Source organism: Bradysia coprophila (genome assembly GCF_014529535.1).
Source record: "Bradysia coprophila strain Holo2 chromosome X unlocalized genomic scaffold, BU_Bcop_v1 contig_79, whole genome shotgun sequence".
Lineage (NCBI taxonomy): Eukaryota > Metazoa > Arthropoda > Insecta > Diptera > Sciaridae > Bradysia > Bradysia coprophila.
The window spans coordinates 2,102,443-2,174,531 of NW_023503370.1; the positions used below are offsets into that span (position 1 = coordinate 2,102,443).

Consider the following 72,089-nt stretch of genomic DNA (forward strand, 5'->3'; position numbering starts at 1 on the left):
TACCAATTACAAAACGAAATGAAATCGCGAAAAAATCGAGAGTAAAAAGGTCGGAAATTTAATAGAAAACAAAACAAAAAATAGCTCTTTGTTAACCGAGAGAACAAAACAGGAAATTCAATTAACATAGATTCGCTTGAGTTGGAATTTCATATTATCGTGTTTCTCCCAGAGGTGAACACAACGCTTTTTATGAGTGTATGGTGTCTTTACCCATTTTTCGCCATACCATTTTTGAAAACACCCGACGGACCGCACTCTTCTCACTAGAAATGTCATTCGACCGATCGTCAACAAAACGTATTTTTATGCGTGGCATATTTAAGGGAGAAAATAAGGTTAATCACACCGCACGCATGACAAATTACGTGAAGTAGTAGATTGTATATTTATAGAGGAAGGCAATCAAGGCTTTATGAGGCTTTCCGTCATACAGATATCCTGCTTTATCATGTGACTTCGTCTTTTTTTGCATACAATGTAGCCTGTTGAGATTTCGTCATTCTCCAGAGTGGAGAAATGTATTGGTCTAAAATGCTGCGGTAAATTTATAAGACTAACGGTTTGAACGGGTGTACGAATACAATAGTACTCTTGGTTATAGGGCCTAATGTAACAAAAACGCATAAATAGCTTTTAATTGAATGTTCGAGTGACGAGTCCCAAAAGTGACGAGTAAAACTGTTTTTGTCAGCAACTTTTGAAAAACAAACGTAGATGAATGACGCTATTACTGTCCGCACATTTATTAGTTGAGAAGTAATTTTGATATGAATATCCTTTGCACATGATCGATTTTCATTGTTAATTTTTTTTCTCTATCTCATCAAATTATCATAATCCTTTCAATGTCTGTGTAGTGTAGATGGTAACATATGAATGTGTATAATGTACCATATTGTGAACAGCTTTAGTTTTCTTATGAATGTTTGAATATTGCCATTTCCGCTTTTAGCTTAAACTTTCTGCATGGGATATTGTCGACTAAAATAAACTAATTTGAAAGGTGTTTTGCAGCGAAGCATAGCGGTGCTATATTTTTTAGTTGAACAAAGTGTTTGTGTAATAAGTGATAATAACTTTGCATAAAGTTTGGATACAAATGATCGAGCAAAATTTTGCTAAATATGGTTAGCACTTAGTCAAAGTTTATTAAAAATTCTTTCAAGAATATAAATAGCGAAAGGAGATATAGGTGGACGTGACATTGTATAATGTAACGAAAGGCTCGTTGTTGACGTTGCACATGTTTGTACACTGTCCTGTCGTCACTTGTGTTAGTTATTGTCATTTTTTTCACAATTTGTTTTTTATTTTAATGAAAGTGTTACATTCGTGTGAACATTTTCGTTCTGTAGAAAGTAAATTAGCTACGATAACGATTTGTTGTATCGTAGCGCAAACAACATTGAGTTCTTATAAGTTGCGTTTCCAGTTTCCACTTAATGATCGTGACCCAACGCGTATGCAAGGCTGTAAACTTTGGGGAAGTGACGCAGATACAGAAGGTCACGCAGATAAAACACGGGTGACACACCACAGTTGATGATAAAATGGCGGATTTCATACAAAAATTCACCTACTCTGATGATTATCGTCGCCGTGATTATGAGGTGAATTTTTTTTATATGTAGTGGTGTGTTTCAGCGTATCTAATAAAATGGCGATCTGTGTGACCTCCCCAAAGTTTGCAGCCTTGCGGAACGGGGTGGAGCATCCAAGAATAATGAAATCATAGGAACTTAGCTCTATTCACCTCAAAAATGCCACAAATCCACAGAAAACCAAAAAAACTTGATGGAAGTAATCATAATCCGTGATTTCAAGGATCGAGAACGAGGTGGAGCATTCAGGAATAATGGAATCATAGGAACTTACCTATGTTTACCTCAAAAATGCCAGAAATCCAGCAGAAAACCAAAAAAACTTGATGGAAGTAAACATAATCCGTGATTTCTAGGATTGGGAACGGGTGGAGCATTCAGTATTGAAAGTAATTGTAAATTCTACTTACTAGTGGGTATTGTAACACTTTGTCCACATTTTGGGCACAAAAAAAAATCAAAAATCACCACTTTATAGGTTAAAGAATATGCGAAACGTGACACAAAAAAATGTACTTTTGCTACTCTCAGTTTCCAGGCTCGTATGGTCCCTCTGAAAAGCTCAAGCTTAAAAAGTTCCAAAATTTTTTGGAAGATTCCTAAAACTTGAGAATTTTAAGAATTTTTGCACAAAGTCTTAAAATTTCTCAGAAACTGTAAAATTCTCAAACTAGTTCAAAATTGAACGAATGAAAAATTCCTAAAATTCATATAAAATATATTCAAATTCTCAAAAAAAATCTTAGTTGTCAAAATTATTAAAAAATTCCTAAAAATTCTTAAAAGAATTGCAAAAAGCAGACGAATCGAATGAGCTATAACTCAATAATATCGGAGATAGCTTGTTTCAAAAATTGAAAATTTGGCTGTATAATTTTCGAATTGACTCGTAAAGTAGCATTGGAAAGAGAATATTTGCGTAGGGCCAGGGCCTATTTAAAAATAATCAATTTCACTAAATTTTCCTTTAAGTTTAATTTGTTTCTGTAATTTAGATGTTTTTATTCAGGAATTTTAGGGAATATTCGGAAATTTAATTCTTTAAAATAGGCCCTGCGTAGAACAGACAATACCAACTTCAATTGGTTTCTATATAATTGGTTTCGGCCAATAACTACCTAAATCGAAAGGTGTGACTTTGAAAGTTAAACATTAAATGTTTATTGAAAGGTCTGTCCGATCTTTCGTACAAATTTGGTAATTTGATGGGCACGGCAATAAACATTTTATTTTCAATTTTTGTTCATCTCTTAATTTTGATGACAATTTTATTTCTCTATAAGAAACTGATATGCACGTCGGCACCGTTCCTTTTCTTCAACAATATCCTCATAACGGTGGCTGCTGGATCCATGCGCATGGATGTTTTTCTTTAATAAGTTTTCAGATGTGGACGACGACTAAGTGCTTGTAATATACCTAAAACCAGACTAATCGAAAGACAGGAAAATGTTCCATTCCAGTTGCTTAAAACTCACTCAATTTAAGTGTCTCTTTTATAAATTTTTTACTGAGAAGAAAAAACCCATAACAAAATTGCACAAAATAACACTTGGATTGGCAATATTTCGAATCTGCCTTTAATAAACTTCGGCATCAGCATATCAATTCACTCGTGTCCTTTGAATATAAATGCGACATTTAATTAAATTTCGTGTTGCATGCACTTTCCTAATAGTGTCACGTTTTTATTTTTATATTAGGTGGATAGAGCAATTTATTACTCGGGGATTAGGATGATTTCGTCGTATAATATTATGTTGTTGAAGGCAAAAAGGGTATTGAATTTTATAGGGGTTATATTTTTAGAGCAGAAATGTTATTTCATTTTACAGTTTTTCGAGTATGTGTGTTGTGGAAATTTTTATAGCTGAAGAATTCGGTATAGTTGAAAAATTATCGCATACCATTTTCAATGGCTAATTATGTAAATGATACAACGAAATTATTCCAACCGTTTAAACAATTAGCAGAACAAAATTTCAGATATTTTCATTTTTTTTTTGTTGCATTTTGTGCTAATTCGATAACATGAACATTGGAAACAATGAAATAGAATCTACGATATTCATGTAAAATTATTTCGATTGTCGTTTAAAAAACACAAAATAGAAATTATTTTAAAATCTATTTATAATAGTTATTTGCATAATTTGGTATTAAAAGTGGAAAAGTCGTATTTAAACGTATGAATTTTATTGATCCGAGCCGAGGCCGATCACACTTAATAGTGACGTTTCCTTTTTAGCCCAGAATTTCGTACACAGTCTTACACGGAAGCTATTAAGTAATACTAGTTTCGAAAGTAGCTTTTTACATTCCAAGGGAAAATTAGAGACAGGCTTCGTATCGTATCGTCTTTCACCTTTCAATATCATTTAACCTGGCATGTAAATGGCACTCTAAAAAAGGCTTACGTACCAGTACCCTCTCTAGCAAATAAACTTGGAAAATAAGTGTGGTAAAAGCGTAAGTGTTCGCTGTCATAGACAATTTTACACTTTTAAAAATAAATTAGCAGTGATGTGCTTTTTTGTGTTGTGAATATGATGGCTTTTGTGTTTATGATGTCCTTTTTGGGCTGTGCACCGTCCTTTTGGTGTGCAAAAATACAACAAAATTTAAAATTTGTGTGTTTTTGTGACATTGTTTTAAAAGAAGGCGCAGCGCGTCAACTCAATCTATCAAAATTTCAGTGTCATACTTGTCAAAATAAGGTGATATTTTGACTAGGTTGTTCATAATCTGAAATGAAATTGCGGTAATTTTCATTTCCGCAGGGTTTTTCAGCACATATTGTTGCTATTGATGCTATTCCCCTGTGAAAATAAAAGTCTAAAATGTTCAAAAAACGTAGTAAGTATAAGTTTTTGAAACTTTTATTTTTACTATTTTATGAGGTAACAGTTTTGTGATACCCTCAAACTCACAAGTTTGTTTTTTGAGCGATTGTGTTTAAGGCAGTTACAGAAGCTTCTTCCTAAATAACACATTTGTGAGATTGAGAGTATCACAAAGTTGTTTCAGAATTAAACAACTACATAACATAGTAGCATCAAATGTATTCTGGTTTATTGCCTGCCTCATGTGAAAGTTGAATATCCCAGAGAAATTCACGTAAAATGAACCGAAAATATTCTTCATTTAATAAGTAGTTTTCGAAAGGGGTAAACTGATATATAATAGTCAATTTTCGCTTAGGACAGGCAACAAAATCGTAATGGTTTCGATATTATTCCTGCCAACTGGCCAAAATAAAAATATCCGAAAAGTGACGTACACACACACACACACACGGAATTTTGAAAACTAACACATTTTCGGTTTCTGTGTTTTACTTGAGTTTTCGATTTTCCATATAAAAATACATTCAAAATTCACACAAAATCAGTTAACCATAAAACGGCAGTGTGTGCGATGAGCCCGAAATAGTGTATCACGATTTTGAATATGTGATCAACGTGGCAGAGAAGATGGGTCTCAAAATTAATCCATTGAAATGCGAGCTATTCTTCTGTTCGGGCTCAGTTGACGAAGAAACGTATATGAAGTTCAATGCAATCTGTCCTGGAATCAGTGTTGTATCTAAGGAAGATTTAAGTCTGCTGTGCGCACCACTTTTCGAAGAAGGTTTCAAAAAATTTGCAGGAAACGTTTTGTGCAAAGTGAAGGTAATATTCGAGCGTTTGAAATTTTTAAATTCGCATACGTCATTATTCCTTCTCCGAAACTGATTTGCAATCCCAAAATTGCTGTATTTAAGGCCCGTCATTGGGAAATGACAGGACAGTTTCCCGAAAATGTATGGAAAATTTTATCACAAAAATTCACTGAAAAAATTCAAAGAAACTCACCTCTTATGCTTTCCATTGTATTGGGGCATAGTCTCTTTAGGTCGCCAAGGCATATTTAAACACTAAAACACTTTTTACTCGATGAAAAAACAAAAAGTTTCTCAGCGAAGAATTATTAGAGCTCAGCGGAGAATTATTCGACCTCAGCTGATATTTTAATTGAAAGAGGTGGCATAATTAGACTTCGCGAAGTCTTCTTAGCTTACTAAAGAGAAACGAACATTTATTTACGCTCAGTTCAGTCTTACGAGAGGCTAAATTTTTAATAAATGCTCTCACTCGTTGAAATAATGTCCGCTGAGCTCTCGTAAAGCTTTAAAAAATGGTCGATGAGCATTATTAAATGTATGCGCTACCCTTTGTCAACTGTTTCATGATTTTTATAATATGTCCGACACTTTTTTGAATGAAGCTATTTTACCGCCGAAGTGAACACAGCAAACATTCATTCCAGTACGTATAGTAGCGGAGGGTCACAGTTGTGTCGAAATATTTTCTGTGTTTTTGTTGTGACAAAACAAAAAAAAACTTTTTGTTTTTGCATCGAGTAAAAAGTGTTTAGTGTTCAAATTGGCCTTGACGACCTAAAGAGACTATGCCCGAATACAATGGAAAGTATCAGAGGTGAGCTTCTTTGAATTTTTTCGGTGAATTTTTGTGATAAATTTTTGCATACATTTTCGGGAAACTGTCCTGTCATTTCCCAATGACGGGCCTTAATCAGAACGTCTCCAGCATGGAAATTTGAAGATTTTGTTGTAGCATTTGACGATGAAATTAAAGATCTGTTGGAAGTAATACTGAATGTAGATTTGAATCACAAGCAGTGGACGCAAGCGACTTTACCTATTAACGTAGGTGGTCTTGGAATAAGAAGACTTCAAGACATTTCTTTACCTGCTTTCCTTTGTTCGTCATTTGGTGTTGGAGGTCACATCTCTCATATTCTAAACTCTCAATTCATTGCTAATTTTGATGAAGCTTCGGAGAAATGGAAAAGTTTAAATGTTGAAGAGCCGTCTTTGAGGACTTCGCAAAAAGCTTGGGACATGATCAATACAAAACAAATTATCAAGAAAGAACTGATTTTACATCGAAGCTGGATCTGGCTCGTTTTAAAGCATTACAGTGTAAAGAATCAAATGCTTGGCTTCATCCTCATGCAATTCCTTCTTTAAACATTGGAACTTTTATGTAACTCGATAAGAATTTGTATTGGCTTACGACTTGGTTAAGTACACACGTGTCTATGCAGATCTGTAGTATCCGCAAGAGGTCTGCATTGATTGAGTTGCCAAAAAAGTGCATGCAGATATCTACGTATAGAATTGAATGAAATCATAAGTCGAGCACTTATGTCCCTTCATATTCCAACCCACCTGGAACCAAAAGGATTATCAAGAAATGACGGAAATAAACCTGATGGAGGAACTTTGACGCCATGGTATAAAGGAAAACCTTTGGTCTGGGACGCAACTTGCGTAGACACGTTCGCTGATTCATACTTGTCGAAAACATCTAAAAAAGCTGGCGAACTCGCAAATTTTGCAGCGCTTGAAAAACACAAACATTATTCAAATTTAATTTCATCTAATAATTATATTGTTTTAGCATTTGCAGTGGAAACTATGGGTCCTTGGAGTACAGAATCAAAAAATTTCATCATCAATATTGGTTCGAAGTTGCAGGAATTAACTGGTGACAAGAAATCAAAATTTTATCTTTCAACGCTTCAATGCTAGTTGCGTAATGGGAACAATTCCTGCGGCGAAACTTTTGGAAGAAATTTTTTATTTATAATGTATTCTGAAAAGATCCAAGTTTTTACATGTTGGGATGAGGGCTTAGCCTGACCGACCACCTTCTCTTGGTATATGTGAATTTCTTTAAAAAAAAAATCTTAAATAAATCTTTGTAAAATAAAAAAAACAACATAAAACAGAAGATTTGTCGGTTTTCGAAATTCCGTGTGTACGGACTAGTAATTATTTCAGAGATGGCTAAGAATTAAATCCTGTGAAATATCGTCAAAAAAATCATTCATTATCTAATTCCGTATCAGGGAACATTTTTTGGGTGATTTTTTTGACGATATTTCACAGGATTTAATTCTTAGCCAAAATGTAACGATAAATCCTCGGATCATCTTCCTTCTACAAAATATAAAAAATTGTGATTTTTCGGTCGATGTTTCCCAACCATCACATGTTGCTGGAACTGTGTTGTCCCCGACTGTCCTCGAAATAAACATAATAATAGAAATCCTAAATAAGCGCATAAGAAATTGCTATAGAAAATTTTACAGAGACTTCTTAATACGAAATTTTCAAAGAAATTTTCTCTGTTATTTTTCTTTTCCAAGGAATGGGTAATCAAACCATGATTTTGTTTTGATAAAGAATTCTACCGAACATAAAATTGTTCTACGACATACGAGAATTGTGTGACAGCAATAACCGCATTTGCTCAGCATTTCCAAGTCCATAAAATTGCACTGGTATTTTTGCTGTAACAGCAGCATGTATACTTTGACAGAATTTACTTGAGTCGTTTTTTTATATTGTCAACGGTCTTAGGAAACAGCAAGTAGGAAAGGGAAAATACTTAAGTGGCGATATTACGGCAACGAAATTGAATCAAATTTGGGCGCCGATTTTTGAATCTAAAAATTCCTTACCTTCCTAGATTCACCTTAAAAGTTACAAATCGTATGTTCTACTCTTAGCATTAAGGTAAGAACTCTGGAGTTACGAATTCTTCAACTTCCTTATTTAAGAGACGTTCGAAGATTTCACAGAAATAATTTCTTTGAAATAGGCCCTGTGAAAACTTTATTTTTGAATTTGACTCGAAAATTATATTTGTCGGAAACGACGAAAAAAAACGATAAGTACAGAGATACGTACAGAGATATGTTCCATTCTCTTATTATATACGACTTAAATGGGGTCGTTGAAGTTAACCGAAAAATAACCTTAACTTACTTTTGTTCCAAAAGATTATTGAATCCAGATAACCGAAACTGAAAGCAAGAACTTTACGTATTCAGCTTGCGGCCCTTACTTTTTGCAATGAAATGAAAGTGAACTTCCCAATTGACGAAACTTAAACGGAAATAAAAATAATGCGAGAATTACACATAAATAATGTAACGCAATGAACCAAATACCTGGGAGTTGAAGCTCCAATTAAACGAATAACCAGGTAACGTAACACAATAAATAATAACGGGCGAAACACACGTTAGCATATGAACGAACCTAATGATCTCTAATTATTTGTTTGTGATTATTATTCACATTTAATTTACGGAAAGGAACATGGAGAGTGTGACTCAAACGAGTAATTAAAGAGTAATTTGTTCATTGTTTCAATGATGACTTAAACAAGGTAAATCAAATTTAACATACAACAAATAGGAAAAGGAGATTGTGATGTGACTACATCATACATCAAACACGGCGAGTAGATAAAATTCATTTATGGTGAAGGTAATGTAGCATGTATAGCTTATATATATGTACACAGATATATCTTTGGCAAGCGGGTGACAGTTTATTTGCTACCATACGTTGCATACATAAACGGAAATTTAAAAGCTTTAAGGTTATCATTAAAAAAATATATAATTCGCATCAATCATGTTTTTATGTGTTGTGGTGCTTGCATGAAAGGTGTTTACTCCGTACATATTTTTATGGTTCGCTTGTCGACGACTTTATTAAAAAATATAATAATAATTTTCGCTCTCAATTCATTTCCATAATATCACAAAACACTATAATGACTATACTGGGACTTGATGGATAAGTGTGGCGGTAATTTTTTTTTTACGGTTAAGTAAGTAGGGGTCCTGTATTTGCATTGAAATGGTGGGAAAAAAGAAATGGAAAATAAGCAACAGCACAATGGAAACACTTGGGAAATGTCGACTGCTTACGAGTTTTCAGTTGTCTTTGGGCCTTTCTAAGCCACTTACAGTCCTTTAAGTATAGGCAGTAGGAAACAGCTGAAGCCAATTTTGCTTCACAAAATGTTAATTTACAAATTTTATAAAAATTAATTTCCGATAAATTCATTTTGCAGTGCGACACCTTGAAAGGAACTATGTTTCCATAACGTCCGCAATATAGCATATCCATTAGTTTAATTGAAGTAAATCGTTTCCATCTGCAAGGTGTAAACAATACCGAATAACCCATTGTGGACAATTTACTGAGCCGAGTAAATTAATCCATACAATTATAATGTGAAAATTAATTGATTTAAATTAGCACATTGCATCAACGCAATACGTTTTATGTCTTTTCATAAATTTCTCACCGCAAGCGAATAACCATTTCAGCGAAACATTTCAGTCGTAAAGTAAACACATGTTTCCCATTTTCTGCATCTCTTATTATAATTTGTTTGAATGTAATAGAATTTAACAAAATGTTTTGTTTGTAATGTTGGCTCTTTTTTTTCTCGTTTGCCAAATGCGTTTTCCAAAACAGATTTAAATGGCACAGGCACATTAAATGTGGCGTTAGCAAAATTACAATTTTAATTAAAAATTTTCTGTTCGCTTGAATATAAATTGCGTTATCAATTTTTTATTAGGCAACGGTTTTACAACTTATACGTATTTTAATTGAGTATCAAACACAACGTTCGTTGTACATATAACAAAAAAAAAAAGAATCTAATTTATTGCAATAACGTTCTGATTCTGACGTTTTCATCGTTGGTAATGCTATTCCCTCTGGCCAGGAGTTGTCCACTTGTAAAAATTGCCACAAAATGTTTCCGAATACATGTACATCATCCTCCTGACCGTGTTTGAACACTATTTTTTTTCATTTCGAAATATTTATTTTATTAAAAGTCTTTAGAATGTAATGTTGCAGTGGCTGCTATTCAGAGAGTTAGAAACTCAACGAACACATTAAGGAAGAACTCATGGCTTAATATCCAGAATATTGTGGTGGTTATACAGATTTTACTATCATTATTGACTTAATTACCAGGTAATCAAACCACAAACGCAGGCCTTCCACTCTTTAAAAATCGCTGGGTAGAATACATTTTTAACAACTTTTTTTGGTTCCTAGTACAAATAGGTCGATGTTCTTGTATAATAGTCATATTTTTCCTTTTACAATGGATATTGCTGGAAGTCTCTATTTCTAGAAACATTCTTTTGATTTCCTAAATTCTCTGAACCAAAATCTTTTTTTTTTTTTTTGAAAAAGTAAAACCATTAAAGCATGCAAAAATGTGTTACTTTTAAAAGAAAAATTGGTTTGTGGTTGATAATTTATCTCACTTGGAGAAACATTTGCAAAATGTGTAAATTACACATTTGGCAATGTTTTCTCCTAGTAGGTAAAGGTTTGACTGACAAACCAAATTTTCCATTTGAAATAACAGATTTTTGCATGCTTTAATGGTTTTACTTTTTCAAAAAAAGATCTTGGTTCAGAGAAATCATCAAAAAACGAAAATTTTTGCGCACAAATGTAGGCTAAAAATTAGCCAAGGGGTGAGCGCTCTTAAGAGGAGTCTACATGTCGCTGAATTGTTACCTACATTTGGGAGCAAAATGATTATCATTTTGATGATAATTTTGAGCTCGCAACCTTTTTGGAAAAAGTAAGACCATCGTTTGGTGTCAAAATGTGTTAGCTTCCAGTGGAAAATTGAAATGTTTGTGGTGATGTAACCTAAGCCCGAGAAAACTCAACATTTCACGGAAATTGGCACATAATTTCAGTTTTCTCAGACTTAGGTTCCATCATCACAAATATTTCAATTTTCCACAGGAAATTAACACATTTTAACATCAAACGATGGTCGTATTTTTTGCAAAAAGGCTGCGAGCCCAAAATCATCATCAAAATAAGGTAAAAGAAAAATAAAATGATCGAGCCTGGTTTTCGACAATCGAAATTCAATTGTCAAAAACCAGACCAGACTCATTTTATTTTGCTTTCATTTTAATAATCATTTTGCACCCAAATGTGGGCAACAATTTATCCATGTGTAGATTCCTCTTAACATTGTTTTCTATAATTAAAATTGAGTGAGACTGTTCGAAATAATTTTTCTAAGAAAATGATTGTTATTGTTCCCACATAAATTTCGTTCAACAAATGAAGATCTAGTGAATATAAATTTCTGACTTTTTTTTCTAGATATACAACGAAATGCAGAACACTGAATCTAGGATTTCTTTTCTAAGACTTTTATGTTGGAACAATTAAAGACCGCAACAACTCCCAAAAACTGCAAATATGTCGATTATAATGGACTAGAGAACTTTTAATGAGAAGAAATAAATATATCTCTTCATATTAATTCAACGACAGCAGTAAGCGCTCCTTGGACAAAAAGATACTCGTATGTCGGAAGTGATTTACAAACAAGATTGATTGATTTGTTCTTTTTTAACTTTCTACCAAATGAACTTTTCAAGTGTAAAATGTAAATTGAAAACAAAAAGTTGCCCACGATACCGCTGCACAAACTTACCAGGTATAAATCTGCCACATAAATGAAATTTCTTTACGAAAGTGTCTGAAGCACATATGGCAAAAGTTAACCATCTAAATAAAAGGTCACGATGTACCGATTTCAAATATGCCCGAATTCGCAAATTTATATATGCGTTGCCGGTGTTCATCCCCCCCGGTTCAAATAAAACTTTTCGACTTGATTATAAATTTCTGATTAGTTTACACACAATTTGATCAAACACCATTTTGAGATCAAATTATCCAGAGCTCTAATCTGTTACGGTGATAATAACCGAACACCTAGTGTTACAACTGAAATGACTTTTTGTGTGTGATTATCATTCAGTGTAACTAAAATTTTGTGTTTACTAACATCAAATCCCAAAACAAATTAAATCGGATTGAGCATTAATACGAAAACGAAAATAACCAAAGTATTAAATCTACGGATTTTCCGCTATATATACTTGTTAGACACTTATATGTGGATATGGATATGGATTAGATAGCATATTATCTTATTTGTGGCCTACTCTGCTAAAGAAACAATCATGCAATAAATTACCCAAGGATTTGTCATGTTATGTGTTGGATGCCCGAAACTTTAACTTGTTTGAACAAATGGTTTTCTTTCTTTTGTCTATAATTGAACGTACATTTGTACGTATTTCACCTATATTCTTACCTTACAACAAAGCGTACATACGTTCGTTCCCTGCTAAAATCTTCTTTTTTTCCTCTCCGAACTTAAGGATAAATTGAAGAATTTTTCATTTTCAAGGTTTAAAAAAAAAGGTTTAAAATAAATTACATCACTTCAAACACAATCTGTAAAGGCACTACGTAGAACTTTAAGACTTTTCTGGAAATAAATAAACGAAAATGACCTTTGGAAAATTTATTTTCTTTGTCAGTGTCAATGTTCGATGTTTTATTGAAAAATTATCAATAACGCGTTGAAGTGGCTGGGAGATTTGAAATGAAAGTACACATGGGCGACCGTACAGCTTGGAACGGCCGCCTTGTGTAAAGAGGTCGTCACAGCCTTTGAATCAATGTAGTGCGGATTGAGTTGCGGAAAAACAACTGCCTTCTTGAAATAAACATGCAACAGGACCAACAAATAAATTCCACAGTTTTGGTCTGAGCTTTTCTCAAGTAAACAAAGCCAGATAACACTGAGCAGTGAGCAAGAGCTTTCTTGTGCGAAGAACTATGTATGGCAAATAAAAGCGTTGTTACCTTGTTTCTTAAATATTTCTGAGGGATTCTTTTGGAAAACAGCGTACCGAAATCGGATCGACATGGCTAAATTATTGCCTACATTTCGGGGCAACGTTATTAGTATTTTGATGATAATTTTGGACTCGCATTCTGTTTGGAAAAAGTATGACCACCGTTTGGTGTTAAAATGTGTTAGTTTTCAGCAAAATATAAATGTTTGTGGCGATGTAACCTAACTCCGAGAAAACTCAAAATATGTGTCAATTTTCGTGCAATGTTCCGCGAACCACACGAACCAACACCAACTTTCAGTATTTTTCTGGCTTGATTTCCACTTGCAAAAAAAGTACTCCGTGTAAGAGATGGAAAATAGTTATTTACGTATCGATTGAGGAGGCCGAAAAAGTTACGTATTAAGTTTTATATGCTGCCTACTGGGGACGAAAGTTGAAAAATGTAAGCCCAAGGGCCGAAAGTGACAGAAAAATGTAAACCGAAGGGGCGAAAGCGAAGCTTTCGCCGCGTGGGCTTACATATCTGTCACTTTCGGCCCGTGGGTTTACATTTTTTTCTTTCGTCCCGCGGTAGGAAGCATATAAATATATATGAGTTTCAAATATTGTTAAAGCTTTTTACGATGTTTTTTATGTCACCGTTGCACTTGCTAGCAAAAGCCGACATTCATACAGTCAGTTGAGTCGATTAGACTTTTCAGCAATTTTCATTACACCCAGCCAGTTTAAATTCATTTTGAAAGCGTGAGCGTAGCGATCCTCACTTCCGTTGCAACAGAATATTTTATTTCGTCGCCATTTAACAAGTGTTATGCAGGTGTTGAATTTTAGTAGACTCTTTCAGAGTTAGCTACCTTGTATTTAAATTGAATTGGCACCGTCGTCTATGCACATAGATGGAATGTTAGTCACGGACGATCTATGAAAATTTCCCTGAAAATAAATGGAAAATTCGCAATTCTTCCGCATCGACCATGTAACCCACAAATAATAACTCAAGAATCTTTAGGATATACACACATGCATATGTAGCCCATAAAGTCAATATCTATAGCCGTTCTGCATGCCATAGGTTTTGAATAAATTGAATATGTTAGAAACCACAACTTCATTTGTTTAGGAACGTGAACAGAATCGGGTACTGTATGCAATATACTTACTGTAACACATGCAAACAAATTCTATGTATGCATTAAGAGAATAATTTGAAACGATAGAAGTGAAATATATTTAGGGTAAAAGAGAGTCTCTGCACAAAATAATGAAGTGTCGCAGTCACATTAAATTTAACTTCCAAATAGATCACAAGGGGAGTTTATTATACGTCTAATCCCCTTCTACGGTATAATTCTACACACGTATACGTTCGTACATCTATATGTGGTAGTTAAAACATTGAAGTAATTAAAATAAAGTCGATAGTTCTAATCCGAACTACTATTGAAAGTCATTAAGTGACACTAAGTAATTGTTTCAAATAAAAAGAAGACGGGACGAAAATGGTATCTCTTGTAAATTCTTCGATGTTGACTGTTTGACTCAGTGCCAGTATATAACAGAATTTGGCAGTAATAGCAGGGTATGATGATTATTCGCTCTGTAATGCAATGTGTTGTCGCATATTTCCGTCAATGCGGTGATATACGACTTCATTTACAATAATTGTTGTCGAATAGTGTAACGGTTGTGTTTTTTTTTAAAATAAGCTGCGTTGTTGGTTGCTGGTGCATTACCGATAACATCTGAGTATTTTGGAAATAACATTTGCTTTAGTGTTTAAAATAGATTCAAACCATTGTCGTAGGGACCGACAAAGCAATTGAAAGGTAACTAATTCCTGAGTTCATATTTTCATTGGTAGTACCACGCTAACGAGGTAAAATTTGGAGTGGTGCTCAGAATAGAGCACTAACGAATTGTTATTGCGGACGATTTATATTTCTATAAATAAAATTTTTAAGAAGAAGTCAGAAAATATTCAACTGTTTTCGCACTTGTTATACCATCGTGCTTGTTATAACCATATCGTGACAATTCAGCTATTGAAATTCAGTATTGTTGCGAGTATCCCTTTGAGAATACCTAGGCATTGTTCATTACGCACGAGACATGAACATAGAACGCAAGTATATATTGCGAGGTTAGGGGTAGTTAAATTGCTATTTACGGAAAATGGGGAAAAAATTAAGTGAAAATAAAAGATGAATTGCAAGAAATGAAATTAGTTGGTAGAAAATTGGAAAGTCCATTTCTATTTCTAGTGTTTATTAGAAACAGGGCTACCTGCTTAGTGACAATGGGTACTACGGTGAAATTATATGGCCAACATTTGTTCGTTTCGGTCTATATTTTCGATGATATCCTTTAAACAGAATCCTTTTTTAAGAATATATGACGACAATAACGATTAACGACCCCAAATGTGTTCGCTCACATGAAGGCTATAGTTTCACCGTTGAATCTACTGCTTTAAAGGTCTATTTCAAGAATGGAAGCAAAATAAATTAAAGTTTCACAAGTTTTCTTGCGAGGCATTGTTTCTCTTAAGAACATGAGTTTGAAGAATTCGTACCTTGACAGTTGTCACCTTAATGCAAAGAGTGGTCCATACGATTTGTAACTTTTACGGTGACAACCAGCAAGTTACAAATTCTTAAATTTATGAAAATCGGCGTGTAGATTCTCGTAGCGTTCCCAACTTGACAGTTCTTTTCCAAAAATTGCTTGAAACTGAGAGAAAATTAATATACTTTTCGAAAATACCATTTCTCATCAGACCATTGTGACAGTGGTACATATTCAATGCTCTAAGAATACTATACCTTTTGTTTTCACGAACAATTTCATATTTCAATAAGATTTCAACTTATCACCAAACTTGTTAACTCGTGGCCAGTCTGTAAAGCTACATATACGGAGTGCAATATTGATTCTATATTGCACAAAATGCAATCTTATAAATAAACAGACGATTTGTTCAACATACTTTTGACGAATTCAAAGAAACTTAATGCTCAAAACCCCTTAATGTAGGTGTCTCCACCTATATATTAGTACATATAACTATAGCTATAGCGAGATAATCTTAATCTGTTCTGAAACTTATGTACTTTTGCCTCAATAAAAACAGACAGCAAGACAATTGGCTATTTGCATTGAAGAGGGCGACGCATAGCGGAAAATAATTGTACCAGTCTAATTTCACGAAGAAAGATCTGGACACAAGATCGGATCGGAGTGAATGTATTCTGTACCAGTCAAAGGACTAAATTTCATATATAAAGTAACGCCGACTGGATACTTTGAAAATCGCCAATATTATCGGCATATGGCTTTGGCCGAAGGGGTGGCCGGCCGTATTCAATAATATGCAAGTATTGTACGGTATGAACTGAAAATTTCGTAAAATGCAAAACACATTGGACATCCCTAAAGATAAAAATGAAAAGAAATTATCGTCAGTTGATTTGATTATAAGCAGTGGATGGAAGGTATAATTCGTTGAACTAAAATCCGTTAAATTTTGATTCTTGACTACGCATATGAAGTCAAAACTGAATAAACTATTCATACGGCTGATACCAACCGAATGAGTGTTGAAAATGTGTAAATTGGCTGAATCGAATGTAGTTAAATATGAATAGATTAATAATCCGGTACCGCACCAAACCCTTTTGCGTTAATATAAAATAGATGAAATCTTGGCAAATACACATTTCACCACCGACAAAACATTCATCTCATCCCACCCGACATAAGAAACGAACCCAAAAGAGCTTTTATTACACACGTTTTGTTCACAAAGTTGAGCCAAACGACCGAAGTTTCATTTCATCATATAAGTAAATGGGTAATAGAATTCTGTGTGTGGGACTGATGCTGATGCCTAAACAAACAACTTGAATAATATAAAATTAATTGAACACATTCATTACATGGCTGTAACAACAAGTATCCCCATGATGTTATCATTTATCAACATGTATATTACTCATTATCTTGTGTTCTGTTCTTTGATAAAAATCACTTTTTATGCTAATGTCTTTTGAGGCTCGGCTATACACAGGCTTTGTCTATACATATATATTTTCCGAAAATGTGTCTGTTATATGAATTCGGTTTTTGTCCTTCAAGAATAGTTATTTTGTCTAATCAAATAGCAGTTGATATCGATCAACTATGTGCCTACAACTATTTTGATATAAAATTTGTAACAACCACACCTTTCTGGTTTTATTACACTTAGATTTATATTCCAATTTTACATCTGACATCGTGTGCGTGATAAGAGACACTTAGCATTTTCGTTACTTATATATACATTTATACTTTCTTTCACGAATAACATTTTGACATGTGACATTTTTTTTGGCCTAGTTAAGATCAGTAGTTCCTCATAATAAAAATAAAAAACTGGAAATACGTGTAACGTTTTTCGTTTTCATTTTTATTTTTATTTATTTCCCATCACATTGAAAATCAAAGGTAAATAGCAATCAATTATCTGTAATAAAATTCTATTAAACTAGTATAAGCCAACCGAAATATTATGTGTACTGTTATGGAACTTGGTGGAACGAAAGCAATGAAAATTCTTTTTTTTTTATTATTAGTACTTTTTCGGTAACACGGTTATTTGTTGTGTGAGGCGGGCTTTTGAGGTGCGAAGGAAATTCGCATGTTACCAGTAAGTGTAATAAATACAGTTAAAATATTATGGAAAAATGAAATAGAAGTAAGCCATTTGAAAGTGTTGAAAAGCCAATACGACAATAAAATGTGTGTGTACTTACGATCTAAAATTCAGTAACTTACATTCGAAAACCAGCCAATCGTCAGGCATCATTTTTTTTTAACATTTCAAGCTTCCGGCGAATAGTATTTTCAAAAATTGTGGAAATATTTTGATATTATTCGCTTCTGGAAACAAACAACGCAGTTTTGGAATACCATAAAGCATTTCCACAGCAAATATTAAAGTTCCTGGCAGCCAATTACGCTTCATAAAACGCTACAAGACTTGTTAATATTAAGCGAACGTTTAATCAAATTTCATCTAAAAGTGGTCCAATTCCAATTTCAACAAATTAGGATTCTTTGACAAAGACTTCGACGAGCTCTATGTCATAGAGTATGAAATAGGAAAAATGTGAAGCGAAGCTAAATCGAAAATATTATGAATTTTTGTTATTTTACAAAAATACATCGTTAAGGAATTGTTACGAAGATATTTGAAATTTCGTTCTAGCGTGATGCATTTAGTGCAAACAGGGGCATAGCTTGCACAGTGAGTGTCTAAATAAAACGTTCAATATAGCTACAATTCCTGACACTGGTATAAGAATAGTCTTTAAATACCATATCTTTTTGGCGAATGAGGGGCACCAACTATAAATAAAATACATTCCACATTCACCCACTGGAAATTCGACAATACACTATAAAGAAATTATAGTAAATTACGAAAATATTGTAATAACGGTCTAAAAAGTGGTTTTCTTGGAACGTTCCCGCAGTTCCCTGGATGGCTTTAGAATGTTAGGGGCTGTAGTTTTCTATTTATATTTGTCTTGATTAGATTACTACAGAATGGCTTCACTCGCAAGTTTTGCGAGTAAAGATTTGCTCATAGAAGTTAAGGGAGGTCACGCAGATGCAGTTACGCGGATGACACACCACTTTGGTGAATTTTTTGTATGGTGTGTTCCCGCATACCTAATAAAATGACGATCTGCATGACCCAAAGTTTACAGCGTTGAGCTTGTGTGCATTGGTTTTTTTTTACAATTTACCAGAGCTCAAAAACTGTCTGAGGAGGTTGCGGTAGAGACTAAACAGATAATCAATAATCATATTTACTATTGACAATAATTTGATGAAAGGGGAAATGATAACCTTGAATTTTTCTAAATTAATATTAGATGTGGCGATTGTACGACGAAATTTGTGAGTAAATAAATCGCAACATGACCTTGACTAAAGTCACCTACACTATTATCCCTAAATTTCTCAAAATTCTCGATTATTCACAATTTTGGTTTTGTTTGTGAATCTTAAGAGGCACCGGCACTTTCCTGAAAAGCATACATTACGGCGATTTTGAAATACTAAATTTTAGTTTACTTTTGATGATATCTTTCCACCAGAATCCTTTTTCAAAAACGTACTTCCGCAATTCCGACCACGAATGTATTAGCTTTCAACAGAAAATAGATTTGGTTGTAGACCAGCTCTAAGAACAATGAGCAGTTTATGAAAATTTCGTTAAACTGCTCACTTTTCTCAGAGCTGGTAAAACGACTACAACCAAAACTAATTTTGATTTAAAGCTAACACATTCGTGGTCGGAATTGCGGTCGTACATTTTTCAAAAAAGATTCTGGTGGAAAGATTTCATAAAAAATGAAATACGAGGCACACAAATGTAGGCTAAAATTTTAGCTAAGTACCGGTGCCTCTTAAGAATGATAATTCAAAATTGTTTGACTGGCTTAAATATGGTCGGAAACAGCTAAAAATTACAGAAGTTATTCAATATATGGCATTCGAAGTAAGGTAAAATCAGAATAAAATGATCTGGTTTTTGACAATTGAAATTCAATTGTCAAAAACCAGACACGATCATTTTATTTTCCCTTCATTTTAAGTAAAAAAACGACTAAAAAATTGAGGAATTTTAGGGAATTAATTCGTTCAAAATAGGCCCTGGAAGGGGTCCACAAAAAATTATGGAAAAACCACTAACAACAAAATGTTTCATACTATACATCTCGAACCATTGATTTAAAATAATTCATAATGACAGCAACAAACACATCGTCAAGCAACAGTTTGCTACCATTAGCATTTCTCGAAAACCTGAAAAAAACTCGCAAAATTATTGTACATACAAGGAATTTTGAAAACTGACACATTTTCTGTTTCTGCGTTTTACTTGAGTTTCTCATTTCTCCAAATAAAAATACATGCAAAATTCGCAAAAAAAACAGTAAACCACGAAACAGCAAATGTGTCGGTTTTCAAAATTCCGCGAGTGTAAATAGTGACTTTTTTATTGAAACTCTCGTGGTATTGTATTTCAGAAACCGAAGGAAAAAAAATAAAAACAAAATATGAATCTACGACTCGTACTGTACGAGCATTATTAATTGTCCGTTTTCTTTTTCAATCATTATGAATTTTATATAATGGTTAAAAGCTCGCTATGAAATCTTGTATTCTCAAGTCAATGTTTATACACCGATTCGATAATTTTAAAGTAATTTGACTCAATGGACTTGTAAATTCAATGATACATTTTCGATATATGTTGCAGTAAATTTTATAAAGGATTCCGGTTATGATTTATACCCCACTGACTACTCAAAATCGTGAAGCATCAATTGCTTAGAATTTTAGATATTAACCGTTTTGTACGGAATTTTCACCGAATTTTCTTGGTAAAGTACACAATACAAACAATCTTATGATTGAGCCCTCCTAATTTGTCGCTGTTGATGTTGAACTATTGTAATTAATCTCAATTTTATTACCTTAACATAGTCTGAAAACACTGTCTGTGTATTGGTTATATATCCGGCATTACGAACAAATCACTTTACTTTTGTTAACCAAACACTGTAGTTGTGGTTTGCACTTTACACACCTCAGACTTTTACTAAATGTCCAAATCGTAACAGATTATGGGCCCATATGCTGTATACCTCCTATAAAGTTGCCAGATCTGTCAAACTAGTCAGCAATTTTCCTACATTTTAAGAACGTTGCATCGGACCTACTGTAGGCCACCTATATCCATGTATATTCATTTGGCGTAAACTACTTAAGATTTTGTTATCCCAAACGAAACGAATGAATGTCAATATTTCAATTCGTCCCAATTACACGGCATTGAATTCCGGAATTACTTTCATTGTGTAAACGTATACAATCGCTTACCTCCATTTTTCTGCATTACCGCATTTCTTTCGTGTTTTTTTTCTTCCTCAAAAATCAGTCTTATTATTGAACAGCGAACACTATAAATAAAGGCATTCAATATAGGTGAAAATAAAGAAGAAAATAATAGATTCGAGTGTATAAATAAAAGCATGTCATACCTCTATTCCATTATGTGAGTGGGCACATAGCATAGAGTAACGTATTAACAACAATAATACGATTTCACCGAATGGGTACTTTCACACAATTCATTGAAACCAACAACCAACAAAAACATATTTGTTAAGTATTTTATGCCGTAAGCTATTCAAAAGGTGGTTAGGTCGGAAAGGATGACTTTCACATTTCACCCCATGTATAAAACGGATAAGTGTTTATTGATTAACTTAGTCACACTTTTGAACATAGACGGTGTTTCCCATTATTATCTTAAAGGTTTTTTTTTCTTTCCTTCGCTGATTGTTGTTAAGAAACAATGTTTCCGCACACTTTATCGGGCTAAAGCCATATAATTTGATATTCTTGGTACCAGCTACCGATGATCAGTAATTTTATATTGTTACCGTATAAAAGACACGAAATTATATTACGAAAGGATAATTGGATTTAATTAAATTATAATGAGGATGATTGTGTTTTTTCATTAAATTAATTGATTCACATAGTATGGTACGCTTGTACGCAGCATGACAAACTAGAGCAGCATTTTAATATGCGTTCGTTGAGTTCATGTTTTCACGTTTATCGTGCGAATGTTTATAGTTTGGAATGGGATTTGATTTCGAATATGAATTGGAGAGTATGAATTTTGATGTTGAAGTGAAATTATGGAAGGAAAATAACAGATGTATAAAATTGTTTTGCTTATTTTTTTTTCTGCTGAGCTGCACGCTACACTGTAAATTGAGTGCCCTACGTTTTGTATTGCGTTCAAGTTTATATTCTATAAATATGGAAGAGAATGATTGCCGTAATAAATAAACACCTGTGATAAATGGCGAAAACTGTTTTTGTACAATTGAGCTCGTCAAGAAGTGATTGACTTATTCGATTTTACAGGTAATACGCACGAACGATAGAAAATGATCACCTCAAATTTTAGTGTCGTTTGAGGCGACAATTTTGAAGCTTTTCAGCAACCAGACAAAATAGAAGAAGAGATGATAACTTGCATAGAGAAGCTTTTAAGCAAATCTAATTGCCCTACACTGAAATGTCAGAGAATTATATTGATTCGATGAAATGAGATAAATAATTTAGTCAACACATCGAATGTTAAAAGTGTGAGTGCTTTGCATTTCAGCTTGTTTCGTAATTCCCAAATTCTATGGCCTAAAATTATTTGACCGATTTAGCACGCATTCGAATTTAGCAAGTTTTTGGGTAAACTGATAAATTAGTCCATTCTGAATATAATAGTTATTTATCTACCAAGGTAGGTATGAAGGTATTTTTTCGCACTAGATGTCGATTGTCGATCCGTGGCGAAGCCGAGGTCGACAAGACGTCGTGTGCGAAAAAATACCGGCATACCTAGCGTGGTAGATACAACGTTTTTCGCAATTTCGGGCCATAATCACCTTTCCAATGCAAAATATTACCAAAATTTCTACCAAACATTCACATGCAAACATGAATTCATTTGAACGATCAAGCAACCTGCACTATACACACATTGCAATGTGATGTATAGAGACGCGCTAAATAAAATCAAGTAGTCAATGCTTAGTATGTACGCTTCAACAATACGTTCTGTATGATTGTGTAACTCTGTAGCCGAATGGCTATGGTCGTTGCTTGGTGTTTGGAAGAATTTTGGTGTTGGATGTTCAAATCCTGGTCTGTGCAAAGTTTTTATTTATAAAATTTAGTCTTTCTTAAAGGTACTAAGCTATGTAGCGTGCGAAAAAAATGTGAAAAAGCCCAAGTGCGAAAAAAATAATCAAAAACGCACTGTGAAATAAATACCTTCAAAACGACATTAAATGGATGCATGGAAAGGTGATGATTATGGACCGGAATTGCGAAAAATTGTTTTACGACACCACTCGAAAATGTATAACTAATTTTATAAAAATAAATTAGAATTAACAGCCGAAAGTATTCTCGTTTACTTTGTAGGCCTACGTACGATGATTCGATAGGCTGATGATGCTAGCGTTTAAAAGAAGACTGATTGAACATAGTGAATTACTATTATTAACCTGTCACAGACGGCAAGCATATTAACAGTTTTACTATCTGATCTATTACTTCATTTGATCGAAGATTTTCGAAGATTGATTTCAGAAATCTTTTACTTCATTTGTTTGACCACGCTTTTTGCTATATAAGACTTCATTTGTCGATGATTGTCGTTTATTATTGCTGAACACTCGAACACTATAACATTTGATTGAACTTCAATATGTAGAATTATTCGATATTGGTCAGTTGAATCTTGACATAAAAACGCGTGACAAAGCTGTTCATTGTTTCCGTTTCCATGGTTTTCATTCGTACCTTTTTGTAGAAAATAAGCAACGGAACGTGGGAAACGAAACGAAGCAGCGAAACCGTTTCGTATGTTAGAGGAAAGTAATTTTTAAACAATGAAATAAAATCATCAATTTTTGAGACACTCCGTAGAATAATTTTTTATCAGAAAATCGTTCTGCATGAGTTAAAAACTTGCTAAGAGGGATTCTTTTGAAAAACCGCCAACCGAAATCGGACGCATTTTCCAGTGAACTTTGTTACCTAGAAAGGACTTCGACCCTAGAAGCCAAAACCACTTTCAAAAAAATTCTTCGAAGCTTGTATGGCCTCTCACTAGCTAAAAATCGAAAACCTGCACTTTTTTACAGAAATTTCTCCTGTCACACGAACCGTACAGGGTCGTGTGGGGTGTCAGAAAGGTAATCACATGTACTGTTGAGCCGAATAGGAGTTTAAAATCATCTACACGACCCTGTACGGTTCGTGTAACTGGAGAAATTATTTGTAAGAAAAGTGCATGTTTTCGGTTTTTGATCACCGTTCACACGCCACACAAGCTTCGAAGTGTTTTTTTGAAAGTGGTTTTGGCTTTTAGTGTCGAAGTCCTTTCTAGGTACATATAAGAAAGTTCACTGTTTTTCAAAAGAATACCTCTAATTTCGTAATTGCGATAATTTTTCAGTTCAAAAATAATTCGAATTTTTATCGATAAACACTATAATAGATCTCAAAAGTACATATGTACCTAATGATGAAATAAAAATTTAGAATGTATTTAGTGTGGTGCACTGGGGTGGATTTATAAAAATTGGGGTGGATTTTACCGCCGAGCTTTTATGTCATAAAAGGCCCTGTCTGTAAATACTTCCTGAGAATAGAGTATTCGAAAACAATTAACTCACGTAATAAGGGGTGATGGTTACTCTTCACCGAAAACTAAATTTACATTCCGGAAAACTGATATAAAAAAATGTTTTTCTGGTTGCGGTTGGAAATCAGTCGACGATGCTGGACAATTTCTGACCTTAGGTACTTTCAAATGCATTTTTTTTTTTAACCGCAACACTTTACTAATCATTCACATGTATACATTGAATGGTCGTTCCGTTTTAATACATTTTATTCCCTGTTGTCGACCTATGGTTACGTTTATGATATACTGGACATTATGGATATTTATTACAATGTTCCATATACAAAAATCGATTGATGCGAAAATTGAAAGGTTGTCAGGCGTAGTGAGGCAAACACAATATATAATAAACGAAAATGTAGCAACGCAACACACAAGGATCAAGGAACAAAATAAAAAAACTGACACGCTATCGCCTTTTTGGGGTTACACACCTCAGCATATTTTCAGAAATTTCCATTCTACCTCAAAACGAAATTTATTTTGTTTCCTCTCTGTTCATCGAAAAATTATTTGATTTGAATCGAATTGATTAATTTGGAGCGTTTGGAATTATGAGATGCCAACCGGTTGGCTGCACCAGTTTTGTAGAATAAAATCATTTATTTGTTTGTTCGTTACCGTCGATTGATTGCGCTATGGAACATCAGGCAAGAATTTCAGAAACAATAGAAGCCACAAAAAAAAAATCCGACAAACATTGCCCATAAATCTAAATGTGAAACATAAAACACTACACAAACCATATATAGGGGTGAAAATAGAAATAACACACAGCGAAATGCAAAAGAATACATAAAAGCCTATGCCCTTCTTCTATGCATGCTATCCAAATTAACTATTAAAAACTACTGTACTTAATGTGAATTGAAGGTACTGGTTAAATTCATGACGTACAAATTTCAGTTTTTTTTATTAACATATTACAAATCTTACAACTACAAGTCACGCCTATAACCCCAAAAAAAAAACTTTATGGCCCAAACGTGTTGTACGTGAGTTTATGGGCTTACAAATGTCAAGATTGAAAATAAATCTTTTACAAAAAATGTGGGCGGAATGGAGTATACACCCGCGCTATAAAAACAATATACAAACAAAGAATACGCCTGAAAATTGTATCTACTATCACAGAGCAATAAGATTGTAAAAATGGCTTAAGCTTAACTCATCAACTCAAAATAAGAATAATATTCAAAATGTACGAGCGAGCATTCTATTTGTATTGTTAATATGACACAAAACAACACGTTTTCATGTAGCACACCTAAAGAAATCGCCAATTGATTTTGTTGTAGAAATACTTCAACACTAGGCGATTACCTAAATGCAGAGTCATCAAATGAATGTCTACCGTCTAGACAATTTGATTTTCTTTTCTTTTAAATACAATGACTGAGGAGGTTATTTCTGTTTGTAACTTACTGCCAAAAAGACTATTCAAGAAAAGTTTGAAACTTTTCATTAACTGAAACATGGGAGCATTATCGCTTACGACTGAACTGAACTAATCCTATAGACCGAGAGCTGGTGTGGGTATCAGTCTCTCATAAGGCCACAGTTTGAACCCTTGTCATATTGTTCCATTATTCGATACCAACATATGTGTATATAGAGCACATTGGACCAAAGGTATTTTCCGTAATCCTTGGACAGATTGTATTCCTCTCTGGGTTAGCTCAACCGATCCGAAAAAACATAGCACAGCCATCAGGTGATGATTCAAGTAAATAGAATGTGTACCTATGCAAGCGAAACTGAGACGACCAACCGACTGAGTAGTCACTACTCAAAATTTTCTGTAATTCGTAATGTTTGTATAGTTGGATGTAACCGTTCCTAAACACAAGAAAGAAGTCACAATCATCGCAACGCGACATTTCCTTTTCGGTTGGTGAAAGAAATTTACCCAGCAAAAAATCTGAAACTTGACTAGGCGTTCCGGTAAAAACAATGCGGCCATCAGCCAACAACGTCACCTTGTGAAACATAGAGAATAGCTGTCTAGAAGGCTGAGGTATCGTACACTTTATTGTTGTGTCAGTACCAGCCAACGACAATAATGATCCTGCTAATTGTTGAGCACTGTACGAATCCAAACCAGTGCACTGCAGTGGTTGGTTCATCACAGAATAAAAGAGCCGGATGGATTAACAATTCGGAAGCGAATGCTAAACATTTTTTCTCGCCACCAGACAATATTTTCATTCCGTGTTACGATTTGCCTAATCGTCTATGGAAAAGAATGTGAACATTATGAACGATCAAGAAGGCGAAGAACGAGAAATGAATCGTAGGAAACGAACTAAAAGTCAGTCGTAATTGTACAATCGAACGGAAAATATAGAAATGTATCGAACGAGAAGTTCGGGGATCGCAACCCCAATTGTGGTCGTTTTATTGTAAAGTAGAAGTTGTGACATTCCGATTTTATTTTGAGCGTTAGATAGGTGCTGACGCGGGTGCAAAAATGGAGCTATACCCGACGAAACTAGCTTAGAAACATTTATCTTAAAGTACTAGATTTAGTAAATACCGTGCTGTGTAAATTCTAAATGAATTATTTAAAGTCTAAGAAACACAAGTTTTGGGCTTAATAAATATTTTATTTCTAAATTCCATTCCTCATTTGACATTAATCATTATAGGACCAATTAGGATATGTCTGAAAAGAAAATAGATAGATAGGTCCACCCTCGCTCAAAACTAGAAAAAAGTCTTCGAATTAATGTTCTTTGTATCAGGTAATGTAACAAACAATATGCCGTATATGGACTGATATGCACTCCGGCTCTCGGTCTATAACAAGTCTGAAATAAAACGAAAATAATTTGCTGGTCACTAATAATGATAAGGTTTGTGTGTTTTTTTAGACACATGTTGTGTATTATCAACCTCGGCTCTTGAAATTTACATTATTTTTAGTGCCACGTGTCCTAACGGTTAACGGGCAATTTGGCGTAGACTATCAGAACCACTGATGAGAAATAAGATTATTTCGTACCGTTTATACCACTCCACTAACTATGATATGAAATCATAAATATGTCGAAAATTCAAGAAGTTTTATTAGAACGACTATCGACCATAATGCAAACGAACGAATTTTCACAGTAGGAACTTTTTTCAGCATTTATAACACACAAAAATGAGAAGTATTGTTGAAATGTGATACTTTATATTAACTTCGCCTCGGATCAACAAATTTCTTAAGAAAACAAAACTTTTCAACTTTTCCTCTCCATTTATGTAAATAACTATTGTGATTGTAAAGAAAAATGCGAAACTTTTAAAACTTAATTAGACATTTTTCTTGTGTAGACGAACTGGCACAAAATACGGATATAGTCATATCGACCGGTTCTATCTCAAACTTATTCTGAGTCGAAAAGAAGAAGAAGAAGAAAAATATAGAAACCTTAAAATATTGTACAGTTGTGGATGTTTAACTAACTTCTAAAGTGACATTCGATTTCAATCTAATTCATTGCATGTAATGTAATATGTACATTAGATATCAATATTACGGCATGACACTGGTAACAACGTCTATATATGGGTTTCAGTAGGGATCCCATTCGTCCATCTTTTTCGCCTCTTTGTCTTTTTTTTTGCTAAATTTCTAAGAACATTACTTTTTTCATGAAATGACTTATTTTGTCCTCTCTTTTCAAAAGAAACTTCCTTTTTAAGTTAAGCTTTTCGTCTTTTTTTATGCCAAGATGTCATCTATTTCAAAATTCAAAAATGGGAACCCTACAGCCAAAAACAACTGAATTCACACATACAATCAAACTTGTTTACACGGTTGAAGCTGCTATGCACACGTGGTAGTAGCAAAACCGTATAAAGACGTATAAAGAAGTTTAATTGTTTGTGTGAATCAGCTGAAGAAAATTCATGTTGCAATTCTCAACATTAGGCTCTGGGCTTAGATGTTTTAGGTGAACACAAGTGGATAAGGGGACAACATATAATGTTTCATCTGATTTTTTAAGGATTTGCTTGTTTTTCGATCCAGAAATAATTTTTGTCGATCGAAAATTTTCACCGATTGCAAGATTTCGGATATTTTAGAGAACAATATTTTCAGCAGAAATGGAATTCCGATTTTTTCTTGAGATATCTTATTTTAAAGGTACTTTCATAGGGAGTTATAAGTCCAAGAATGTTTTTGAGTCAGGATTGAAATTTGTTCGAGCTTGCAATGGATTCTGTCTGTAACAAAATCCTTTCAAAAACGAAAAACTTTTCTGTATCAAACTAAAGCTGACTTCTTACGGAAAATTTGCAAATATATTCGGTTTGTTGTCAACATCAATTGCCTGATCTGATGTAAATTTCAAACATTCCAATATGACCATGAACAGTACATTCTTAACAATTTCTTATATTATGTACAAAACTGTACTTGACTGTAATTCCTTTCAGATTTCGTTGCAGTGAAATACGGCAATAAAAAAGCGATAATTATTCAAAATGTCTAATTATCAGAACACATGACATAATAACTTCTGGGGTGGAGATGTATTTAGCTGCGTATATAGAATACAAATTTCCATCGTCTAAAGAAATAAGCTGCTCATATGAAGTAGAAGTATTTATGTCAATGCAAAAATGTAATTGATTAGAGTTCTCGCGTTACAAAATCAGGTACAAAAAGCACAAAATGTATGAAGTTTGAAAATGTTTAAGAATGTTTTAGAGGAAAATTGGGGGGGAAATTTGAAAATGTTGAAGAATCTTTTATAAGATAATTTCAAAATGTTAAAGAGTCAGTTTAAGAATAACATGTCAGAATTCTACATTCTCAACATACATGTCAACTGTCAAAATACATAAGGATATTCGGGCGGAACAAAAACGCCACATTCTCTCACCATATAGAGAACCGAAACAAAAATAGTTTCTTCCACTTTTTCGTCCCTATTGTGTAAATTTTTGTTTGGAATGTTACTTTTCAGCACTTTTTGGCTCCGCTCCATCCTCAGACCTTTTCACCATCTGGATCAAAAATACACCTTTTTGGTGCTAGTGACATAATATACTGCTTCGATACGCAGGCGAGAAAATAGTCGTTATGACCCCTCCGTAGAAAATTCGCAAGCCTTTGTTGTGAAAAACTTTTGTTTACCTCGAGAAAAAAGTTCTCTAGCTCAATTAGATGTCAGTTAAACTGAACAAACTTCATTATTTAACAAAATACAAATAATAATAACAACTGCAGCAACAGTTTAGCCTAAGAACGGCTTTTCAGCTTAGTTTAGTGTTAACTATTTACATGGCGATGGGCGGCCCAGAAGGCGAAAGGAAAATTTTACAAAAACCTTTACTAATACTTGATTTGACTTAACATAAAACTATACACTATAACTGCCAGAGTTAATTAAATAAATAGGAGGATTAACTATGGAAAGTATGGGGCGTATTCTCTGGTGACTTTTGACCCCTATGCAATTTCCAACTTTTTCCACCTCTGTGAACAAACAACTATTCCACTTGATTTCGCTTTTAGCCAAAAAGATGTTTCACAGTCGTCGTCTCCAGTTAAATTGTATAATTTAATTTTTTCTATTTTTTAAAACACAATTGACAAATATGTACCCTTGATTCAGCATACTGTATTATACTAATATTTGGTGTATGTTATATATATATATAAAACATGGCATTTATTTAATGGACCAAAATTTGGTATTCTCCCCGAAGGAATATTCGCCACAGTATCGGAACTGAAATTTATTGGAAAAGTTTTATCTGTTGGGATATGCTTTAATTTATTGCACTTGGGTTTGATAATTAGCAAAAGGAGAGACAAACGAAATATTAAACATTTATTTAAATATTGCACAAACTTTTGTTGGATAGATAGATATGAAATGGATTAATTAAAGAATTAAAATAATTATTTAAATTTTCGAAAAGTGTACACTTTATGTTGCTCTTAGTTGTGTTATAGCATTCGGTTTTGTTAGACGGAGATAATTGGAAGGAAATGGGAGTTATAGATTTTGTTAACGAGTTAAAATTTATCCATCTGAATTATTGTGCATCACATTCGAACGCTGCGTATATATATATGCTATTCGAACGCTGGCATGTTTATACATCAACTGGGAAAACAATGTTCGTTGTTCTTGTTCCTATATTACTTAAGGGCGATGGAACATGTTACACAGCGTAGGTACTGTCTCTAGCCACAATATAAATTGAAAGCCAGGGGAGTCTAATTTTAATGAGTAATTTTTGTTTTTGTAAAATGTATTGCCGATAATCATCGTTGTCTCTTTGCACAATTGATATCGAATGTACCGGTGCATTCATATTAATAACAAAATCGATCCATAAGACAACATCCAATGATGTGATTGCAAATTTTTGATTTGAGATACAAAAAAATTGTTTCAGGTTGTTTATGATTTGAAGAATATAAACGAAATATGAGATCGGCTTCTCGAACTTAAAGCAAGGACTATTCGTATTTGGTAAGAGGAAAATCGGTTTCCCACGTAAACCCAGGCAAAAATTATCAAGAACGAAAATCGGCTTCCATTCAACTTCTAGATCTAGTTTGGGTGGAAATTCCCATTACCCTTTTGTTTTTTGGTTGAAACTATATTCAATAGATTTCTACTTGCCTTTGATATTAATTTGGTCCATTAGGTTCATTTCAGTAGTACAATGTCGTCATAGGAACATTGAATCATCCAACCAATTAAATAATAAAACAATTCTCAGATATGTTATGGAACAACAGCGCTCCAGAAGCATGACTAAATGGCAATAATTTCAAATTATTAATTTGGCATAAGCTTTCAACCGAGGCCTAATAAGAGACGCGCGATACTGGTCTATAGCTGATGAGCTGAGCAAGCATAACGCAACGTTTTCGCTGACAGAAGAGCCAGTTTCGAATATTGAGTTAGATTTACTTGTTTTATTTATTCTGAAACTGGAAATTTATCGAAAGATTTAATTTTTGTGATCTTTGAAAAAAGATTGAAACGAAATCTTTCGAAATATTTAAAATATTCGCAATCTTTCTGTGTGTGGTAGTAACGTCAGTGGTCACATGATTGGTTGACATTTTTAGTATAACATTTTATTGAATTAGTTATTACGGGTGCATTAACTTAACATGTTTTTCAACCGACTACAGTCAAGGAACACCAATTAAATTCATAGAAAATTGTTCATTTTTCATTTTCTGTATTCTAATAGAATACTATTCTATGCACTCTTTTGCAAGCCTCATCGATGCATATTTCAAGCATATGTTATGCATTATAATATAAAGTTCAGTCCACTTAAAAAAAAATGTGACCGATGGAATAGTCTTACGTTAATTATATGAGATAATGTCTGATGGGACAGTTGACACTTTCCTCCGTTCACAGATAAAGCAAAGATTTTTCAATTTTAAGCAGCAAACCCGCTGCACAGATCCATGAAGACCATGAGAGTAAATTTATAAAATACAAAAGAAACGAGAGAATAAAAAAAAGAATCAAATCGGGAAAGGTATACAACTGAGAGTATCTTGTGATTAATGGTGTTCAGAGTAACTTGTAATTTTCTGTAGGTCACAGTGTCAGATAGCAGCAATGTGTTGTTCGGTTACCTCTCGTGAAAATGGTTTGCTATACATATATATATATATACGTGCATGCACACGTTCATTTTAATTTATATAAAACAATTTAATAAGTAGATGGAAACAGGAGCGAAGAAAGAATAAATTTAAAATAACTTAAATAAATTGCAAACTTTAAGAAAAGAAGCATTCTCATTTTCGTTTGGTTGGTGCCATTTCTTCAGCAGACATTATATATTTCAACTGCGAATATTATGTATACAAATGTATAAATGTGTACCGAACATATATAACATTACACATATATTATTAACTTTCACCCATAGCGAATAAAAAATGTGAACAGAATAAGGCAGAAAAAGTGGAGAAAAAAACCTGTGTGATTTAGGGTAATACATTTTTTATACTGAAACAGAATACATCAGTCGCAATTTTGTCTTTATCTAATATAAAATGTTGTCCTGGAAAAAAAAAACTTTTCTTTGTGTTCGTTTGCCTTTTAATGAATTATAAATGACAAAGTTTCCGAAAATATGTACAAGTCTCCGTGGTCAAGCCCTAAACAAATAAAAAGCAAACCAAGTTTGGTTTAACTAAGACATTTTCTGGCCTTTTCGTTCAAATTATTCATGGATCTGAAGTGAATTTTTTTTTCTCCTCTTCATCCCATGGGAACGTGACGGTAAACTGTTCGTTATGTTACGTGAGAATGAATGAATAAACATTGCCAGCAAGGAACAAACGAGATATTCAAATAAAATATCTTTGCAAATTGAAATGGCATTTTTGTGTACTTTATATTGCGTTTGATATCATCGTAAATTGAAAAACAAGGGGTAGTAGGAAGATGAGTGAGGTAAAAGCGACTCTAATACAAATAAGTTTAGATTTTTTTTCCTTCGTTAAATTGAAATGACAACTTAAAGGATAATGAATTATTTATTGCAATTATTATATGTATGTACAAATGCTACACATTCAGCGCAGACATAGCATATAAACACATTAGGAACAATGCGAGTCAGAGAATGAAATGGGTGATATAGTCCAGCTAATAACGTCAAAATAGTTTATGGTTATCAAGATAAACGATCCGAATTTACTAAATTCGTTAATGTAATTAAATCACAACATCTAGACTTATGGGGTGCATCAGTGCGTTCGTATCTCCACTATCCATTATCAAAAACTAGAAAATAATTTCCTTGATACAGAAAGCGGAATATGACAGGGTTGCGACGTATAATCTTTTGGCGCAACACGTAATCATCCCGCGTGTAGCCATGTCAGTCGTATAAACTAAGTTTTCGCAATTCCGGGCCATAATCATCACCTTTCCATGCATCCATTTAATGTCGTTTTGAAGGTATTTATTTCACAGTGCGTTTTTGATTATTTTTTTCGCACTTGGGCTTTTTCACATTTTTTTCGCACGCTACATAGCTCAGTACCTTTAAGAAAGACTAAATTTTATAAATAAAAACTTTGCACAGACCAGGATTTGAACATCCAACACCAAAATTCTTCCAAACACCAAGCGACGACCATAGCCATTCGGCTACAGAGTCACACAATTATACAGAACATATTGTTGAAGCATACATACTAAGCATTGACTGCTTGATTTTATTTACCGCGTCTCTATACATAACATTGCAATGTGTATATAGTGCAATGTTTGGTAGAAATTTTGGTAATATTTTGCATTGGAAAGGTGATTATGGCCCGAAATTGCGAAAAACGTTGTATCTACCACGGTAGGTATGCCGGTATTTTTGAAGCTGTTGAAACATGAAAAGTACGATTTTCGACGCATGTGGCATGTAAAATACTATTCTTGCTTTCGGATCGAAAATCGTTGTTTTCATAGAATTTTATAAACTTTCGACGGCCCTAACATGTAAATCCATGACAGCGTAGCGTACAATAAGTTCTCAGCATGTAAACGTTTTCGTGTGTTTATTGAACTTGCATCGCCTCGGATCAACAAACTTCACACGAAGATTGGATTTTTCAACTTGTATCCCTTGTTGTGTAATAGTATTTTACATGCTACATGCGTCGAAAACCGTACTTTTAATGTTGGAAGCACGTCTTTCGACGCCCTCAGCATGTAAAATCTATTACATAACTCGGGATAAAAGTGAAATGTCTCGTTTTCGTGTGATTATTGACCTCGGCTTCGCCTCGGATCAACAAAATTCACACGAAAACTCTACTTTTCATCTTTTTATCCCTAGTCATGTAAAGACTATTATTACATGCTATGAACTCATGGAACGCTACTGTCTTAAAGGGTTGTTGTTAAGACGCGTAGGAATTTATTTAATAGATTCACAAATATTGAAAAAATCGCGTAAAGGAGTGTGTACAAAAATGTTGGGATGAACATAATTCTCGAGACAAAGTTCTTTTCGAATATCTCTTACTAAAAACGTTTTCAAATGCTATACAATCAATATTTCTGATTCTTTTGCATTTGCTTAGGTCCGCTTCACAAATAAAAATCTTCGAGATTTCTATTTGTTTACATTTTTTACATAAATAAAGATTAGTGCCGCTCTGCTCTGGTTTGGAAAAAGCTATAATTGTGTGTGTGTCTCACTCATATTGAGAAAGCTTCCACCAAAGCATGTACTCACAAAGTACAAAGTACTAACAACTTTGCAAAATTTTTAACACACTCGAGGCTTTATTATCACATAATCACCTTCTCTTAAAGTTTGAGGCATTCGATAAAACATGAGTTGTAATTTTTAAATCACAATGAGTAAATGTAACTCGAGCTGAAGTCTTCATCTTATATTCATCTGGATCGGATATAAAAATGCCACGAATCCAAAACAGTTAATAATAAAAGTTAAAAGTTCAAAAACTGCTGGCATAATTGAAACATTTTTTTTTCGAATAGCAAAGAAAAGTGTATTGTGGTTTCGTACCTGAAATAAACTTTTAAATCGCTGCGCTCATTGGTCAATGACCATTATTCACTTAAAACTTTGTTGAACGAATCGTAAATTGTGCTCGATTTTCCTAACAATAATACTTTAAGCTCCAGAAATCAGCTTGGAACGTATTTTCTGCAGGTTTTCTTTTTGAAAATGCGACAAAATAAATCATTTGCATGACAATCTTTTGCGCAGTTGGAGACGTTGAAGCTTTCTAACAAAATTCATTTGAATCGTTCAGTCTATCAGCTCTGCTGCAACAATCAACGTGATGCCCGTTCTCAATCCTTGAAAGGAGCCCGATGATTCCTAACCGCTTGGATCTATTTCTGTTTTGATTGTGGTATAATGAGAGACTGTTTTCTGTGAGGCTGCGAGCACAGCAGATTTGGTCAACACAGCTACACCAAAGGAACTACTTGGCTTCCAACACAACAGAGTGAAGTAAACTACGCAGGAGTAGAGGACGCAAATACATTCAAACGAGGGAGCTAAATCCCGATACAGAATGTTGACGTATTCGTCTCATGCATATGTATTAGCAAGCATTTTCCATCAAAATCGAGGGCCTACTTATGAATCAGAGTCCCTCGTCAAATCGACAGCTATTGCCTGGTTTACTTTACTCTGCCGTGCTTCCAAACAAACAGACGTTGCACAGAACGAATAGCATTATCTTTGCTCATTAAAGCTGCTTGTGTGGAAAATGAGAAAATGGCAGTTGCATTTGTAGATCATTCCAAATATGTCATGACACAGTGGGGTGAAATGGATTTACAGAGAGACTGCTGAGCAATCATTACAGCAGAAGTGATGCGAAACAGAAGTTGTTTTTGGAAGAGGATCAGCAGTGGTCTGGCACAAGGAACAATAGATTCATTGACAAATATTGCAACGTCGTCGCAAAGAACAAAATGGAAACAAAGAAACATTTCAATTTTCAACCAAACAGAAACGTTTCATGGAAGAGACAGAGCGATAAACACTTCACAATAAATCCTATTATTCATAATCGACCATTATAAATAGAATTGAAAATGAGCATGTCAATAGCCATGAAATGTGTTGCCATAAAAAGTGGCACACATCGATCAATCTATTGCACGAAACACTCAAGAAATTCTTGAAAAACTTTGCACATTTCAAAAAGCACATTTTGAGACGTGCATATCTGTCTTTCTGAATGACAAAATGCTGAATTTCATTTAAAACAACATTTTTATTTTCTGTGGGTGTATGTGTGTGGCTGTGTATATACAATAATGCACACAACATCACAACATGTACTGTTAATATAAATATGCAACATTGCTCCCTGTACTTGTGCTTGGTATATAACAATAATGCAGCACAGAACATTTCGATAGAAGAGAACTTAGTGAAATACGTATAGACTAGGGTGTAGTGTTTTGCAACAAAAAATTATTTAAAAAAAAGTGGGACTCAGAGTATACATGGCGCAAAAATGTTCCCCATTTCTTTTACTGCTGACAAACTTTTGAAACCAACAAATCTGACCATTGTTGGTGAAAAAATAATTTTTAAGTTAGGAACAACAACCTAATTCAAATTTTTCGTTTGTTACACTGTCAAACTTGACAGGAAACAAAATAAAAATGGGATCTAGGTCTCATTCGCGCTGTTGTGAACAGATTTTCTCTTACAATTACAGGTTCGTGTAAAGCTTCATAGGTTCATGTAAAGCTTACGATGCGTAAGTTTACTTGTCATACATATTGTGTTGATAATTTTCTTATAATTTTCAAACTTTACGTCAACTGAAAAATTTTGATCCCTTTTTCAAAACGCTACACCCTAACATAGACCCGTCCAATGTATGCAGAGCAGATATATCAAAAAGATGTTTCAAGTGATATTTGAATCAGAAAACTATACAATGTGATTTTCCATTTGGCATAAATATTGAGCAAGTTTCAATTTTCATTCTTTTAACTTAAAACTTGTCAGCAAAATATCGACTTGACTAGTCGTTTTACCATACTCCGGTCTTTTTTTTTGCAACAAGAACGGAATGTTTTTTTTTTATTTGTTAAAGTAACATTCTGCCAAGGTGTGTCAATATCAGGGTGAAATGTCGCAGTGGTTTAACTACTTGTTCATATGTTCGTATTATGTTTGAAATAGTAAGTGGAAATCCAGTTATTTTGATGTGATTTCTGTCGTTTGATTTACGAATGAAATCATATAAATTTAGTATCCATCAAATTATGACCGTTCGTATAGCGCTTGCAACCATATGGCGAGGGACAGACAGTTGAACATAACAGTTACAAGTTTATGGTTTTAGTCTGATGGCAACTGAATTTAAAAAAAAAATGAAAATTCTTATATTGGGCAATTTCTTCAATATAACCAATAAAACTGCGCAAGGAACATAGTCGTTGATAAAAAAAATGAATGATCTAAAGATAGTCTGAGGGTAGGGATTAAAGTAATGAATTTTATTTGTTGTCATGTTAGCACGGCATATTCTTGAAAAATAATCCATAAAGCCTACTAAAAATGAAACTTTTCATCAAGGATAGAAATTTACGCGGCACTTTTCTATGTCTGTATTGATCTGTCTGTAGTGACCAATTTTAATGTTTGCGACTCGTCAAAAATATTGGCTGGCTTTAAACAATATAGGATTTGATATCTTTGTGATACTTTTTTGTTCCTCCGCTAGCTTGCTGGAGGTTTGTGATTTTGCTTACCTTTGAGGTTATCTTTTTTTGCATTTAAATATTTTGTATTTAATTATTTTGTATTTAAATAATGTCGGCTAGAGAATAGTAGACATCAATAAAAGCTCCATTCATTCATTTGAAGAATGTAATACGGTGTGTTACTGTAGATCATAGTATGCAAATGAATTGATAGAATCTAGTATTCTGAACCCAAGTTTTATGTACAATTTTTCTGAATAATAAAATCAGTTTGAAACTACAACTCAACGAGTTATCAACTCAACACGGTGCATAATGGAATGACAATTTCAACGGCATTAATTGCAGGTCCTATTTAGGCAATTTATTTCTAAAAAAATTCGAGAAAAAGAAATTTTAAAATTATTTTTCGAAACTTTTTCCGAATTTTATTGAATTTTCAGAACTAAAATTGCCAAAAATAAGTCTAACTAAGAAGACTAATGCTTAGTTTCCACTTACCAAAAAAGTACTCCGTGTGAGAGATAAAATTGATTGTTTTCAGTTTTTCCTTTGTTTATTTGACAGCTCGCTCTCTCACGTAGTACTTCTTGTGGAGTGAAATGGATACTTAACTGACATGATAATTTGACGCAAATTCAAAAAAATTCAACAGGAAATTTCACTTACTCAAATTTATGACAGCTTTCAACAAAACACTTTTTCATGCTTCGGGGCCGAAAATGAGGGCAATTTTTCGAGTTTTCTCGGGTTTCCGGCCCTCTGCATGAAAACTCACATGTGCACCTGTTTGGGACGGTTGATTTAAGGCACTTTCGCTTGTACAATCCGCGAAATTGCCTAAAATCAATCGTCCAAAACAGGTACACAAATGACTATTGTTTTTACCAGGAAGAAGATCAAGAAGCCAGTAATATGTCGAGACTTTTTCAAACCATTTGTTATCAAGTCGAAAATTTTCGATATTGTTAAAGCTTTCGCATTTAGGGTCTTAAAGTAGTATTTCCAGACGTTCAGACGTGTTTTTCTTTTGTTAGTGTGCACTTTATTGGGACCGAAATTCAAATGTTTAATTGTCAAAAATATCCCGATAATAACATTTAGCCGTGCATGTTTGTTTATAAAAAAAACAGTAGGTTGTCCAAACAATATGACCGATGGTGCACACATGGACTTGCGTCACCTTTTACCTTTTATATCAGAAAAGTGAATATTTAAACTTTATTAGAGTCATTGCGATTTTGACTTAAGTTGCAATAGTACTTGTAAATTATAAGTATTCCTGTTCTTCCTCCAAATTTTACACAGCACGATTTCACAGCGCCGCACTTGTTCTACAATACATTTTGACATATGAAATTTCGTTATTTTGTTTTGAAAAATTTCGAAAATATTTTTGTGCGAATATTAATCTGTTGTGCTTAGAAATTAAAACGTTATTTGCATGAAAAAGTGATTATTAGGAAGTTTTGTCGATTATAAATGCTTAGAAAAAGTTTCAAAATTGTTTATTTATAAGTGCGGTAAATGTGTTTGACAGTTAGCGCAGAGAGTTGCTAATATGGCGACTGGACGCCGTTTCGACGGATAAAGGGAATATGTCTACCATTGTCGAAACGGCGTCCCAGCCGTCATCTTAGCATCTCTCTGATTTAGCGCGTTTATCGCAAAAGCAAAATTGTATACCGAAACGACAATAACTTCACCATAATATAACAAGTCTGGTAGGGACATGATACAAATGACGTAAAATTTTTTTAATGGTTTTAGACCACCCCATCGTCGATAGTTTCCATGCAAATAAGATAAATTTTGTATGGACCGTACAAAATCATTGAAATCCCCCTCCCCTAGTCGTGCATAATTTGTGTACAGCCATGAGTTTATTTACAAAAGATAAGTTTTACGTCAAGTTCTAATTATGTATGAAAATTGCAATGTCTCTATTATATTTTGAAGACATCATCATTTAGCTAATCGTATGATAAGACAACAGGTTCAGTTGATAAAATTTGGGTGTGTTCAGTGGAACGATTACAAGTCACTATACCACTTCACAAACCATTTCGTCATTGATAGGATAATTGGACAATCTGTACATTTATTTCGATACAGCGAATTCCACGAAAGGAAGAAAAAACTTAAAAGTTTTCAAAATTATCGGAAGCCTAATGAAATTCTGAGGACACGTAATGAAAGGCAAAAAATTACCAAACAAGTCACAGTTTGTCCTTGATAGTTTCCTTTGGATAATGTCCAATTTGAAAATGTTCAAGATACATTGCATGAGAATAAAAGTTCACAGAACGGGTAACTTTTTGTGTTTTAACGTCACGGCAATGAAATTTGATTATAGTCAGAAAATGGAACGAAATGAACGAGGGTGTCCTTACTTCAACATAATCCCAAAATATCATTTCTACTGACTCACCACAAAAAGCATATTCGACCCATCAATATTTATTTCAATGACACTATCTACTGTAAGTCATATCTTCATTATCTTAGCTACATGGTGAGATGATTACTAGGCATATTCCATATGATTGCTAATCAAATCTTATCGAAGTATTTAAACGAAAGACTTGATCAAGTAATTTTCATTCAAGTCGAACGTAGCTCGTAGAGAAGTAATTATTTTTTTACGCAGGTGCAACTGTATTTCAATCTAATCGGTTAACGGTTCGAAATTAAAAATAGAATTTGTTTTGTTAGAAGTAAGTGTATTTGTGTTTATGACGACATACAATGACCATTAACTTTTTGTTGCACTTCAGAAAATAGGAAAGGAAAATGTCAGAAAATACTGTTGTCAAAACTAATTATGGTCCAGTTAGAGGCCTTTTACGGAAATCGGCTGTTGGCGAGGAATATTTAAGCTTTCGCGGAATTCCTTATGGAAAAGCACCTATTGGAGCACTGAGATTTCGGGTAAGTGATGGCAATAGAATTGGTTACTTGAAATAGGTAGGTGACACAAGTCATAATACCGAACAAGCAAAAGTCGGTACCTAGTAAAATATTACCTGCTTCAAGGCAGAAAGCACACGAGCAATTTTGCGCTGATGAGATTGATAATTATCAGTCACTAAGTGTAAGGGTGACTTGCTTGAAGTACACCCACTGATAATGGCACGCCACACTCACCTTAAATGTTTGTTTGAATTTTCAATTTCGTTACCGCTGTGCTATCAATTTTACTGAGATTTTATAGTACATTCACCATGTCCAAGACATAAATTAGACCATTGACAATGAACATGGATCGTTCCTCAGTTAGTCAGTTAGTAGTTTAAGTTTCTCACGTCTAGAGAACTGAAGAAAATTGGCACCACATCACTCTAACGCTTCAATTACTTTAATAGGACCCTCAACCAGCTGAGAAATGGACTCATACATTCGATGCAACAAAGCCAGGACCAACTGCCATGGGACTGGACTTTGTAACGATGCGTTTAAACGAAGGTTGCACTGAAGATTGTCTTACTCTGAACATCTACACTAAGAATGTATGATTCTGATCGGTGAGTGTTTCGATTGCCAATTTGATAATTTGAAATATTTGTAAAGATTAAGCCTCGGAAACCGCTGCCGGTTATGATTTGGATTCATGGAGGTGGTTTCAGATGGGGAAACAGCACAGAAAGTACCTATGGACCAGACTATTTGTTGGAAAAAGATGTGGTTTTCGTCTCGATAAATTATCGACTCGGTGCTTTGGGTACGTCTACCGGTCATTTCTTACGGTGAACATTCATGAGAAAATTTACACGCAGGTTTTATGAGTATCCCCGATCCGGAACTAAAAGTACCTGGAAATGCTGCTATGAAAGATCAAGCCATGGCTATGAGATGGGTCCGGGAAAATATTCGTTATTTCGGTGGGGACTGTGCAAATATTACAGTTTTCGGCGAAAGTGTAGGAGGCATATGCACTCATTGGCACATGGTTTCTGACTTTTCCAAGGGCCTTTTCGATAAAGCAATCGTTCAATCCGGATCAGCATTAGTTGATTTTTGTGCAGTACCACATACGGTTAATTGGGGTGAACGTTTGGCTATGGTACTGGGATGGAAACCCAGCGATAGTTCTCAAAGTTATTTTGAGTATATACAAAATGTACCAGCAGTGGATATCGTTATGGTTCAAGACACCATATTGACTCCTCCAGAGATGAAAATTCATGGAAGAATGATTTTCTCGATAACCATGGAGCCATATGAATCTGAGCAGTGTTTCAATAGACGAGATCCGTTAGAATTTTACGAAAATGCGTGGGGCAACAAAATTCCATTGATTATTGGAGGGACTTCAGAGGAAGGATTATTGTTTTACAGATTGATGACGCAATTCCTAATTCAGTTCAAAGCTCCTGATATTTTCGAAAATTTATTCGAACGATTGAAATGCGGCAAGGGAACTGACGAGAGCAAAGCCATTGCAGAGAAAATAAAGAAATTTTACTATGGCAATGACTCTCCCAGCATAGCAAACATTGACACGTACATTGATTTAATGTCGGATAAGAATTTTTTGCATGGAATGCATTTGGCAGTCAAATCCAGGACGAACGATCCGGAATCAGCACCGACATATTGCTATCGCTTTAACTTCGAAACTAAAACTAATTTCACAATTATGAAGAGCGTGTTCGGGCATCCGACAATCAAAGGTACAATGCAAAGCAAAGATTTGTGGCTCTTACTAAAATCGCTTTTAATTGATTCAGGTGTATGTCATGCTGAAGACATTGAGTATTTGTTCAAAACATCGTATTCCAAACCTGTTGTAGTCAACAGTGCTGAGCATAAGACTATAAATCGAATGGTAATAGTGGAACTTCTTTAGTTTCTACGTATATCCATGCAGTCTATTTTACATTGACCACCATATTTGTTTGGCTTATAGGTTAGTTGTTGGACCCGATTTGCTGCCACTGGCAATCCGAATAATGAATTTATAAAACCAACCGAATGGAAACCAGTTGAAAATGGTTCTCTACCACCATACAAGTGCTTGAACATTGCTGAAGAGGTTACTTTCATAGATTTTCCAGAGGCTAAACGTATGGAATTCTGGGACTCATTGGGTTATAATTAAATCATTTCATCAAGAGAAATAAAATCCGAAAGTGATGAAGATGTCTTTATTATTATCACGTCAATAAGCCAGTTACAGACGGCTATCGTCTTTTATCGGTAATCACTGCAGGAATGAGCGACAGGCTCTCACTACTGCTTTCGTATATAATCATTTTGAGAAAATGAATTAAAAGATTTGAAATCGATCTCTCCAAAATACTTAAATTAAATGCAGTAATATATCCGTCAGTGTAACTGCTGATTTGAGTGCCGACAGTGAAGGGGTAAGTAATATATAGCTCGTGTATATCATTACAATGGGAACCGAAAAAGGCAGAGGAGATTCTAGTTTAGCTAAGTGTGAGTGTGACATACTCTCAAACATGACTGAATGGTCAGAATGATTCATAATCGAGAAGGTGTAGGTCTATCATTTTCTGCTAAGGACGAAAAGAATAATAATTATTGATTTCACATGATCATGACTTGTTACCATGACTAGGACTAACCTAGGGCTTGTTATCATATCTATCCATCGGAGATTTGGTCGACCACATCGACAGCCTCGACTGACGAGGTCAGACCAGCATAACCATCAATGAGATCAGAGTCCGTACGTAATTCTTAATTGTTCGTTATAAATAAAATAAAGAAAAACCTTTCCAAATAAGGTTAACAGCTCTGTCGATGCTCTTTGCATAATTAAAACAAAAGGTCATTGAAATCCACCAATGAATTAGTATGGTCACAAGCTAATTGTGTACTAGATTCGCGTCTCCAATAAAAAAAATTCCTCTGAGGACAAATTTTTGAAGAAATCACACATCATTTGTCCTATATGCAAGATCACGAGTCCTATGTCTCCGAATTTATGAATTCGATTGCTCGTCGCGGCCACAAGAAAACACCGAATGTTTAATGTAAATCCATCAAGTCAGAAAAGAAATTTTCACAAAGTAATCAACTGGTGCGAACTACGATGCTCGCTTCGCTCTGGTCGTAGATTTCACACTCCTTAGATTTTTTAATAATCTATGAAAAAACTACCAAGAAATCAGACTAACACTGTAAACTCTCCAAATGACCGTCTTTTTCTAAATTTCTAAACTTCTCTCATTTCTCTATATATTCGGTATGGACAAATGAGAGGATTTGGAAAAATAAGAGACTTAGAAAAAGACGATCATTTAGAGAGTTTATCAGTGTATGACCAAAAAAATTCATGCATTTGTTCGACAAACATTTTCGAATTATTTTCATCCGTAAGACCCTGACTTCCCCTCAAGGAAATAATAATGTCATCAAATGCGAAAAAGAATCCCGAACAAATACATTTATTTATGTTATTTTTCACGGCGTCTAAAAAAATAATTTCCATTTCCATATCATCATCATTTTATCTAATTCAGCAGAATAAATTTGAAAATCACTTGCTGTAATGCTTTTGCTTCTGGATTTATTTGGATACGAACGTTTTCATCTTACCGAAACTTAAAATAAATATATAACTATCCTTGGTATAACTGTATAACATAGTAGAGGATAAACAGTTTAATAGGTTTGTATATCATCGCAAGCGACTACACATCGCACACAAGAAAAAAAAATATTCCAAAAATTTTCTCAAATAAAACATTTTGCGGGTAAAATTTTAGCAAGAATTTCACGTTCGTACGATTCATACATAAATTTGTTTCTCTTGATTTTGTTTAAATGCAAATAATGTGTGTTCCACATACACAATTGAAGATACAAACGAATGTGTAGCATTTTATTTATATCGCCGGGATAACACTATTCTACAAGGGGACATTCAACGAGGACGACCGTTTTTTTTCTTCATTGATTTGTTTTTTTTTTATATATCGCCTAAATCTTCATGCCTTAAGCTAGCTAATAAAAAGTAGGAATATGACGTATTCCAGTGTCATTAAGTGACTACTTATGGCAGCATGTCATTTCCATCCCAAGAAGAGGAAATATGAAATTCGCACAAGGGCGAAGGTTACGACCAGAGCGAAGCAAGGACTGTAAATGGCCGAGTTAGATTTTTCCATTTTTCACAGAAGTGAAAGTTTTCCGTGTACAATTATAAAAAACTAGAAATTATCCTCGGAATTATCAAATTTTTGTAGTATCTGAGTTGACTAGAGCTGAATGAAATTTTCGCATTTTTTCCCAGCCGAAATTTTTGCCAAATTTGTGGGTCCAGAAATTATGTAGAATTGTTGAAAACGAAAATGTGATAATTCATTGATTATTTTAGGTGTAAGCGTGCTGTGATTTCTCCACTAAACGAAAAAATCAATTCGTTGACACATTTTTGAAAACTAAAGCAAAGTGACACTTCACGTTAGAAGAATTCTGCTTTCTCCCCACGGGAGAAGGAAACGGGAGAAAGTACAAATTTTTTTTATTTGAATTGTCATCAGACAATACTCCAACAAAACACACTTTTCATTTGTATGAGTGGCAGGGGCGCCGACTTCTAAGGACAAGCGAGGCTCGGGCACCACTACTCGAATGATGAGCACCACTACATCTTTCTAGTTTTACTTGAAAGAGCACCACTACTCCCAGATTCGCTTGTTGTATGAACACCACTACTCCCAAACACAAGTCGGCGTCCCTGATGAGTGGAGAAAATAAGATTTTTCACACCGCACACATGAAAGTGACTTTTCCATCACTAGTGGTGAGAAAATGTATTCCCTCACACCAATACACATTCTCAGTAAACAGTAAATTCAATTTGTTTATTCCATCAATTCTACAGGAATTGTACTGACAACTTTGCAGCTAGATCCACAATTTGTCCGAAGTATCCCGAACCAGGTTTCAGCACTCTGTCATACCCTACAAGCGCGAACATCCTTTTTGAATGTTCCCTAAGAAGTAAGTATGTGTATTCGATGCAAGAAAAGGAAATTTTTCTTTTATTACGCCAAGCGTCGTATTGCATAAGCAAACAAAGCGAAAAACATTTATGTAAGTGTAATTAAGTGTAAATGGTGCATCAATTAAGTTTTTATTTTCACAAAAAATCCATGTAGATCCTTTGAGGACACAAGTAGCTGGTTTCCATTGTTTCAGCAGCAATAAAAAAAATCCAGTTGAACATAGAATAGTGTAATATTTCGTATGAGAACACCAACCATCGAATGTTAACCAGCTACGAACCCGCAAATGGATGAATTTAATGCTCGCCACCAGTTTCACGGTATGAACAGTTAACCTACTTAGACTAAAATAGCTTGCCAAGGTTCAATAACAGTACGAGATAGCCTTCTCAGAGACGTTAGAATTGAAGCTCAATCGACAATCAATGGTCTTCCTATTTATAATGCTCAATACTATCAGATGCAGAAGTTAGTTCATTTCCACGCATGATATGAAATCAATAAGATGCATTTTAAGAGAATGAAATGCAATAAATGAAAATGATGTAACTGTTATCAATGACCAGGGTTAACAAAGGTCGTTAAACGAACGTCACGCTTCAGATTAGGATTTTGTTTTTTGAGAATCAGTCTCTCCAATCATTGGAGTCCAATGCAAAGCATAGGAGACCTAAGATCTTAAATACAAAGCTTTTGTGATGTACAGGCATCAGTATCAGCACCCTTGCATCGTTAAATGGAACCAAGTGACTTTTATTTTATACTCTTGATTATACTCATTTGCAGCGTTACATAAAGGTCATAATTGGTATGCTTACCGCTCGGCTTAGCCCTATTTTTTCTTATTTAAAAAAAGTTCTGGGTCCACTTCAGTATATTCGTCAGATTTCGTATTTGCCCACTGCCCTAATTTGTAAAAAAAAAACTTTATAGAAAAATGAAGCAAAACAAAAAGCATTTTGGGAACACTAGGAACTAATAGATGATTTTTATTTACTGTAAAATTTATTTTTTGAAAAGGACGATTTTTTACTGGCAGTCTGTGCACAGTCTTTTTTCGCTTGTCAATAAAAAAAAAATCTTTCATTCTTTTGATTTATTTTTGGATAAAGTTTTTTTTTTGCAAATTAAGGCAGCCTAGCTACCTGTTCTGCCTGAGTTGTTATAATTTATTATAGTATGTACCCTAACATAAGTCTACCTTATTAAATAAAAAAAAAAACTTACATTGCGGTAATGGTGACGCTATCGAGATTTCTTATGGTGTACTTACACATACCGGCAAATTATTTCGATTCACATCCACCAACCAAAATTATTACGGGAAAATAGTAAAATACGTCGCCAGAGTTTCGGGTTTCAAATTCACACATCTCTTCTCAAGTTATTAATTTTAAATCCAAATTATTGATGACCTCGACGTGACTGCAGATCTTTTGAGTCGCAAAATAGTGCAACGAATTTCGTCAATTCGAATAATTCGCTGCTGACATAATTGTAGTTCCACCGTTTAGGAAACCACTAGTTAAAGGTGAATGTATAAATGGGAAAATGAAAGAAAAATTGTTTCAAGTGTGAAGATGGTTGACTTTTAAACATCAAGTCTCATTCACTTGTGTAAAAATGAAAAGACTGGAATCAACCATTCAGATTTATAAACTTACGCTGTTACGATCTTATTATAATTTAATTAATTTGTCAGCTCGCAGAAATTGCACAAATTAGATAAACCACATGTAATCTATCCAGTAGTAGTTGCTTGTTTTTCCATAAACTACTTTAGTAATTTAGCTTCAAATTTTCTTTGTAATTTTCTTCATAATTTATTCTCTGTAGGGTGGATCAATTTTCTGTATTTTTAGTTTTTATTTCGACTACAGCGGACGTCAGTGAATTTTAGATAGAAATTTATCTCAGATGTTTTTCAGATTTCAGATTTCAAACAAAACTGCTTATACTAATTTATACGGTTTTACCACGCAAACTGCTTCTTCCGTATACATAGCTGAAACAAATTTCTATCGAAATTTCACTGACGTCCACCGTTTTTTTTTTTCAATCCTCCACGGCTGTATGGACGATTTTAGAGGTCTTTTTTTTTGCGGCACTGTGAACTTTGAGAAGTATTATGAGATATTATGTTCTCCAACTATGAGATGTTATGTATTAGAACGTCAGTCACTAAAACAGAAGTTTCGGCAGCCAGAGTTCGTCATATTCAGACCCAGCGTACTCAAATTGGTCCAGTGCCGCTTTTTAGCTTTTGGTGGCCATCGGGCAATTGGAAAAATAGGCGTCAATTTAGTAAAGCTACTTTTTTTAAGGACCTCGGGCGCCATTTTTATCTGCATTCGGGCGCCACGGGCATTTGCTTATTTGGCCCATATGGAAAAGACGGCACTTAATTGGTCTAAAACACTTCATCTTCCGGCAAACTGCAATAGGGATGTTGATGTTCAAAATGGGAAAATCGATCCACCGTTACTGTATAGAAATAATTTCGCTAATTTATTTTTGCTGGAATAGAACAGATTATCAAGACAACCTATTTTCATCAACTGCATTCTTTCCCTTTATTTAATTTTCTTTGTTATAATACATAAGCATATTATTGAAAATAAAAATGTAATTTCCACAACGAATAAAAAAAAACTTCTTTGATTTGAAAATTGTAGTCTCACAACTTTTTGTTTTTCATTTTGTGTAAACAATTTTTTATTTTGTTTAAGCTTTATTATGCAGAAAATATTTGCAATATTTGATAAAAATTAAAGTGGAAATTTTTTTCGTGACTTCAAAGCTTATACATTATTACCCAATTACACGCAAGAAAAAAAAATGTATACGCGAAAAGCGACGAAACGACTAATAACATAATACTGAAACAGTCGGATGCATAGCATGCCGTACTCTATCTATAACTATTTGTAATATATACAGCTACACTTTATCGCTATAAAATTCGATATTGAAGCGTTTTTCATAAGAAAAATTCATCAAAATCAATGAGAACCGTTTGCTATAATGCTATACACACACAACTTGAGAGCAGCGTTACGCTTAGCCTGGACGCAAACATTATCTCCGTAATTTATGCAAAATAGAATAAATTAGTGTAGGTAAGTTGTTATCGCAGACTGCACTCGCGGCGTTTTCTTCTTCTTCATAGAATGACAAAACATTTTTTTGTAATTAAATTGTCGTCAGTTTTAGTTTCAATTTTTGGCGTTTTCTTATGTTTCTCAACATTATTTCTACAGCCCGAAAGCAATTTTCATTTGCATAACATCTGGTCTTCCTTCAGTTAGTCAATTGTATATTGTAACGTCCCCTTTATTTCTGCCTATCGAACTATTCTCCTTATAATGCATGTATGTGACGAGTACGAACCGAAGCTACACCTGCTAGTTATGCAATGCGTATGAAAATTATTTTAAAGATGTATGCTAAGGATTACCTCAAAGCAAGATCATATACCACAAGGTAGGTCCTAGATTGGGTAAATGGGTATGTTGGTCGGTACATCACTTCCTAGAGTCTTCTGTCCGAGAGGGCAATACTTAGATTCACAGATAACGTGAAGCCCAGTTTCCCCTCAACAGATACATTTGAGATCGTTTGAGATCCTTATTTTTGCTGAATGTTTATTCAACGCTCGTACAATCCTCCTTTTTGGGGACATTAGGACAATAGAATTTGTATTTGTTGTAATTACAAGAACGGACCATTTCAATCGCATTTGGAACAAGTCGAAGTTGGTTATTTGGTCACCGAGTGAAATTTCCAACAGCCCCATAAGTTCGACTAAGCAAAAAGTTGTATCTGCTGTGGAGTTGATTTGGTCGAACGTTTTATTGATTCATTGAGTGAACTGTGTCAGTTTATCCAATGGCGTAGCAATAATTCATTGTTGTAATGGTATAGGGACGAGATGACGTAAACTTCACCACGAGATTAATATTTTTATAGAATTTCAACTTTTCGAAAATTATTGTAACAGTCAGTAACTCATAAGTTTGCAGATTGCTGTTATGTAAACGGTTTCTATGGTATTATCCATAGATAATCAGACACCACCCCCAGCTCGTTTCCATAATAATCGTCAATATTGTGTCCGTAACATGGAGACTATCAATTATCAACATATTATGCTGATTAAATGATTTCCAAATAATAATTAAAGAGTCTGAAGGACAGAATGCTTCGTTATTATAATCCCTGACTTTGCTTACCCACCACTAATAAGTTAATTTAGCTTCATTGTTATCGACAAGTGCTGTCAATAGAACATTGATTTCGAAATCATGTTTAACATTATTATTGTAACGCAAGATAAATGTTATGCACGTCATTATGAATTCAATTATATTGGGCTGATGTAATGCTAAATCTACTAATCATTTTCGAAAATGAAAAGGTCGTTACTGTTTAATCGATATGAATGAATTGACATTTCTATGTTATAGTGTCTAATTAGCAAAAGTAGCTTAAACCAATTAAACAATTTTTTTTTAGAATTTCCATAAATTTGTGAAGCTATATGATATTATCTCTTTGTGATTTTAATTTAAATGTACCAATGTTACCAGAATATATAAATAGAATTATTTCAATAGAATTTCATCGAAAATTGCTGGTATTCTTTCTACCAATCACAATATAGTTAGTATTCAGACATGACAGAGTTAAGAAATGTGATCGGAAAAGTATGCGGTCTCGCTGTGATAGAACATTCTAAAAACATAAAATAATTAGCTATTTATGCAACACGTTGCGAAATGGGGCTGGTTTTGTCTGTAGATGTGACAGACAAACTTGTTTCAGTTGAAATTCAGTTTCTTTATGTTTTGCATTCGTCTACTTCCTCTTCTTATCCAGCCTCTTCTTAATGTATTCCACCCCTAGTACCTTCTTCTTAGAAAGGTCTATTGCTACCATACATAAAAGAGTGATGTATACGACAAAGTTGAATATTCGTGGTACAAAAAAACCTGTGTTGGTCACACTGATTTTGAGCTAGTTAGATCATCTGACTAGCTCAAAATCAATGTTACCAACACATAAAATTACAGTCAACCTTTTTCTTTAAATGTCATATATGATTGCTACTTGTGGTCAATTCGTGCCTGCTAATCATTTGATCCCGTTTGTCCATCGCTCTGATCTCTAGTTTTTTTTTGGTTTTGGTCCGATCATCGATATAATATAGGGTAGATAAGCAAACACAGGGAACGTTTGTGCAGAAAGAATGTATGGGTGTGTGTGTGTGTAGCGTAACTTACGTTCTGAGAAAGCGCGACATCAACGATTTCTAGTTTGCTATCGAATCCATTAAGCTGTTATTTTGTCTCTGCGCTAAACTTTAAGTTTACTTCGTCGCGTTACTCTATGCGGAACTCATAATTTATTCTCGGATGATTGTTAGAGTTGCAGCTCCAAACTGTGAGCACTGGAAAGACACACGAATCGATTAAGGCTGTTCTTCATTTTTTTTATTGAAAATTAGCGTGAGTTTCACTGCTGCAGTTTGGATTCCTAGACTCAATTTCAATAGTCAACGCAAGATTTATACGGTCAATAGATCAAATGGCAGAAATCGAGTGATAAGAAATTACTTCATATACCACCCACGCCATATGCATGAAAAAGTTCACTTTTCGCAACTTAATTGCATAAAGGAGATAATTAACTCACAATTATGCAAATAAAAACGTGTGTATCTGCCTACAACAATATTCTCTGTATTTGACTAACACAGAAGCATTATAAACGTTTAAGTATTGGGGGTAAATAAGTGGGCATCGAATTTGCAAGATCTATAGAAATAGAACTGTGAAAACTCTTTACTTTTATATAAATAATGTGTAAAAAGAACGATACAATTGCAAATAGTGCCACATTTTCACTAAGATGATGGCACATTTTTGATGCATGTCAGAATCTATGTCAGAGAAATTTTGCGAATTTTGTACAAAAAAATGTGGTTTTCCACTGATTCTGTTAGCTGAAGAATCCTCCTTCGCTAAATAAATTTGTTACACTTATTCTTACGTCAAAAATGTTTCATCTGACGAGTCATTTGCGTCTAGATGCATAACGAATGTAATCTGTTGACAAAGGGGAGAGGGAAGAGCTGTGTGATATTTTTCGTTTTTTTTTTAAATCCCTGCTGTAATATCTTGAATTTGCAAGCATAATTATATTTCTAATTGTAACATTTCACTATGTACCTTGATAATAAGACATTGTGCACCGTGTTCCTGAAATTCATTTTTTATAGCACAAAATCAACTTGAGTAACGGGTTGCACTATATATATGTTACGCCAATTCACTTTACGTATCACAATCCTACAACAATCACAATTTACTGTACAAAGAACGATTGAATTCAAAGGAAAACTTTCATTGATCATAATTGCATTGAGAAATTTTACCATAGAAACCTTATTGCTGCCACATTGTATCGAAATAATTTTCGCATTTCGATACAAGGTGGGTTAGGATTGTGATTGTTTTAACTTCAATGGTAAATTATTCGCAAAAATAATACTACTTCAGTTCCTACCAAGATCGAAATCCGTCAAAATGTGTTTTGGCTCGGCACAAAATGTAGTATAGTAAACGTAACATGCCATCATGTATACCATCACATGAGTCTGGTGATGCGTCAATAAATTCAATTTAACAAACACTCGTGCAAGAACTAGGTACATAACATTTAAAATGAATCGCTGAACATGCAAACAATAGACAAAAAAGAACAGTATTAGTTATTTGTGTATCTGTTTTGGACGATTGTTTTTAGGCAATTTCGCGAGTTGTAGCCCGAACGAAGTGAGGGCTACATGCGAAAGTGCCTAAAATCAATCGTCCAAAACAGATACTCAAAGTACTTAACGAAGAGCGAACGCAACTGAACGAACAGCGAAAGTGACTGACGTCACAGAAAATGAGAGAAATGAGTCGAGTTGTCAACAAAATCCGCTCATATTATGCAGAATACTTTGATCAAAATTGTAAAACACTGTGCGCCAGTGTTCTTATTGAAATTAGCATACAAAGTTGATACTTTTTGTTACTGAATGATTTGTTAGTTATATCTTAATTTTTGTGTGTGTTATGTGTTATTGTTGTGATGGCTAAATTATTAAATTTTTCATATACCAGGGGCCTGCCGCCCCCTGGACCCCCGCATTTTCTGGCTAAATGCCTTTTTATTTCAACATTTTGTTGCGATGTTTGCGATACGTATCAATTTTCAATGTTGGTATCAAAAAAAATAGTATGAACGACTCGGGGCAAAAGTAAAAAAATTCAACCTGTGCGATTAGAGCCCTTGCCTTCGGCGCGGGCTCCAACTCTCGCACACGGTTGAATTTTTTTACTTTCGCCCCTTGTCATTCAATGTACTACTCTATTGTTCTATTGTTTATGTGTTCGGAGGAAATTTGACATCACTATAATGATTGTTTAAAAAAGGAGGCTGTTCCGAGATCGGATGCATTTTTCAGAAGACTTTGTTATTATGTGCCTAGAAAGGTATTCGTCACTAGAACTCAAAATCACTTTTAAAAAAAGTGTTCGACGTCTGATCAGAAACAGAAACATGTACTTTTTTTATGAAAAATTCTCCAGGAGAGGGATTACAGGGTCAGTTCTCTTTTCTCTATTCAATCAAAACTCTTCTGATAGAGAACGATTCACTCTTTCACTGAAAGATGTCGCTGCAACAAAACCATTGTCAACAGAAAAATAATTAATTTTTTACTTGACGGATTACAGTCAAATAAAATGCCATCGTATAGCGCATGATCTTAGGACTCCGGAACAGCAATCAGTTTTTCAATCGGCTCTATATCGGCTTAGCGATTAAAGTTTAAACAACGAATATGATGCAATGACAGAAAACGTTTTTTCAAATCCTTATCGCCAAGCCGAAATAAGGTCGATTGGAAAACTGATTAGTGTTCCGGAGTCATGAGATCATGTGCTATACGATGGCAGTTTATTTGACTGAAATCCGTCGAGTAAAAACTTAATTATTTTTCTGTTGACAATGGATTTGTTGCAGCGACATCTTTCAGTGAAAGAGTGAATCGTTCTCTATCAGAAGAGTTTTGATTGAATAGAGAAAAGAGAATTGATGCCGTAATCCCTCTCCAGGTACACGAAACGCACAAGGTCGTGTGCAAGGCTGTATACTTTGGGGAGGTCACGCAGACCGCCATTTTATTAGATACGCGGGAACACACCACTTCTGATGACTTTACATATATAAAAAATTCACCACATCATCAAGACGACGAGAATCATCAGAGTAGGTGAATTTTTGTATGAAATCGGCCATTTTATCATCAACTGTGGTGTGTAACCCGCGTATCTGTATCTGCGTGACCTCCCCAAAGTATACAGCCTTGGTCGTGTGGGGTGTTATTACAAAGATAATTCAATGTACTTTCATAGAAAAATTTTTATTGCCTATCCACCCGGAATATTGTTGTTACACGTACATTTCCCACCCGCGGAAAGCGGTCGTTACATATGGGAACTTTTTCATTACATCGCAAGTGAAGGAATATTCATATGAAAATTCATTACATACCAGGAGATTTTCATTACTTATCAGCAGATTTTCATTACTTATCAGCAAAAATGTATCACATGAAATATTCTTTAACACTGAAATCGAAACAATACTCGCGATGTTATTTTAGTTTTGATATCACAAACTTTGTCACTTGAATTAAGTGCACACCAATCTAAGCAAATTCATTAAAAACTTTTGAAAAAAATGAAATAAAAAACACAAAAATAAAAGTGACGGTCATTTTGTCAATAGCCATAATTTCAATTTTTTCAACTTCGACAAACGCCATTGGCCGCACAATTTTATTTTTGCATTTTTCACTTATTTTCAAAAACACTTAACACTTTTACTTTTATTATCATATATTCACTTCACTTCACAGCAAAATTTATTGAAACACCACCAAAATCGACAAATATTACGCAAAATATGAATCTAGCACTTCACAAAAACAAAACAGTCGAAGTAGTTTGTCAACATGTCACCAAAACAGTAGTGTATTGGAATCCCTCAATATTATCGTAGCGTTGGTGAAATAAAAGCAGTCCGTAATTAGAAAAGGTAGAATAACGTCTTTATTTAAGAACAGCAGAAGACAGAATGAACTAGAATTTTGACAAATGTTCCAAAGCTAAGTTGATTCATATTTATGTGAATGCTAGATTCATCGAGCATTTTAACACTCCTCCTCATTCACATAAGATGAATAAAATAAGTTTGATTATTCACACTTAAACTCCGGCTTCGACACAGTTACGTTTCTCCTCCTTAACTCGTACGTCAACTTATTTTTCAGGCTAATAAAATTATTTTAAACTTCAATTAATGGCTCAAATCCTGTTTCATATTCTGTTGCCAATATATCTTCTTGCATCAATGGCTCAAATTCTGTTTCACATTCTGTTGCCAACAATCCTTTGCTCATCACCAATAACTCAAACTCTTCTTGTCATAATCGAAACGAAATGTTGTAAATGTGTCTCTTACTCTCCTCCTCATTTACACAACATTGATACTGTCATTTGGTATCTCATAGTCCATTAACGTTGCCATAGTCGAATCCGTATAGTCAATTTATATTTAATTCTTAAAACAGAAATTCTTCTCGAGAACATTCGTCATCCTCACTTGAGCTTCCGCCATCGAAAATCGCGTTTGCATGTTGAGGACGTGACTGTTTTTTCTCCAACCATTCCTTATAATCCGCACAATGTTGCTTGACGTGACCTTTCTTGTCGCAAAAGAAACACATGACTTCACGTTTGAACGATGAAGAACTAATTCTCAGGATCGATTCGTTGCTTGCTCCTTCTTTTCGTTCTTTCCGCCGTTTGTATTCATCGATTATCATTGAACACACTGTGGAAGATGTCAGTTCCTCATTACGGGATTCCAATATAGCTGCTAGACTGTTGTAGCTTTCTGGTAAAGATCCGATTAGTGTAGCGCTCAAGATAAACTCCGGTTTGAATTCTTCACCAAGAGCTAACAGCTTCTGAAACAATTCGTTCATTTGGTTAACATGATCTTCCACATCTCCATCTTCCTCCAGCCGTCTTGTCATGAGTTTCCTTAGGATGGGTTGTGATTTTCGCCATTTTAAGAAGAAGAAGAATGACGTTTCAGGTCTATGACGCTCAGTAAATACGCAGTTTGTGAAACTATTTATGTTCCAGACATGTAGTATACGTTGAATAAATTGGTTTATTGAGTCTATATCTCAATTTCAATAGATCATTGATGTGAAAAATCAAAAAGAAAATGTTGACATTGGCGCTGGCGATCAGTTTCAACGGTCAAACCATGAACTTCCATCACAACCCATCGTTACACGATTATTAGGGGAATCATTTTCGTGAAAATCTTTCAGTTTTGTCCATGCATCCTTGGCAGATTTGCAATTTCTAATGTGTTGTATTTGGTTGTCCTCAACACACAGTGCAATCACCGAATGAGCGTCCTGATCGTTTTTAGTCCATGCTGCGGTAACCGGATCGGGCTTCGCATCTTCAATGACGGTCCAAATGCCCTGTCTCGTCATGTACATCTGCATCTTGTAACGCCAATTGAAATAATTATCCCCATTCAGTTTCGTTATCGCGTATTTAAATTCCATCGCAATTTTGATTCGTTCTTCACTATTTTTCTTTATTTCACTCTTCCTGGGCCCATAACCTATTGGAATCCCTCAATATTATCGTAGCGTTGGTGAAATAAAAGCAGTCCGTAATTAGAAAAGGTAGAATAACGTCTTTATTTAAGAACAGCAGAAGACAGAATGAACTAGAATTTTGACAAATGTTCCAAAGCTAAGTTGATTCATATTTATGTGAATGCTAGATTCATCGAGCATTTTAACATAGTGTTGCCAGTGATGCTTTCGGAATTAATATAATGATGAAGTGTGAGCCGATTTCATCAGGGAGCTGCGGGGATTCGGTAAAATACCAATTTTGTGTAAAATTATTAAATTCACCGACGTTTAATTAGAAGAATTAATTCTTTACTACTGTTACAATCTATACATATAAATCTGAACATCGGCGCACCACGACGCCCCTTGGCGCACCTCGGAGCACCTCGGAGCACCTGGGGGCACCCAGCCTCCGAGAAGTCAGCCGGTCAGTCCTGCGAGGCCATTTTTTGAAATCGACCTCTGAGGGGTCGGCCGGTCAGCCCTCTGAGGTCGTTTTTCAAAATCGACCTCCGACAGATCAGCCGGTCAGCCCTACGAGGTCTTTTTTCAAAATAGACGTCCAACGGATCAGCCGGTCAGCCTTCCGAGGCCGTTTTTTAAAATCGACATCTGACGGACCAGCCGAACAGCCCTACGAGGTCGTTTTTCAAAATAGACGTCCGACGGATCAGCCGGTCAGCCTTCCAAGGCCGTTTTTTTAAATCGACTTCCGATGTATCACCGATCAACCCTCCGAGACCGTTTTCCAAAATCAGAGAATTCAACCGGTCAGCCCTCCGAAGCCGTTTTTTAAAAACGGTCTCCGAGGGCACACCTTGTGACGCCGTCGAGGACGATTTTGAAAAACGCTCTCCAATGCCATTTTTCGAACCTCATCTGGACCTCATTCGGTTTGTCAAAATTGACCTCAAATAAATTAGCTGGCAAGACCTCAGAATGCGTTTTTCAAAAAGTTTTCAGGACATAAATTTCTTTTCTCCAAAGTGTTCTTCATACAGTGATAAATTACTAAAACTCTATCAAACATTAAAATTCAATTCAAAGTAACTGAATAAAACGAACCTTAAAAATCAAATTCTTAAGCTGTGAATCATTGTGTGCATCTCTTACCACGGTGGGGCTGAACAACTTTATTTTGCGAAGGTCGTGAACATGGGATATTTTTATTAAAAATGATAGAGGGATATGCTACGAGTAATTAGCAAGCAAAATTGAAATCCTTTTGCAGGGATAGCATATAAATTGTCCAACTATTAACTCTTTCATAGGACACATGGGATACAGAAACTAATCTAATGGATTTTTAAGAATCCAATTAAGTTCCAAACAAATTTTTTTTTATTTTTCTTTGATGCAGAACATTATTATAAGATACTTTGCTTCGTATTATATGCCAAAAAAATGTTTACTTTTTTTTATAAACCATTTTGAAAACCCAAAAAATAACGAAAAAAACGAATTGACGAAACGAAATACACTCCGGAGTGTATTCCGATTCGAATTTTCATGATTTTTTGCGTGTTCAAAGTGTTCTATAAAAAAAATTAAACATTTTTTTGGCATATAATACGAAGCAAAGTATCTTATAATAATGTTCTGCATCGAAGAAAAATAAAAAAAAAATTTGTTTGGAACTTAATTGGTGGTATTTGAATGAAAGAAGCTCCATTCATTCATTTACGACCCAATACACAACCATTTGGTCAAACAAAATTCAATTTGAGAAGATTCGATATCACTATTATATTATAATTATTATTCGATATCACCTCGAAGCGATCGATCTAAACTTTAGTTTTGTTCTTCTAAAATTCTAATTAAGTTCCAAACAAATTTTTTTTTATTTTTCTTCGATGCAGAACATTATTATAAGATACTTTGCTTCGTATTATATGCCAAAAAAATGTTTACTTTTTTTTATAAACCATTTTGAAAACCCAAAAAATAACGAAAAAAACGAATTGACGAAACGAAATACACTCCGGAGTGTATTCCGATTCGAATTTTCATGATTTTTTGCGTGTTCAAAGTGTTCTATAAAAAAAAATTAAACATTTTTTTGGCATATAATACGAAGCAAAGTATCTTATAATAATGTTCTGCATCGAAGAAAAATAAAAAAAAAATTTGTTTGGAACTTAATTTCCTCCTTTTTTTGCAGCAATTTCAGTATTAACCAAAAAACCGCAATATTTACATTTATTTAACGTTTTTTCCATAATTTTTCTCTTTAAATAAAAAAATAATAAACCGAGATCAGCTCATCATTTGAGTTTTCTTAAGAATCAAAAGAATTTATATCAAAAACAGCTTTTAATAAACAGTCTCAATATTCTTTGTGTGGAGGGTCCACCTGACAGTTTTTCCAGTACGATTTGAACTCGTGATGGATAGACTCCATAGCCTGATCATTGTAAAAACCGTAAGATTTATTATATTTTCTGCAAATTTGTTTGACGAATTAATTAAACCTTGACGTAAAAGTTTTTCTTATGTTTTTGAACGAAAAATTAGAATTTTTGAAGAACAAATGTAAAGTGCCTCGAGGTGATATCGAATCTTCTCAAATTGAATTTCGTTTGACCAAATGGTTGTGTATTGGGTCTCAAATGAATGAATGGAGCTTCTTTCATTCAAATACCACCAATTGGATTCTTAAAAATCCATTAGATTAGTTTCTGTATCCCATGTGTCCCATGAGAGAGTTAATACTTGGAAATTTTATATGCTATCCCTGCAAAAGGATTTCAATTTCGCTTGCTAATTACTCGTAGCATATCCCTCTATCATCTTCAATAAAAATATACCATGTTCACGACCTTCGCAAAATAAAGTTGTTCAGCCCCACCGTGTTACCCTTGAGTATTAATTTATTACAGAATTTTCGGAAATTTTGTCTGAAAGAGTGAGGAGAAGTAAGATGAAGGACGTCGTCTTTTCGTGAAAAATTTCTTGACCCGAGGATTAGTCGAAGTCAAAAATCAAAAAATAACTTACGATGAGTTTTATAACAGATTTATATGCTTCGCCTCGGTACGTAAAGTTCGAAAAACAGCATACGTAATTCTCGCACGCGTCAAAACAAAATCTGAAATTATTGCTAAATGTTTGTCCAACGTCAGATATTACTATAAGTAATAAAAATATTTAAGCATTTTAAGGGGTCATTCAAATAGTGCGCAAACTGTAAAGGCCCCTTATGTAATGATTGTCTTGAATTGAACGTTGTTTTCGGTTAAGCTTTGACACATTTAGGTATGAATATTTAAATGAAATTATGGCGCTTATTTGTAGCGCCCGATTGAAGGATTTAAATCATGTCAAAGATACCTTCAAAGATACACGTCCCGTCTTAAAAAATCTTTGTTTAAAACTTTTATTGAGGCAACATTCTATGCAGAAAACCAACAATCTCTGCAAATTATTACATAAGAAAAAATAACTTAAAAACGAAAAAGTAAACTAAATCAGTTTTCAGAAAAAGTGTACAATTTTTTGAACAATTTCATGTAGACATTGATTGATGATTTTGGTATCAGTAAAATTACGAATAACAGAACGATTACTGGTAATTATAGGAATCGGAATGTTAACGCTACCTAAAGTATTAGTACTATTTTAAATACCAGTTCAGTTATATCAAAATAAATACGGTTGAAACAGTGCATATCCCAAGCGAGAAAACAGTGGAGTACGACGCGGCCGAAGGCCGGGAAACTAGAGGATGTAATGCGGATAATTGTCAGATATAAGAGGTGAAAAGGAAAGCCGATGTGAGGGAAAAAGTTTTATTTCATTTTATGGCAAATGCAATCGATGAAACTTTGTTTAGTCTAGAATTTACTTAAAGAAACGATTGTTGATAATTTTCGTTTGTGTGATTAAAAAGAGCAAAAAAGAAAGTAAGAGAGTGATAATTAATGAAAATTATGATTTTGAAAGAGAAACGAAATTAAGGATTGAGATTATGATTACATTAAAAATGTATAATTCAAATTCGAAGTTTGGAAAACTGGAAGCGTAGAGTTGAATTTCTGAATGCAAGAACTTTGAGTTGAATCCCGGAAAGCTGGAAGTGTAGAGTTAAATATCGAAACACGATAAGCGTAGAATTAAATTTCGGAACGCGAAGCCAGAATTGTAATGATAATTTTAAAATACGACATGTAGGGTTGATAACCAAGTAAGGAAACTTTATTTTGATAAATAACCCTGGGAACAGTACGACCCGGCCGAAGGCCGGGAAACAGTGCTAGTTAATTAATAAATTTCAAATCAAAAATAACCAAAATCCAATTTTAATCGTTAAATGACTGTCGATTTTCGCATAAAATTTATTAGCGTTCTGTCAGTAATTCGCGAAAAATATTGTTTAAAAACCTTGAATTCAGGTAGAATTTCGGCAGTAATTCAAGGTTTTCAAACAATATTTTTCGCGAATTACTGACAGAACGCTGATAAATTTTATGCGAAAATGGACGAAACGTTTGATTTATAATCGATATCCAGAGCGATGTTTCGAAATATTTCCTTATTCGTTGCAAAACTCAATTTGAATTATGTTGTCACGGCAGAAACACGAAAGAAACGTTTCAAAAGATTCTGCGACGTCTCGCATGGTTTACATTTTTTTTTCTCAATGCGTTCAATGCTCTCAAAATGTGCGAAGTGTGAATTTCTTACAGGACACATTGACTACGAGCGCAATGTTTGAATGTTTATTTGAAAATGTTCATCTCACATCGCATTATCTTTTAGACTTTAAATTCAAAACAAAATTAAAGTATATTTTCATCGTGCATTAATTAATAGTTTCGTCGAAATTAATTTTCGATTATTATTTTGTGGTGATCTAGAAAGTAGATTTTTGTTTTGAAGAAATAAATCGAAGAAAATAAATTCAACAGAAGAACTTACATTTCTTTTTTTGACAACTGCTCAATTAACGATTAAAAATTGGATTTTGTCTCTTTTTGATCTGAAATCCATCGATTAATAATTAAAGTAGTAAAACATAAATTATTTTTTCTGTATGTCCGTGAATTAAAAACTTTCACAAGAAATTGAAATTTTATCGAATTCCCGCACCTCCCAGCAGACTAGATTCGTTTTTAAACGTTTCAATGCAACAACAGATATTTTTGTTGGTTTTGTTGTATCGGTTGTTTTTATGTTTTGTATTAGTCTGGCAGTGAATGAAATAGCGCGACATAAATGTTGTGCATTAATTTAGAATAATCTTTTGATCAAGAGTCTGCCATTTGTCTACTGGAACACTGTTCCAGGAACACTTTTGGTTTTGAACTCTCAGGTCCTTGGGTGGGAAAATATACTCGTAACAACAATATTCCGGGTGGATAGGCAATAAAACAGCATACATTGGATGCTGCTTGGTAGTTCATTACACTCGGAATCAATTTTGTGAACTCGCGTACTCACTCGTGTGGTTTTAAGCAACTCGCTTTGGAAACGGTTATTTTGACTCGTGTAGTTGCATACCTCGCCTTCGGCTCGGATATGCAAACTCTACACTTTTCAAAATAACCGTTTCCAAAGCTTGTTGCTTAAAACCACACTTGTGAGTTCGGCTCGTATCACAAAATTGATCCCTCATGTAATGAACTACCTCCACAGCATCCAATGTAATCTACTATGTCTATTCTGACGAATTTTTTACCAGTTCCTCTGCAATGAAAAGTTTAAAAAAAGGTTTTCCCTGATCGCTACTGATCTCAGCTTTGCTGACCATACATGGGTATGGGTAGTGTAATGATGAATGTACCTTTGAAGTGTACATTTGAGACTCAGTTTCTTTACTCAGCGCATAGGAATTATTTGGTAAAAAAAATATTTTTTTTGCAGCAACAAGCTGCAAGCTTATACGTTTTCAAAATTTCGAAAAAAAATGTCTACCTATGATGAGACTACGATCCTGTTAGTGAATGTCTTTTAGTTTACCTCTACAAAGACCAACACTCTTCAGCTGCAGCATGGTAAATTAATTTGGAGCGACGATTTAAAAAAAATGAATTTTCCTCTTCTTGTTTTCAGCGACGAAAACATGTTTTTTTTTCACCTGTGCACAATGAAATGAAATCTACCCTCAGGGTAAATTTTTCTTTCCTTAAACGAACATAACAGATAAAGCACAAGTTTTCCCACCGCCAGTACACGACTAACATTATCACTGTCCTCCTCCGATAATAAATTCGAACATCGACTATTGTTAGAATAGTTTTACACATGCGATGCAATGATTTACCTAATCTAATATTACGCTCACCGTTCAATCGAGAATTGGATGAGAAATTTTGAAATCGGTATCTGATACATCTAATCTAAAAATATCGTGTTGGCTCTGAAAATATCGCGGCTAATTCATTCTCTTCCTATATAATACATACAAACCGAACACACAATACTATGCAAATGATCAATATTTCCCATTAATTTGTTCTTAATAGCAAAGCTTATTTTCCAACATTAAATAATATATAAACGGATAGAAAAACAACTCAAAGATTATATTTTGTGGCAAACACGGTGGTTACCCGCACTATTTCCATTCACCACGATCTAATTTACCATAAGGTTACATCCATTATTACGTTTACCAACCAACCAACCAACATGCATTAATACAATGTTGTTAATATTTTATATCTATATCTATATATGTACAAAGGAGATATATTTTATAAATTTTATATAACCTATGAACGTTATCGTGTCACAAAAAAGAGCTATTAGGTTATTGATTTATTTTTTCCGGAGATTTAAAATATGCAAATATTTGTTGTTGTTCCGTGACAAATGTTAATAAATCGTAATGTCAAAATGAACCATAATTTCACTACTACATAGTATTAAATTTCTTGGCTTTGGGTGCGATTTTGTTGAATATTAAAATGAGTTATAAATAAGTTATTGCTCTAAAAGCGTTGCGAGAAAATAAAAATTTTATGAATAAATAATTCAAGGCAGTCATTCACGGGTGTACCACTTTACCATAAAAATTGTCGTCAAATACCATCGATGTTAGGCAATTGCCGAAGACAATTAAAAGTTACTATAACAGAAAATCGTTGTTGCCGAAAACTATAACATTCAGAAAATTAAAAAAACGAGTCGATGTTTTTGAACGACATTTAACAGGGCTGGTACAAAAATCAAAAATGTTCTAAGCAGCGACAATTAAAATTGTTCTAAGTTACCCCTGTGCAGTCAATTGCATTATTATAAATGTTTTCGGTATAAATTCTATGATGTGTGGATCCCATTTCGGATATGAATTTATTAATGGGATATTGATTTGGGGACAATATTTTTTTTTTGTGACAGGGACAAAAAGGTTACAGTTTTCCGAATGTGTCACACCTCTCATACCATATTCTGTTTGAAACTGTTTTCAATGGGGGCAAATATAGATTCGGTGCTAGTGATAAGCACTCTAGCCGACCAAACGAAATGTATGGTGCAGGTTATTACAAAATAATATTATTTTGTACATTTCTTGAGACTTTTCCTGCCTTGGTTCTTCAATTCGTGCATGGTTTTGCTGCTACGCATTTCTTTCAGCTATATTTTAAATAACTTTGTTCACAATTGTGTAACTCAATTGTTCTATATTGCTCCAAAAGATTCGTTTAATCATAGTTTTTTGTATGTGTTATCTGTTGCCGATAAAGTATTTTAACGCCATTGGTGAAATAAAAATCAGTGACATTCTTTCCCAAATAAGCACATTGGTTTTCGACATGCCCTGTCTGGATCTCACGACTTATTCTACTTATTTTTCGGCATGAAGAACTTTGTGTGCTGTGGGGACTATCAAGGTCTATTTTTGTGGAAAAAAAAATTCTACAAATTTTCTTGAATTTTTCCAAATTTTTCAATTTTTTTTTTTCAAATTAACGAAATTATGAAAAAGTCTAGGAAAATTCTACGCAAATTTGGAAAATATTTTTCCAAAAATACAGCCTGTAAATATTTTTCATATGCAGAATGAGCACCAGCTGAATATCAACAGCTGGATCTGCTAACACACACTTATTGTATGATAAACAATCAAAACACATTCTTAACAATGTGTTTACTTCGTACTTCATTCATACGTGTTATGTGCGCGTATATGACGTTAACATAGAAATGCACTGTGTGTAGGTTGTCTTTGAATTGTATACAATACAAAGTGTTTTTGTTTGTACACCAGCTGGTGATATTCAGCTGGTGCTCGTTCTGCATATAGGAAACTTTTAGCAATTGTAGTTCTGCCGAATAATATTTCTTATTTTTCTTCAATTGTAATACGAAATTTCGTTTTACATGATACGGAGATCTTCAGTGTCTTTGCGTGAAAAGTGTTGAACGAATGTATTGTATATGGCTTGGACGGTTGATTTCAAACAATTTCGCATGTAGCGATTGCTAGATAATAACACAATAACGACAATAATTACAGTTTTCGCACCCTTAGAAATTTGATTTTATTGAATAATTTCGAGTATGTGGTTTTCCTTAGAGACAAGACTTAGCCACAACTACAATATTGGTAGTTTTTCTATTGAGAAAAAAGGGGCGATTGCCACCCATGCTTACGGTGAGTCACACACACGTCAGAAAAAAACACTTTCAATGTGTTACACAAACAACTAGGGAAAACAGGTCAGTCACGAGAACCCTGCCAGTTACGAGCACTAAAAAAGAAAATTGCGTCCCATGAATGGGTTTTTGGAACAGAAACGAGCCATCAGAACAGTCGGAGCGTTTGCTGCGACTGAGCCCCGTACAAACCCGTATATCTATTGCGTACGTGACCCTAGTGCGTCTGTCACCCTACTTTGACCGTAAGCCTATGCGCCGGTTAAAGTAGTTAAAGTAAAATTATTATGTAATGTGTACATCTTAGAAATTGCGCATAGCGCAATTACGAAGCCCCGTACGACGTTCCTTTCAAATAAAACAAAAATTTCAAATAGCCCTAAAATTTTAATTTATTGAGTGTAAATACATATAGTGCCTAGTATCGGCCTCAGTCCGAGGATCCAAATTTTTTTTTTCAACTACATTCTATTCGGCCTTTGATTACCTTCCAAATGAAACAAAAAATACGAAAAACGGATGAAATTTGCTCGAGTTATATGTAAAATACACATAGGGCCCTAGTAGCGGCCTTAGTCCAAGGACCCAAATTTAATTTTTTTCAACAAAATTCTATTCGGTGTTCGATTATCTTTCAAATGAAACAAAAATTACGAAAAACGGATGAAATTTACTTGAGTTCTATGTAAAATACACATACGGCCCTAGTAGCTTTTCACTTCTAAGGCCCTAACTCACGGTCCACTCACCCGATTTAAAAAAACTTTTTTTTCCTGGATTGGTATTGACAATACCTATCATTTGCCGTGTCATTTACATTTCCATCGTTTATTTTGCCATAAATATCACCAAAAGACCTTAAATCACTTAGGTGGCCCTAACTCACGAAGGGCCGACCCGAATATGCCCATCTTCGAACTTAGCCTCATTATTTTGACTATCTTTCAGGGAAAAAAAAAATTTTTAAATCGGATTTGATTTACTCAAGATATCGACGTGACGGACAGACGGACAGACGGCCCAAATTTTTATTGCGGATTCGTCATCTATAAACATAGGCAAACATTTTGCCCTTACCGTCTGCTTCGAATTCCATCAATTACACACGGCATCGTAATCCTATAAGCCCCTTCGTACTTCGTACGGGGCTAAAAACCAGGGTCTCGTAACTAAAATAGAGGGAGTAACTGTATTACATGTATACCTTATCTTCTATCTATTGACCGGCATTGCTAGAGCGGTTCCTCTCATGTTGAGTAATTTAGTTATCGTTGACAATCTTTGTTGTTGTTTTGTTGTCTTGTCATACAATAAAGACGTGTTTTCGAAACAATTTTCATTTATTTATTCTATTTCCGAGTTGCCGACCGGCCCACAAATAATCTGAAGTTGATTGGATTTGTCGGGTCCAAAGAATGCTCTTACTCACAGATTATTTTCATTATCAATTTTCAATTGAATAGAATTTTTTTTGAGTTGAAAAATACGTGTCTCTTGTAAATCCATCAATGTCGAAAAAATTAATTGGATAGATAATGCGTTGTTTTGCGCGATATGTTTAATAAAATGATTAATTGCCGGAATTCTTGACGAATAAGGTATACCTGAAATGTCTGAAAAATAATGAAATGTCTCGTGAATTTTCGAGCACCATTTCGATAATAGTGTGACCGACGTAACGTAAGCCATTCACAGATGGTCTAATGTGTCTTCTAAAATATTTGAAAAGTCAAATCAGGTAAGTCGAACAACGGACATCTAATTTAAACTTATAGGCATATCGTACGCTAGACTCGTCAGCTCGAATATCCTTTTGAAAAGTTTCAATAAATTTTTGACAAAAGACTTAAACGAACACACAAATCACACGCTGACAAACTTAGCCCGACAGAAATTTTGCTCCTAAACTACTGATAGATCATTTTCATGACCTTGTAAACGTCAGACACGATCCCAACTGTCAGACATGTCGAAAAATATCGAATGAATTGAACGAACGATTTTCATATAAAAATCAGTAAATCGAACGCAATTAACGTAAATTGATTGAGGTTAAGGACTATTTGACGAAAAATTAAGTGGGGTTACGTTGACAAGTACCGTATAATGAAAATGATCTATACTAGTTTACACACTGAGCTAAAAATAAGAGACCTACTAAATTCCACTAAGAAGATTCGATCCGTATCCTGTAATGAATAGCTGAGAATTTAAACTTAATTTATTGATAGCGAATGGTTTCACCACTGTTTCGATCTGTGAGAAAGTATTAAATACGTCTTTCGACATTTTGTATTAGTAAAGTAGTTCAAAAATATTACATTCTCACCAGGCGATGACAGTATGTCCATCCCTTTTTGCATGCATTTTTATTTATCGTATGGTTTATTTGTCTAAAAATCGTATAATTCGAAGGACCAATAAAGAAAAGATAAAAATTGAATTTAAATTAAAAAGAACATGTAAATGTCTAGCGAATCATAAATAAATGAAAGTAAACTTTCATATTATTTCATCATCAAACACCGCCAACACACTATGTGGTTCAGCTACCACGAAGCTGGGTTGCCAAACAAAGAAACATAAAGAAACTATATTTCTGACAAAGCCAACAATATTTTGGACAACTTTATTGAGTTGGTATAATTTTGAAAATCACCAGGCAATGGAAGATCAACGGGAATATGTTTAATAGAAGCTACATTCCTGCATCCTCATATCTTTCGAACAAAAGTCGTACTGACTTATATGAGGCTCAAAATGGGAACTGTTTATGAAATTTATGAAAATCGTTTGATTAGTTCCCAAGTAGCATTTCAGAAAAAATAACTTATTCGTTAGAATAACGTTGTAGCAACGTTGTCACAACGGTTTTGCAACCGTTGTTGCCCGGTTATAGTTTAACCTAGGTCAATTAACCGTTGGATAACAGTTAAACATTGAAAAAGTTAAAAATTTAAGGTAGAGCAACTATAATTTTTAACTTTTTCGTTGTTTGACGGTAATCCAACGGTTAATTGACGTAGGTTAAACTATAACCGGGCAACAACGGTTGCACAACCGTTGTGGCAACGTTGCTACAACGTTATTTTAACGAATAAGTTATTTTTTCTGAAATGATACTTGGGTTCGATATTGGAAGAGAATTGGGGAGGCCTACGTCCAGCTCTGGATAGAAACAGGCCGAAGAAGAAGAAGAAGTTACAGAGATCATGGGCTGCCATACGTCTTAGAAGATATTTTCTTCGTGATTTCTGGACCGAAATCCTGGCGAAAGGTTATCGGATTCGTAACTTACACCTGTTAGGTGTCAAATATCGACTGTCCATATCAATAATTGAACCGAGAAAATCTACAGCGAACCGAATCTTCCTAGTGGACCCTGTCAATAAATTCCACAAGTTTCACTTATACCTTGAAGCCAAATATTTATTGTGAATTAAATCAGCAAAAATTCTCTGAACTCACTGCACATGTTACGAAATTCTCAAGTAGCAAGTAATAAAATTCCAGACGATAAACAAACAAACAATCAGTATCTAATCCGAATCTTATTCGTAATCTTGCAACGTTATTTCGCATATTAACATTCATGAAAAGACAAAAAAACAGTTGTCTGACTAAGTGGTCATTCCCAGAACAAATTGTTCCTTCCTACTCTATCTTCAAAATTGCCAGCCATATAAAATAATATTTATCTTTAAGTGTGTCGATAGAGAGAGTTGGACAACGGCAGTCACAGAGAACGGACGTGTTTATGCGTTGCTCTCTAAAAGTGTTTCTTTTGTGTGGCTGTGTGTGAATTCATTTTCGATTTTGTCTAATTTCTGTGCCAACTTTTACGGCTTTGGTGTTTTTATTTTGCTGTAATGTTTAAATGGTGAAATTATTTTAAAGGTTTTATTAACGAAGTCAAAGTGTTGTTCTCGTAGGTCATTTTCTCTTTGATCAATAAAGTCGTTCTCGCCTCATTGTGCGATATCAACAATTGTGTTATTTCCTTTGTTATTTAACATGTGCTTCGTGGCGTCGGTTTACGGATTAACAATCGACTCTACCAGAAGCTAATGCTAAATTACGTGCTCGATTAATGTACGAAAATGACACATTGCCGTATGGCATCTGGCAGTCAATTTTAGTGCAGGTAAGGTACAAACGCTTCGGGTTCTCATTTGACACCCCAAAACCACATAGCAAATTTTTACAAATTTGCTGTGGTACAATCCCAAGATACAGAAACTATCTTGTACTCCAAAATGACCGCGAGGTTTAACAGATCTATTGATTGATACGTTGTATGGATGTCAAGGGATATGACGAAATACGAATCATTCAAACGCTACAACCTGCAACGCCAGAACGAGTTCAGTCACATGGTGGCATGGCGATTTATACGAAGAGGCAACTCATGGCCTATGGTGATTAGACACTTGCTATTACCTAAAACTAATAGCCGTAACCGTAACAAAGTCGGAAATATCAAAAAACCCAACATTCGCTTTCTCCATAAAAGAAACCATATCGACATAATGTCAATAGTAGAAAGAGCTACAACATGACAATGTTGATAGCGCCATCTTTGGGAAAATGTACAGGTCAATTAGTGATGGTTGTGGTATTCGCATACCACCCACGGCTTGGAGAATTCACAACGTATGGGACGTTAACACACGGTCGATTTGTGAACAATCTAAGTCGGGAGAGATATGATGTAAAATCACAGTCCATATGATCAAGAGACTTGTACAATAGCACAACAGGCCCATCTGAGGCTTAGGTGCTGGGCTTACACCCTCCCATCTAATCTAATCTAATCTAAGTGTGTCGATAAGTGGCTGGCTGAAAGTGGTATTTAAACTCGCGACGAACGCTACATTAGTATCATTACTAGTAAAATCGTTATTGGTTAGCAACACTAAGTATCACTAATAAAAAACTCAAGCAATATGTTCAAATGTAAGTGGAAATTACCTTTTGTTGTCGAAAAAATTGATTAATCCTTCGTAATCGTTACAGACGCTCTCCTGTTAGCTTCGGTATTAATTACCACCGTGCATGGTAACCAACCTTGTCTAGGTGTACCACAAGATCGACCACGTTTCGCTGCCTCGCCCGAGTCGTGTAACGCCTACATTATATGTATGAATGGACAAGCAATTCCAGGTGGTAGATGTCCAGAAGGTTTACTATTTGATGCAGTCAATGAAATGTGTAGCAGCTCATCGTGCACAGACTGCTCACCATTCGGCATACAAAATCTACCATACCCACAAAGCTGCAGTCGGTTCATTCAATGCAGTATGGGAATTAGAACATTCAGTGCATGTCCGTCTGGTTACTTCTTCGATCGTACTATTGGATTCTGTAACCATGCGGAACTTGTTGAGTGTGACGATCCGACCATAACAACGACAGAGCCACCGACTACCGATTTGCCTGAGTGTTTTGCTGACGGTTTATTCCATCCCCATCCAACGAGTTGTTCACACTTCTTCATTTGTGTCAATTTCGACTTATGGGAACAAGAATGTGCGCCTGGCTTACACTGGAATAGATCCCAGGAAAAATGCGACTCACCAGAGGCAGCAAAATGCCCAATACCGTCGCAGTGACTGAGTGGAGAAATTGTGTAAACTCTTTGTTCCACTGATCAATAAGAGACATAAGACGTATATAGAGATCTAAATGTACAATTTATTGTGAAGTCTTAATTTTAATTAATAAATTATTGTTTTATTGAAATTCAGCATTTTTAATGTACTTACTATAGTAAGCAATAAATTGTAGACGACATCGAAAAATTTTATAGCGAACGGAAAGTCTTGTGATGACGGTAATGCATTAAAGAAATATAATCACTTTGTGAATACCATTTCTTTATACTCGCTAAAATATCACATTTATACAGTCTTACCAGGTGTCTCAAATTATAAAAACCAAATTTTCCATCTCCTTTATCACGTTCGTTCTACTTAGGTTCACTTTGAGAAGGGTGGATTTACTTTGAAAATAATCGTATTGACTAGACAATTAACTTTCCAAATCTCTTAAGCCTCTAACAGGTTTGATAAATACTAACAATTTTGCAATAACCGCTCTCACAACAAAAAATTGATATTTGTTTACACAAATATTACAGCTTTTGTGAGCTCATTGAATCATAATGAAAGCGTCCATCCTCCAATTTTTTAAGTTAGAAATTTATACAATCAAATAATGATAGATAAGTTGCCACCGTGAAGGCGCAGCATGTGAGGCTCACAGTTTGTTTCTCCAACAAAACACATTCCAATCAGTATAATATTTCCGCAAATGAGTTTTGAACAGAAAAATGTAAAATAAATTTTAAATGCCAGCGTATCCAGCTATAAACTTTTATTTCAACTGGGCCGCATCGAATATAAAAACAACTGACGGTAAAATATTTGTTTGTGTCCGATTATCACCTCAAAACTTTGCCGATATTCAGGCGCAACAAGTCTCAATAAATACTTTCATTCAATACATCTTTAGCCCATGAGTACTATAGTGCGTACAACCGACAACACATTGCCTTAGAAACATTATTTCTATTCAATCTACAAATATTAACCCCTTGTGTTGGTCTTGTAGTAATATATTTGGGAGAATGCTGGGTTTTTACTGTACAGGATCACTTGAAAAAGACCTCGCTGGCAACACTGAGGTAAATTAATAGAGTGTTATGATCAGAGCGAAAAACGACTATTTAATTGTAACTTACCTCGGGGATGCTTGTCAAAGTATTTGCTTCTCTTTCAACATGTTATTATGTGAATGAGAAGACCAAATACCAGTTTATTATAACTTGCCCGATTGTCCAAATATTTCTTTCTCTTTCAACATAATACTATATGGAAATACGAGTCAGTGCTGCCAGTCATCAGACGTTTGTGTCTTATCGTATTTTAATACTCTATCACGCGATCCCGCTTATAAATTTTAGTTTCAAAATCTTAAATCGTT

The 72,089-nt window shown here is 34.4% G+C and overlaps 2 protein-coding genes and 2 long non-coding RNA genes across 4 annotated transcripts; 2 read left to right on the top strand and 2 right to left on the bottom strand.

Annotated features, from left to right (window-relative positions):
- Nucleotides 1–1,733: 1,733 nt before the first annotated feature.
- Nucleotides 1,734–16,936, bottom strand: LOC119070479. Its single transcript, XR_005086524.1, has 3 exons — nucleotides 16,927–16,936; nucleotides 12,767–12,770; nucleotides 1,734–1,878 (listed from the first exon to the last, which is right to left on the bottom strand). It is a non-coding gene; the product is annotated as an uncharacterized LOC119070479 (long non-coding RNA).
- A 17,972-nt stretch (nucleotides 16,937–34,908) lies between these two features.
- Nucleotides 34,909–57,762, bottom strand: LOC119070481. Its single transcript, XR_005086525.1, has 3 exons — nucleotides 57,615–57,762; nucleotides 45,420–45,424; nucleotides 34,909–34,918 (listed from the first exon to the last, which is right to left on the bottom strand). It is a non-coding gene; the product is annotated as an uncharacterized LOC119070481 (long non-coding RNA).
- On the top strand, nucleotides 40,339–42,902 carry LOC119070480 (esterase B1-like). Its single transcript, XM_037174834.1, has 7 exons — nucleotides 40,339–40,453; nucleotides 40,514–40,667; nucleotides 41,102–41,245; nucleotides 41,307–41,457; nucleotides 41,513–42,409; nucleotides 42,467–42,564; nucleotides 42,646–42,902. The coding sequence occupies exons 2-7, from the start codon at nucleotides 40,530–40,532 to the stop codon at nucleotides 42,835–42,837; spliced, it is 1,620 nt and encodes a 539-aa protein (XP_037030729.1). The 5' UTR covers nucleotides 40,339–40,453; nucleotides 40,514–40,529; the 3' UTR covers nucleotides 42,838–42,902.
- Nucleotides 57,763–69,910: 12,148 nt separating the features above from the next.
- On the top strand, nucleotides 69,911–70,851 carry LOC119070482 (peritrophin-1-like). The gene is made up of 2 exons (XM_037174835.1): nucleotides 69,911–70,061; nucleotides 70,122–70,851. Exons 1-2 carry the CDS (start codon nucleotides 70,052–70,054, stop codon nucleotides 70,715–70,717), a joined length of 606 nt encoding a protein of 201 aa, XP_037030730.1. The 5' UTR covers nucleotides 69,911–70,051; the 3' UTR covers nucleotides 70,718–70,851.
- The last annotated feature ends 1,238 nt before the right edge of the window (nucleotides 70,852–72,089 follow it).

What these genes read in the sequence shown, in the direction of transcription:
- LOC119070480 (XM_037174834.1), top strand. Translation starts at nt 40,530, where the DNA reads ATGTCAGAAAATACTGTTGTCAAAACTAATTATGGTCCAGTTAGAGGC. An exon ending in TGAACATCTACACTAAGAAT is followed by an intron (nt 41,246 to 41,306) that starts GTATGATTCTGA and finishes ATATTTGTAAAG; the next exon opens with ATTAAGCCTCGGAAACCGCT. An exon ending in TTATCGACTCGGTGCTTTGG is followed by an intron (nt 41,458 to 41,512) that starts GTACGTCTACCG and finishes ATTTACACGCAG; the next exon opens with GTTTTATGAGTATCCCCGAT.